General features: G+C 38.1%; 1 long non-coding RNA gene across 1 annotated transcript; it reads left to right on the forward strand.

The window, feature by feature from the left end:
• The first annotated feature begins 3,557 nt into the window (after positions 1 to 3,557).
• Positions 3,558 to 56,937, forward strand: LOC110678741. Its single transcript, XR_002501898.1, has 5 exons — positions 3,558 to 4,552; positions 24,647 to 24,700; positions 37,046 to 37,111; positions 42,992 to 43,069; positions 56,668 to 56,937. It is a non-coding gene; the product is annotated as an uncharacterized LOC110678741 (long non-coding RNA).
• The last annotated feature ends 15,152 nt before the right edge of the window (positions 56,938 to 72,089 follow it).

Raw genomic sequence — 72,089 nt, forward strand, 5'->3', positions numbered from 1 at the left:
AATCGTGTTTTTGTTGATAATTTGTAAAGTACAGACAGGCTTACACAGGTATTACAGTACTGACCCGATTTTGTCAGCCCCCGATTTTGTCTGCCCCCGATTTTGTCTACCCCCGATTTTGTCAGCTTTCGGACCCGATTTTGTCAGCCTGTTTTAAATTTGTCAAAAAATTGTTATCGTCATATTTTACTACGTTTACATTAAAATTGATGATGATGTTTGATGTCATGCACGCATGGGCGTAGCCAGAGGGGGCAATGGCAATGCCTTTTATTAAGTGTTAAAAATCTATATTACCAATATAAGGGAGAGGCGGGCCCCAGGTAAAAAAAACTGGCTACGCCCATGTCCATCGCCCTCTTAAAATTCCATGTAACCATGTAACACGTCAAAATTTGAAAAACAGGAACAAAATAAAATGACCCGATTTTGTCAGGTTCCCCATTTTGTCAGTCTAAAATTCATCGAGGGGCTGACAAAATCGGGTCCTTACTGTATTAGGTAGTATGATACAAAATACATCAGACTACAGGAACCCGATAATGTTTGCCGTTTAGACAACCACTGTATAAAATAATACAAGGAACAGTCGCTCCGTAGTATAACCTGCATCTACTTAGTGAATTTGGAACGTTTTTCGCAATTTACATTGCAATTTTGATGTTTGTTTAACAGGCCTCAACTCGGTTTCCGTCAGATATATAAATGAGGCCTTTTTGAGAAAAGGCCGCATTTGCGATGAATATCCTGGTTAGCAGAAAATGAGATGGGGCCTTTTAGAAAAATGTTGTTTTTTCAACTTTTATGCATATTTTTAAATGACTATTGTATGTTTTAGTAGGAATAGGCTCTTATACACTGAAATCAGCAAAAAACCGATTTGTTTACATTTTGGACCTAAGGCCTTTTCAATTGTTGGTCTTGAAATATTACATCGCCGTCTACGTGGATGGCACCCACCACCACTGTGAGAATTTTGGATCTACCTCCATAAATGGCCAATTCCATTATCTCAAGGCATATGGAACAATACGGCAAAGTGATCTCCATCCAAAACGAGATTTGGAAGAATTACTTCGCAGGGGTGCCAAATGGTGTTAGAGTGCTACGAATGCGGATGGAGAAACCATTGCCATCATACATTAACATCGCAAACCACATTACTCTAATTAACTTCCCGAGCGATCGCTCGGTTCGTGGCGACAAACAACAGCAAACATTATCCAGCTCATCTAACGAACAAACTAAAACCCCTGGCATCCAACACAAGCAATGCGATTCAGCTGATCCACCATCGAACCACACAGACGAATCCAACACAAGCGACTCCGAAACTGACGACAATCACGACGCTATCACCGACAACGACAACAACGACCAAACGAACGAAAGTGCAATAGAACTAGAATCTGGAAAAAGGCGGCTATCAGCTGAAACGGATGGAAGTTGCGAAGCTAGAGAAAACAAGTCCAAGCGAACATGCAGCGAAGAATACAAAAAAAGTGACACACAGTGGAAAGAACATCCGATCACGAAGAAAAAATGCAAAATAAAATTATCTCTGTAATGTTATATTTCTAATATCCAACGACACAAATGCACCGATGGTGTAAAGTGTCTTAAATAAATAAATAATATAAATGAGTTTTCAAAATTCGCAACATCACAACATCAAAATTAGTTTTCAATATGATCTCAAGCTTTGCTCGGATGACCACTCTATAGTAGGTTCCAGGTGTCCTGGAGGAAGTGGCCAATTAGGAACATATCTGGAACCATATTTAGATATCGGATGCATCCGTTTTCATCAATTTTTCATAAAGTTATAAGCATTTGAATTTAGGCAAAATTTTGCCTATATCAATCATTTTGCCTATCCCCTGTACTTCTCGTCCCGATCTGCTGCCAACAAAAGACATCTTTGTGATGCAGAGATACGTCACAACACGCTGCTTCTGTCACCCACAATGACTATATCGCTCGAATCCAATCATACGTAAAACATAACCTTTCGTCCTTCTGGAACTTTATCAAACACCAGCGCTCTAACAACTGCATTTCTGCAAACGTAGAGTATTCAGGACATTCAGCCAGCACAAATTCTGAAGCAGCTGACTTGTTTGCAGCGTATTTAGAAAGCGTCTATACTCGAGTCTATCCGCTGTCCCGCCATGACAGATTCCAGAACAAACCCTTGATCGACATTAGCATCACATTACCTCAATTTTCAATAGAAGAAGTTTCGCAGGCCTTTAACGACCTTGACGTCAAGAAGGGTTCCGTAGACGACAATCTTCCCCCGTTGACCGCGTGGAAAAAGGCTATTATCGATCCAATCCACAAATCTGGCAGCCGTAACCGTGTTATAAACTACCGAGGCATCACGCTGTTATGCTGCTTGAGTAAGCTGCTCGAGAAGCTCATGTACAACATCCTGTACAACGCCGCAATGTCCATCATATCGAATAATAATCATGTGTTATGCCACCGTATTATCTCGCGAGGTGGAAGCGAAATAGCAAGTAGATTCAAACTACATAGATTTTGCGAAGGCTTTCGACACTGTACTGCATCTTTTAACCGTCGAAAAAATGTCGCACCTAGGATTTCCAGGATGGACAACTCAATGGCTGTTTTCGTACCTCTCCAATCGTTACGGAAAAGCGTTTAAAATGAATTTCAGCTACTAAGGGGTCCATTACTAGCATTGAAACCCTATCTTGCGCTTCAGCTATTACACTTTATTCGTGCTGATCTACCATTCTGTGGTGGCTTCACATTTTTTCAACTCTCGCTGCTCTGTAACCTTCTGAACTTGTTCTGAATTCCGAAATCTCCAGTAGATCAAATTATGCTCGTGGATTTCAATACATTATTCCATATCGGATCTTCTAACTCAATTTTCGATTTTTTTTTTTCTACGTAAAATTACTTCGTAAAACTAGGTTGTAGCGTACATGACAAAATTTATTAAAAAAGTAATTATTTATATCTACTATAAAACGTCTAAACGAGATAGAACACAAGTCCAAGTTACAACATCGGTTGATGTGAAAACCGATGCAATCATATCAAGAGAGACAAATCTACTCTCCCCTACTTTCCCCTTGTTAAACACGCCGCTGCTCATAGAGGCAGGCAAAGAGAGAAGAAGTGTTTTACGCTAATGACACCGCCACAACCGCCCGTCATCGTCGTCTTACGAACGAGTCCAAGTTGCGATCATTGGTCGTTTAATACCAACCACACTCACGACGACTGCTCGCGGTCTCTATCTACTAGAGTAGATGCTAGTAGTTGAGCGCCTCACATCTGACGCGCTGCTCGACGAGCGTGACGAGCAAACTAAACCTCGAAATCGCGGCTCCTCCACACTACTTGCTGGCTATAGTGGCAAAGCGTGGCCTTCCCCGTTGCGTTTGTGAGAGTGTATAGTTTATTGTATGAGGGGGGACCGCCGAACGCCGCGCAGCTGATGATGGGTGTGAGTGTGACTACCGTTCTGGAATTTTTTGTTGCTTCATCTGCCCCAGCACAACACACAATTCATCCAGATCATCAACACTCGGAGCACTCGGCGGAGGTCGTCGCTGTTTTTCCTGTTCGAGATGCGAAACCTAGCGGATGTGTGCCGTTTGGACTCCTCTCTTTCTCTGCTTGCTGGGCGAACGACGACGGAGACTATCGTTGAGTTCGCTCGCACGGGTGATGAGCCACGATCAGTCGGTTCGGGCGGAAGATTCCCATAAGTTCCCAGTGTGATCAGTTCCAGTGTGTAGTGTGCGTTTGGACTCCGTTGTATGCGCGATTAATTGGAGTTAATTGGATTATAGTGATTGAGTTTTGTCCAATTGATTGACTTTCTATTTTGGGCTGCTTTTGTCACCTTTTTTGGTGTGTTTATTCGGAAACGTTACATTTCTCTAGTTTTCGTTCGCAACCAAGTGCCAAGTGGAAAGGACTGTAGAAAGCAGCTCTAGTGCACCGACCGTGAGTTTCGAATATGTGATGTTGTGTTCACCCATAATTGAAGTTAATTGAAAGTTTGACTTTTGTACTCGATGACGGTTCAATGCTACAGATAGTGCCGCTGTTCGTTCCAAATGAAATAGTACACCCAGTCGCTTGATTGGATCAATTTGGTAAACTCGTGAGCTCCCCACATAGAAAACTAGGACTGTTCGCTGGAATTCGAGTGGAGTTTAAAAGGCAAAAATGTGAAAAAGACACTTGTTGGTTAGTTAAACGGAGAATATGTGTGTTAAGGAGAGACGGCCCTCAGACGGAAAGACATTCCTACACAAAGTGGTGACATTGAAGAGCAAATAAGAACATTAATAGAAGCACGATAATAAATTCCTCACGATCTGGGATACAGCATTCGCTGAAGAGACGGGACGAGAGTAAAGGAGCGCCTGCTGAAAAACACTATAAGCACGTGTTTCCCGTTTCCTACGTGACACATTTTCACCGAACGGACGCAATCGTCGATTGGTTGGCAACACTGGCTCCCCTTCATCAGCTGTGAGCTCACAGACAGAATCCGCCTTATGTAAGCGCAAAAATCGTTTTATTTATTTTTAACACTGATGTATTCTGAGACTATGAACATTGTTTTTACACCAACCAACGGACGAACGGAACGGAAATGTTTGAAACACTGTTGAGCGAAAAAAAACGCCGCAGTCAGCTAATCGCCTAGTGGCTGGTTCGTGGCGCCTCAGTGATTGTGTAACGTGGACAGAGTTTATAACCCTACTTGAATGAAGGAATTTAAAGTTCTCTTTTTTTTTGCTCCTCGAGCAAGTCAAGGGGGCTGATAACATTGAGAGCTATTTTTATTTGACTCGGTTCCTCTCGTTGGCAACACATTCCCAAGATATAGGTGGGCTCAGCGAGATAAGATTCGTTTGCCCGCTATGTTTGTCCATGAGCGACCGACAGACGAAAATGTCAATAACTTACTTCTATGCGACAGACACCTCGTGAGAGGGTCTCTGCGGACAAAAACGAATACGATTATCAATGAATAGGGGGACGACTTTAACTGACTGCCGCTGGTTGCGATAAGCTCTTTAAATTGATTACGTGAGGGTCGGAGTATGTGGCCTCGATCATCGTCGATGGATGGAATTATGGTTTGCGATTGAAATATGATTCAAAGGTTATTTCCACTGGATTATTAGCATGACCAATTAAATGACAATGTGATAATGTGATCACATTATACATATTTTTGTAACATTTTTGGTTTTAAATGGTCTAGCAACTCTTTTAAAATCCAAATGTTATCTTTAAAACTGTAATAAAATCAAAATTGCCATTAATTGTCTGAAGCCTTTCTGTAAGTTCATCATTATTATTCTAAACAATTTTCACCTTATCGACACTAGGTATGCAAATTTGATAAATTTCTCAACCAAATATAGTTACAGTTGCTTACAGAAGAACAGTAATGGAAGCTAAAATGTTCAACATTGGTATACTGCAACTTTCATTCATTTTCTTTTCATTTCCAAACTATTTTGGAACTTCAACCGCCCAAGGAGAAACTATCTTTAAATTGTTCAAATTTTGATGAGTTTACATATGCAGTAATCGACATACACAAATACATTTATAATTCCATCTATTCAAAGAAGTGACTCGAAATCATTAGATTTATGACCCAGAGTAATTCAAAGTTGTAAAAAATTCTAGGTTCGTATTGATCATCAATGGTCTTTTTGTTTTTATTTCTTTATTAGTATCAATTCAAAGATTACATTCATTTCTTATATCTAGGTGTTCTGTGATGTTAGAAAACACTTTCATCCTAATTTGGTAAAACAAATTTATGATTTTATTAAAATTTTGTTAACAACATATTACACTTCATTTGCCGTAGCAGTTCAGATTTTTTACAGGTGAGTTGATTTTACCTGCTAATAAAAGAAGAAAAACGTTTTCAATTTACTTAACCTAACTTAAACTAACCATATAACGCATTTATCGTTGCAATAGAAGATTAGAACGATTTTTGTCTGAAATAATTAATAATTTTTTGGTCATTTGTTCCAATGTTTCAACATTGGATATTCTATGTAACTCATTGGTACTATACCAGGGAGGAAGCTCCCTAAAGAATCATTTTCAAAATTTTATTTTAAATTCTCTGCAGAGCTTTCTTCCTGGTATTACAACAGCTAGTCCATATTGGTACAGCATACAACATGGCTGGCCTGAAAATTTGTTTGAATATCAAAAGCTTGTTTTTATGACAAAGTTTTGATTTTCTATTCATAAGGGGAAACACACAGTTTACATATTTTCTTACATTTGGCTTGAATGCCCTCAATGTGATTTTTGAAATTAAATTAAATTCTTATCTAGCATGAGCCCTAGATACTTAACTTCATCTGACCAATTTATTGGAACCCCTCTCATCGTGACAACATGTCTGCTTGAAGCTCTTAATTAAAGAACTTTTGGTTTATGCGGGAATATTATAAGATGAGTTTTGGAAGCATTAGAAGAAATCTTTCATTTTTGCAAGTATGAAGAAAAAATATCCAAACTTTTTTGCAATCGACTACAGGTGACACGCAGGCTTCGTCCTTTGGCAGAGAGGCCTGTGTCATCCGCAAACAAAGATTTTTGACATCCCTGAGGTAACTTGGGTAAGTCAGATATGAAAATATTGTATAATATTGGTCCCAAAATGCTGCCTTAAGGAAGACCTTCTCTTACAGGAAGTCTTTCAGACCTGGAGTTCTGATAATTAACCTGAAGATAATTTTGACTTATTCTAACAATCTATGTTGGAAAATTAAAGTTTTTTTTAATATTACGAACAAACCTACATGCCAAACACTGTCGAATGCTTTTTCTATGTTTAGAAGAGCAAGACCAGTAGAATAGCATTCAGATTTGTTGGAACGGATCAAATTTGTTACACGTAATAGTTGATGAGTGGTCGAATGTCCATGGCGTAATCCAAATTGTTCATTGGCAAAAATTGAATTTTCGTTGATGTTGGTCATCATTCTGTTCGAAATGACCTTTTCAAGAAGTTTATTGATGGAGAAAAGCAAACTGATTGGACGATAGCTAGAAGCTTCTGCAGGAAAATATGCTAATTGGAAACATTTGTTAAATATATCAACTAAGAATGATAAGCTATTTTCTGGAAGTTTCTTGATGAGGATGTAGAAAATTCCATCATCGGCAGGAGCTTTCATATACTTTTTTAATAATAGTTCTTACTTGTTCCAAATCGGTATCCCAGACATTTTCGAAAACGTTCTCTTGATATAGCAAGTTTTTGAGCTTTTTCGCAATTAGTTAGTAATGATTTGTTTTCCTATTTCAATGCCGGTATTGGCTTCTAAGTTTTTTTTTTCAAAATTTTAGATAATTTCCAAAAGGGCTTAGAGCCAGGGTCCAATTGAGACATTTTATTTTCAAAATGTTTGTTTCTTAATTGTAAAAATCGTTTTTTAATTCATTTTTTTCTGCAGATTCTGCCATTTAATTTTCGTAGCAGGATTGCGAGTGGGTTAATATTGTCTTCTCTTCACGTTTTTAAAACGGATCAAGGATTTAAGATCATCGTCTATAATCACGGATTCAAATTTTACTTCATATTTAGAAATTGCAATACTCCTGGAAATGGAATTTGTTAAAGTTTCAAGAGCATTGTCAATATCATCAATGATCTTTAAAAACACAAATTGCTCATATCCATAGAATTGATACATTCGACATGCCTCTACGACTAACTGTTTTTAAATCCCCCAAAAATCGGCTCAACCCGCCCCAGTACCAATAAAACTTTCCACAACCATTCCCAATTAAGTCAACAAACCTGATTTTAGTCCATTCATATCATCTCACGGTGGTGGAGGCCTTCGCCTTCGGAGCCGTCTCTACTCGCCCACCCAGAAGATCCACAGCAAAGCAAAATCTGCGTTAAGAAATTCATAAAGTATAGTAGAAACTGCAAAAAAAACTACACCAACCCGCACAAAATCTCCATAAAAGCACCGGATCAACACTCCTTTGCAAGAAAAAAATAAAGTTCTCACGAGAAAAAATATTTACAATCATCATGCCGGGCTTTCCCCTCGCCGATCCCATACCCCAAAGACTTCGATCCCGGGTCCTGTTGGCCCCTGTGGCCAAATCAGGGGCGCTGTGGATCGTTTCACATCATCATCATCGTCGTCTTCGTCGTCCCGGTCACAGTTCCAAATCCAGCAGACCCAAGTCCCAACATCGTCAGCCTTATCTTATTCATTTTCCCGCCGTCATATTCCATTCTCTACGTCTCGATCTGCTAGGGGGAGGGGTGTGGGGGCTCTGGGATCTCCGCGGCGAAGTGGCATGTCTTGTTCATATGTTTTAAACTTTTAATTCAACCAAACACCGACACCGGACCGATGGCACAGGCGTATCCAGGGTTTGGGGACCTTTTAAACCTTGAGAAACAGAGAAAGTGATTTAAACCCGTATAGGCCTGAGTTAAACAAAAATACTAAAATCCTCACCGCTCAGCAAATACTTGACGGATCACCGCAATACAGATAGCAAGGGCAATGCAATGTAGGATTCTCTTGAACATTGCTTCAATTTTGAGCGAACAAACTGGAAATTTGAAAAATGACGATGGTTATTTTCCTCTTAATAACTGTGGAAGTGCTCATAGTTATGAAAAAACTACTGATCATCTTTATTATGAGCTAGCTTACGAAGAAGGAGTAAAGGTATAATCTTTATTCAAAGAGAGCAATTCATTGACAACTACCGAAAGCTAAACATTACATATATTTTGCAATTGGATTAAATGGATAAATTGATGTGAAGTTTTGCGAAAAAGTTACACGTCTTCTCAGTGAGAAGAGGTGCACTTTGCGAAAAAGGACCACGTGATTATTGTGCGCCCTAACTAGAGATCAGGGAGTCGTGAGTTCGATTCTCACTGAGAAGACGTGTAACTTTTTCGCAAAACTTCACATCAATTTGTCCATTTAATCCAATTGCAAAATATATGTAATGTTTAGCTTTCGGTAGTTGTTAAACTTCCACTCGGCTGGTTAGCCGTAAACCACGATTCATAATTAAAAACAAGACTTCATTGACGCTTATCGATTTGAAATGAGAGCTGAATGCCCGTAGGCTAGGAGGCCAAAAGAATCGTCGTTGAATTGAAGGCATCGTCAAGCTCAAAGAATCGGTAGGCTAAAAGATTGCACACATACAATGCTTTGAATCTGAATAATATAAGACAAAATATCATTGTTGGTCAAATTTCATTGGGACGAATCCTCGAAGCCTGAAAAAAATATAAGTTTGAAAGAATCGTGAGCGTAAAAGGTTAGGGCCATTGATATTGATTGGCCGGAAAAGTCATTAGGCCAAATGGATTGTAAGACTGACAAAATAAATCAGCTCATTTGATTTATTTCTGATTTACATGTGCAGAAACTATTTACATTCAACTTGCTTTTGCCATCCACGATATCTTGTACTTTCGAACATCAGTTTTTTTTTGTGCGGATGTGGTGAAATCGTTTTTCGCTATATAAAATCGATCTTAGCGCCTTTTGGAGTTTATGACTTTTGGTTGTGAATTGTTCTATTTCTTTTTTAACATCCCTATCTCTTTTTCTTGAAGCTTCTTCCATTATTTGCCAATGATAAAAATTTAAGTAATAAAATATTTCAAAATGGAAAATTTTCATTTTTCTTCTGGATCAAATGTCATTTTTCGTTTAATTAACGAAAATGCATTTTTGAAGTAAATTTAATACCATCAATCTATTCTTCTATGATAAATTGTTAGTGGAAAAATATAACAAATACACATTTTTGTATAACGCATTACGATGAAGATAAAACCATAAATGTCTCTGTGCTGAAAATTCGGTCGATTGATCACCACCAACGAATGACCAATCGTTCAAGTTTTCAACGCAAATGAATGTCTGGACATTCAGATTTATGCTCTTGTAAATTCATGGTGTGGAACTGGCAGGGAAACATCAATACTACACAAGAAATATTAAACAAACTTCTAAATAATTCCAGCTCGCCAACGACACTCAAGGCAGGCTTGGTGAAAATCTCTAGTTTCGTTGGGTACCTTCGATCATTCTTCACAAACTTTGAAAAAGGGCCATATTTCTCTATGCATACTTTCCATTTTTTATCGAAAAAGAGTAACAAGATACAGTTGTTTTTTATTTGAATCAATGTTACTATTGTGACATTGCTTTTGAATGTGTAGAAACTAAATCTCAATGCTTTTCGCCACCTTCAGTGAAATGTAAAAATATGCTTCACTAAATTACGCGCTTTTATCACATTGGTCCATTGTTTCAGAAGGTGGCTCACACTGGCGTGACAGCAGAATCTCAGTTCACCTTGACGTACTAAAATTTAGTAACGGTTTAACCCTCTCAGGTGTGGACCACTTCAGCCTAACGACCCATTCGGCCTTTTCGGTCGTTTTATCTTTTTTGTATTTCTACCTTTGCTTTTGGAATAAAGACCGATTCTGCCTAACAATGTCGGTCTAATCTGAAAGCACAATAAACCACTTTAGAAAAATTTCAGCAAAGTATGCGTTGAAATCGGACAAGCTGGAAAAAGACTTTGCAAAACTTATAGTTGTGGTTGTGTGTTTAGGAGTTTTGACAGTCACATAGCAGTGAAATGAATTCAAGTGGAATATTCTACGCGTGTACGAAACGCAAAGAGTGAAAATTTGAGAGAGAGGAGACAGCTCACTGACAACTGGCTTGTTTTCTTGGCTTCTTTGATTTCTTCTTCTCATGTTTGGGTTGTGCACAATGGTTCGGAGAGCACAAACTGGGTCAAAACTATTTTCACATCCCATTTGTTATCAAAAAGATCATAAAATTAAAAAATTTCAATAGCAATTGGAGTCCAATCAACAATATTTAAATATTCTACTATTTTAGATGCGATAGCACAGGAAAACAACCTAAATTTTTAATTAATCCTGTTTTAGTTTGACGGTTTTTCACGTTCTGTCCTTTGAATGTACGGTTTTCCAGTGACAGTTGATGACAGGTTCCCATGACTTTTAGGAGCTCGCAATCTAAGCCAGCTGTCTCCTCTCTCTCGGGTGAAAATTAAACAATTCGATACCACGCAGCCCAAAGCACTCAGCATTTCCAGGGTGCAGTCTACAAAAAATTCTTGTGCACGTCTCCTTCGAACTTAGGGTGTAGCACCGAAAGAGATTTGAGTCGCACCCCATCCCTGTCCAGATCATGCCGATGGGTTCGAGTCCCGCCGCACAGTATTTCGATCGGCCGAAATCGTGAACTTAATTCTGTAGCACCTTTGAACGTGATTTTTTCGGAATGGTGTCTTCGGACGAAAATTTTCTAAAAATATAGCGCATATATTGACGGTAAATGTTAGTTCGCAACTTTGCCACGGGCGGCGCTGAGAAAATATTTTTTTTGAAATGACGATCTTTAAATATGATGTCTTCGGCAAAGTTGTAGATAATTCAAATACAAACAACTTTTCCAAAGACACCTAGTGTGTATTCAGCCGCATTTCCAAAAAACGGGAGTATTTTATGAATGACCCGCTAAAACTAGTTTTTCTTCGATATTTTGAAAATACGAAGTTTCTGGTAGCAACAATGTTCTACAAAATTATGTAAACAGTCAAAATGAATCATTCTCTGGAAGACACTAGTCTTCTAAAGATCAAGGAAAAGCAGTTATAACCGTTTAAGTGCAAAAATCAGTCATTTTTGGGATCCGTGTATATATTCGGGTGGCAGCTGGTGACAGATGAAACCTAGTAGGATTCAAAATACATCATTCGTAGTTGTAAATGTCGATAGTGTCATTAGTATCCACGAGTATCCCTTTTACTTAGAGGAAGTTTCATCAATTACTCTTATTACCCTGTAGTACTTAGTTATATGATGGGTAGAGGGCTATGTGGCTCCATACTTCTTCTTTTTCTTCTTTTTGACACATTCTTCATCATTACGCACAACCAATAGGTTCCGAATACATTTTTGAAGAAAGTTCTCAATCTCCTGAAAAGACGCTTTACGAAATGACTCGCCCTACAACAATTTTGCACTTGAGATTTTTGCGTTTTTTCGTACATCCCAAGTAATCAAATAGCATTTAAATTCGCTCTGCGTCCTAGCATTATACAGCTGACACGCTTAATTGGTCGAATAATAGCACTAAAAGACCAAAAAGATAAACTAGCAGGCTAGTGTTTACTACATGACACGTGCAAGAACGATGCGGTGAGTAGCAAATTAAGTGATGTATCAAATTCAAATCCAAAATCAGGCAAGTGTCTCAATATCAGATCTTTTTGTAAATGAGTGTCGCAGCCATAAGAACTGCGTTAACATTTAAACACTGATTTGATTCACAGAATAGTGATTCAATGATTTATTCTTTTTTCAACAGAATATTTCACCAAATTTGCATAGCTTGCACTTACTATAGTGTCTATGTACGAAAAATAGCTAAAACTGCAAGCGAAAAATAGTTGTATGGCGAGTCATTTTGTAAAGACTAATTGAGAGTGTGTATAAAGATGAAAAATGTGTCAAGGAGAAAAAAAGAAGAAGTTTGGAGTCACATAGCCCTCTACCCATCACATAACTAAGTACTTCAGGGTAATAAGAGTCATTGATGAAACTTCCTCTAAGTAAAAGGGATACTCGTGGATACTAATGACACTATCGACATTTACAACTACTAATTGTGTATTTTTAACCCTACTAGGTTTCATCTGCCACCAGCTGCCACCCGAATATATACACGGACCCCAAAAATGACTGATTTTTGCACTTAAATGGTTATAACAGCTTTTCCTTGGTCTTTAGAAACCTAGTGTCTTCTAGAGAATGATTCATTTTGACTGTTTACATAATTTTGTAGAACATTGTTGCTACCGGAAACTTCACATTTTCAAAATATACGAGAAAAACTAGTTTTAGGGGGTTGTTCATTTAATACTCCCGTATTTTGGAAATGCGGCTGAATACACACTAGGTGTCTTTGGCAAAGTTGTTTATATTTGAATTATCTACAACTTTGCCGAAGACATCATATTTAAAGATCGTCATTTCAAAAAAAATATTTTTGCAGCGCCGCCCGTGGCAAAGTTGCGAACTAACATGTACCGTCAATATATGCGCTATATTTTTAGAAAATTTTCGTCCGAAGACACCATTCCGAAAAAATCACGTTTAAAGGTGCTACAGAATTAAGTTCACGATTTCGGCCGATCGAAATACTGTGCGCCGTTCAAAGTTGTGTTCAGGTTGAAAACTCATTACATCTCAGAACATTTAGTTTCTTGTGGCAACGATATATAATGGTCAATTGTCAAAAAAATGTCTCAGTAAATTCCTGTGGTCACCAGGAAAAGGAAGAAGAAGTTACAATCCAAGTATCAATTTCGGATGTATTGCTGCAGACCAGGCCTGCCCAACCTTTTTGAGGAGCGAGCCAAATTGCAAAAAAAACATTATGTGGCGGGCCACTTTTAAACTCTTCAAATATTCGAATAAATTCTGACAAAAGTCAGTAAATGAAACAAATTTCTTTGGGAGAAAACGAAAATCAAATAAATGTTTTTTAGCTTCCTAAATGACATTGAAAGAATCTTTTTTCGAGATCATGCAATAATTCTGCACAGGATATTTTTAAAAGTCTCCCCAATATAGTTTGGACGCTTGCAAAATAATGTCCAGGATTTTCTGGGAATCATATCCTGAATTCTACCAGAATTCCACTTAGTTTATTTATAACTTATAAGACTTATTACTGTTACCATTAATTCAGTTTCCGACGATTTCGGGAAAGTTAACACCTCCCTTCTAAACCACCCTACATACACCCTGACCGAAGCGCCAAAAACTTCAACACTCGTCTTTCAGCTCCTTCCAGTGATCCTCTTCCTTTCCTCCCATCCGAGACCGAGCGACGCAGGGATAAATGGAGCTTTGATCAGCCCCGGGAGCCTACACACATGACCCCCCTCACCACTTCATCGGGGTCCAAAAAGATGATCAACCCCGGCTCACCATCGTCTACCCTGTTTGCAGTCTGTTGGATCCTTCCATCTTCCCCTCTATCAACTCCACTCGTCCCCCTCCCAATATACTGTACAGAGAGACGAGACGAGAAACACCGCTGGTGTTTTTTCCTTTAAATTTCTCGGAATTGCTCAACCAATATCGCAGCATACACGATCCCCCATCACCGGCCTCTTCGCCGCTACCGCCCTGTAGAGGAAGGTGGGGTAAAAAGAAATTTGCCCAAAACTTAATCGGTAAATATTCCAAAATAGCAATTGTTTACAAAACGTTGGTAAAACTGGAATTTTGAAAACTTTTTTCGCGTGACCGGCCTTTTTCTGATAAATTTAAAGGTAATATGTTAATTCCCAATTTTTTTTTATACGATGATCTATGTCTCCAACTTTTGCCCCACTATGGGTCAAAAATGGTCTCCAAACATATATGCAAAAACTTAAACACTTCAAAGTATCTTACATAGAAAACCGTATCATATTATATGTGTATTTTATTCTATGTAAACTGACAAAACTTACAATTTTTTAAGCCTAGAAACAACGAATAACTTTTACAAATCTTAATTCATTTTTGTAATATTTGGAGTGATTTTTTTTGCATTAACAGTATTCGAACCACCATGTCATCTAAAATATTTGTTTTGAATTGAGCTAGAAATCTTAGCCAGAAACTTTTGCCCACTCGAACATTTGCCCCACCTTACTCTACGGCCGTATTCGTGCGCTTGATCTTTGGAACGAGATCCGACCACCGAGATTTTTTGACATTTAAAGTACCGCAAAAGCACAGCCTCCAGGCGAACGGACCCCAAGGAGGTGAAGGGGATGGTAAGGGGCAGCGGTCACAGGGGGGAACCCAGGGAGATGAAAACACGTAAATCGATGATGATGAAGGCACGGCCCTAAACGCAGTCAGACCCCCTCCCATCCCCCCTCTCAATCGAGTCCAGGGCGGTAAATGATGTGTGTCCGATTCGAGGGGGAGAAAGGTGAGCCAGACGATAAGAAATATTTCTCCGATTTTTAGTTTTCGGCTGTCCGCTTTGCTGCCCAGGAGGATTTCGAGCTTTATAATAATCGAAAAGCCATCAAAGGGAGTACCTCTCCGATCAGTAAGTGGGGGGTGGAGGGTGGTAAAAGGCACCGCGCTGCCTGATCAGTGGGACCTTTTTTTGTTTCTGGAATTTCAGAAAAACCTGAATTTATTCAACACTGGTAGAGCGGTGGCCTTCCAAACATCAAAACATGTCTACGGTTGTTGTTGGAAGATTCCATGATGATTCTTTTTCTGACGGGAGGGTTCCAGTTTTATATATTGCAATACTAATCCGCACGGTTTTAGAACATTTCGGAATACTCTTACTAATATTATTCACAAACTCCAAGAATAGACGTATGAGTTAACTCATTGCCTATTTTCATAAGTATTGTACAACTTGCCGAAAAACGATTCTAAACCTAGGCTTAGTACGATAAACTAGCAAATAAAAGATACTGATCACTGTTGATTCGAATCATCTTTAATAACTGAGTCACCAAAGGTTTGGATGATCTACATGAACAACGAAATTTTTTAAAGCTCTGTCAAGGTATTCTATATTTTTATACAAACATCCAACTTGATATAAAACATTAGTTGCCACTACAAATACTGTTACTGACCTTGTAGATATTGAAATCCTGATGTCCTGATTGTGATAATTTGGATAGTGTACAGGAGACCTTCTTTAGCCTAGTCCGCGTCTACCAAGCAAGGCCATGCTTAAGATGTCTGGGTTCGACTCTGGTGGATCCATGATCTTTCGTAATAAAAGTTTTCTCGACTTCCCTGAACTTAGAGTAAACACATGTATATGATTTTACGTTTGAAAGGGATTTTCAATTATTCCATTCCGTTTAACCAAATCTGAACTTCATTAGGGATGTATCAATTAACAGCATTTCAATACTTGTTTTTAATTATGAATCGTGGTTTACGGCCAACCAGCCGAGTGGAAGTTTAACAACTACCGAAAAGCTAAACATTACATATAATTTGCAATTGGATTAGATGGACAAATTGATGTGAAGATTTGCGAAAAAGTTACACGTCTTCTCAGTGAGAATCGAACTCACGACTCCCCGATCTCTAGTTGGGGCGCGTTAACCACTACGCCATGAGAGGACTCATGAACGCAGAAGTTAACCTGAATTCGATTTCAGCTCAATAATCACGTGGTCCTCTTTCGCAAAGTGCACCTCTTTCGGAAGAATTAGATGCCCATCCAAACACAACGCTTTCTATATATATCCAATGCCTAGCCCGAGAGCGCATTGTTTTTTAGGTATAGGAATAGCACACTACACTAGCCAGCAACTGCGCTGGCTGAGGTTTCTATTGTGTGGGCTTCCAATGGGTCGCGACGTTCTCAAACGACCGGTTACGGAACATGAGTCCGTTGCTCGATAAATACTTGTTTTTAATTATGAATCGTGGTTTACGGCGAAAGAGGTGCACTTTGCGAAAGAGGACCACGTGATTATTGAGCTGAAATCGAATTCAGGTTAACTTCTGCGTTCATGAGTCCTCTCATGGCGTAGTGGTTAACGCGCCCCAACTAGAGATCGGGGAGTCGTGAGTTCGATTCTCACTGAGAAGACGTGTAACTTTTTCGCAAATCTTCACATCAATTTGTCCATCTAATCCAATTGCAAATTATATGTAATGTTTAGCTTTTCGGTAGTTGTTAAACTTCCACTCGGCTGGTTGGCCGTAAACCACGATTCATAATTAAAAACAAGTATTTATCGAGCAACGGACTCATGTTCCGTAACCGGTCGTTTGAGAACGTCGCGACCCATTGGAAGCCCACACAATAGAAACCTCAGCCAGCGCAGTTGCTGGCTAGTGTAGTGTGCTATTCCTATACCTAAAAAACAATGCGCTCTCGGGCTAGGCATTGGATATATATAGAAAGCGTTGTGTTTGGATGGGCATCTAATTCTTCCGAAAGAGGTGCACTTTGCGAAAGAGGACCACGTGATTATTGAGCTGAAATCGAATTCAGGTTAACTTCTGCGTTCATGAGTCCTCTCATGGCGTAGTGGTTAACGCGCCCCAACTAGAGATCGGGGAGTCGTGAGTTCGATTCTCACTGAGAAGACGTGTAACTTTTTCGCAAATCTTCACATCAATTTGTCCATCTAATCCAATTGCAAATTATATGTAATGTTTAGCTTTTCGGTAGTTGTTAAACTTCCACTCGGCTGGTTGGCCGTAAACCACGATTCATAATTAAAAACAAGTATTTATCGAGCAACGGACTCATGTTCCGTAACCGGTCGTTTGAGAACGTCGCGACCCATTGGAAGCCCACACAATAGAAACCTCAGCCAGCGCAGTTGCTGGCTAGTGTAGTGTGCTATTCCTATACCTAAAAAACAATGCGCTCTCGGGCTAGGCATTGGATATATATAGAAAGCGTTGTGTTTGGATGGGCATCTAATTCTTCCGAAAGAGGTGCACTTTGCGAAAGAGGACCACGTGATTATTGAGCTGAAATCGAATTCAGGTTAACTTCTGCGTTCATGAGTCCTCTCATGGCGTAGTGGTTAACGCGCCCCAACTAGAGATCGGGGAGTCGTGAGTTCGATTCTCACTGAGAAGACGTGTAACTTTTTCGCAAATCTTCACATCAATTTGTCCATCTAATCCAATTGCAAATTATATGTAATGTTTAGCTTTTCGGTAGTTGTTAAACTTCCACTCGGCTGGTTGGCCGTAAACCACGATTCATAATTAAAAACAAGTATTTATCGAGCAACGGACTCATGTTCCGTAACCGGTCGTTTGAGAACGTCGCGACCCATTGGAAGCCCACACAATAGAAACCTCAGCCAGCGCAGTTGCTGGCTAGTGTAGTGTGCTATTCCTATACCTAAAAAACAATGCGCTCTCGGGCTAGGCATTGGATATATATAGAAAGCGTTGTGTTTGGATGGGCATCTAATTCTTCCGAAAGAGGTGCACTTTGCGAAAGAGGACCACGTGATTATTGAGCTGAAATCGAATTCAGGTTAACTTCTGCGTTCATGAGTCCTCTCATGGCGTAGTGGTTAACGCGCCCCAACTAGAGATCGGGGAGTCGTGAGTTCGATTCTCACTGAGAAGACGTGTAACTTTTTCGCAAATCTTCACATCAATTTGTCCATCTAATCCAATTGCAAATTATATGTAATGTTTAGCTTTTCGGTAGTTGTTAAACTTCCACTCGGCTGGTTGGCCGTAAACCACGATTCATAATTAAAAACAAGTATTTATCGAGCAACGGACTCATGTTCCGTAACCGGTCGTTTGAGAACGTCGCGACCCATTGGAAGCCCACACAATAGAAACCTCAGCCAGCGCAGTTGCTGGCTAGTGTAGTGTGCTATTCCTATACCTAAAAAACAATGCGCTCTCGGGCTAGGCATTGGATATATATAGAAAGCGTTGTGTTTGGATGGGCATCTAATTCTTCCGAAAGAGGTGCACTTTGCGAAAGAGGACCACGTGATTATTGAGCTGAAATCGAATTCAGGTTAACTTCTGCGTTCATGAGTCCTCTCATGGCGTAGTGGTTAACGCGCCCCAACTAGAGATCGGGGAGTCGTGAGTTCGATTCTCACTGAGAAGACGTGTAACTTTTTCGCAAATCTTCACATCAATTTGTCCATCTAATCCAATTGCAAATTATATGTAATGTTTAGCTTTTCGGTAGTTGTTAAACTTCCACTCGGCTGGTTGGCCGTAAACCACGATTCATAATTAAAAACAAGTATTTATCGAGCAACGGACTCATGTTCCGTAACCGGTCGTTTGAGAACGTCGCGACCCATTGGAAGCCCACACAATAGAAACCTCAGCCAGCGCAGTTGCTGGCTAGTGTAGTGTGCTATTCCTATACCTAAAAAACAATGCGCTCTCGGGCTAGGCATTGGATATATATAGAAAGCGTTGTGTTTGGATGGGCATCTAATTCTTCCGAAAGAGGTGCACTTTGCGAAAGAGGACCACGTGATTATTGAGCTGAAATCGAATTCAGGTTAACTTCTGCGTTCATGAGTCCTCTCATGGCGTAGTGGTTAACGCGCCCCAACTAGAGATCGGGGAGTCGTGAGTTCGATTCTCACTGAGAAGACGTGTAACTTTTTCGCAAATCTTCACATCAATTTGTCCATCTAATCCAATTGCAAATTATATGTAATGTTTAGCTTTTCGGTAGTTGTTAAACTTCCACTCGGCTGGTTGGCCGTAAACCACGATTCATAATTAAAAACAAGTATTTATCGAGCAACGGACTCATGTTCCGTAACCGGTCGTTTGAGAACGTCGCGACCCATTGGAAGCCCACACAATAGAAACCTCAGCCAGCGCAGTTGCTGGCTAGTGTAGTGTGCTATTCCTATACCTAAAAAACAATGCGCTCTCGGGCTAGGCATTGGATATATATAGAAAGCGTTGTGTTTGGATGGGCATCTAATTCTTCCGAAAGAGGTGCACTTTGCGAAAGAGGACCACGTGATTATTGAGCTGAAATCGAATTCAGGTTAACTTCTGCGTTCATGAGTCCTCTCATGGCGTAGTGGTTAACGCGCCCCAACTAGAGATCGGGGAGTCGTGAGTTCGATTCTCACTGAGAAGACGTGTAACTTTTTCGCAAATCTTCACATCAATTTGTCCATCTAATCCAATTGCAAATTATATGTAATGTTTAGCTTTTCGGTAGTTGTTAAACTTCCACTCGGCTGGTTGGCCGTAAACCACGATTCATAATTAAAAACAAGTATTTATCGAGCAACGGACTCATGTTCCGTAACCGGTCGTTTGAGAACGTCGCGACCCATTGGAAGCCCACACAATAGAAACCTCAGCCAGCGCAGTTGCTGGCTAGTGTAGTGTGCTATTCCTATACCTAAAAAACAATGCGCTCTCGGGCTAGGCATTGGATATATATAGAAAGCGTTGTGTTTGGATGGGCATCTAATTCTTCCGAAAGAGGTGCACTTTGCGAAAGAGGACCACGTGATTATTGAGCTGAAATCGAATTCAGGTTAACTTCTGCGTTCATGAGTCCTCTCATGGCGTAGTGGTTAACGCGCCCCAACTAGAGATCGGGGAGTCGTGAGTTCGATTCTCACTGAGAAGACGTGTAACTTTTTCGCAAATCTTCACATCAATTTGTCCATCTAATCCAATTGCAAATTATATGTAATGTTTAGCTTTTCGGTAGTTGTTAAACTTCCACTCGGCTGGTTGGCCGTAAACCACGATTCATAATTAAAAACAAGTATTTATCGAGCAACGGACTCATGTTCCGTAACCGGTCGTTTGAGAACGTCGCGACCCATTGGAAGCCCACACAATAGAAACCTCAGCCAGCGCAGTTGCTGGCTAGTGTAGTGTGCTATTCCTATACCTAAAAAACAATGCGCTCTCGGGCTAGGCATTGGATATATATAGAAAGCGTTGTGTTTGGATGGGCATCTAATTCTTCCGAAAGAGGTGCACTTTGCGAAAGAGGACCACGTGATTATTGAGCTGAAATCGAATTCAGGTTAACTTCTGCGTTCATGAGTCCTCTCATGGCGTAGTGGTTAACGCGCCCCAACTAGAGATCGGGGAGTCGTGAGTTCGATTCTCACTGAGAAGACGTGTAACTTTTTCGCAAATCTTCACATCAATTTGTCCATCTAATCCAATTGCAAATTATATGTAATGTTTAGCTTTTCGGTAGCATTTCAATGCCGTTAAACAGCCCTGTCGAAGTATTATACCAGCCAAACAATGTGCCCCGAAAAAGCAAACTCAATTTGGATGCAAAGGTGTGAATTACCCATTCGATCCCGTTATTCTTCTACGAACACAATCAATACGTGGAACAACCCTTCTTTGATTTCGCTGCGCAATCCAATAATCCAGTTCGGAGTTCAATCCCGTCTAACCTGTTAACAGTCAGTGTGTTCATATAATCATGACCAACCCAACGAGCTGTGAACACGTGGTGCACGAAGGAATTCCTCGTTTCTCTTCTGCCAACGATGAGTGTGTGTGTTTGTATGTGGCTGTTGCTTCATTATTTTCATGGTCATTGGTGAAAAGTGCTTTTTTTACCCCACAAGCATAACAGAACCGCTAATCCGTTCCGCCGCCAGCACACACATACAAACGTACACTTACACACCCAAAATCCTCTCTGTCTGACGAAACGTTTCAGGTAGGTTTAACAATATAATAACGATAATTATCCAATTTGTGAACGTAGTGTTCCGCTGCGCCAAACTTATCCGGAGGATCGACGGCGTGGCTAGTCCACGGTTTAGGTCGTTTTTCGGATGTACCGAATAAATAACACCGATAAAACGCTTAAACAATACCCACATGTTTAACCGCACACACCACTTTTTTCCTCTATTGCCTCTTTTGCCTCTAAAATTGAAGAAGATTATCGAATGGTTCGTGGCATGATGGTTTTGGTAGCGCAGGAACAGTTATTTTACAAACATATTATTCGAACGTGTAAAGTCGCATAAAATATCACGTAAATTTACATGAAAGTCTTCTTTGCATGCAATATTGTATGCATGCTCACAACAGGTTCAACTACTACTTAGGTTTATTAAGGTTGTTGAGACTAATAAGTTCTTAACGATATGGTGGTTACAACAGCTTCTAGTAAAAAAAATTAAAATGTTACTTGCGTAATGAATCATTACATAACAATTGGAAAATAATGAAAATTGTTAAAATTGGAATTTGCACAATTGCAAAAAAAAGGTTGTGAAACTCGCGCAATAGACATTTAAGAAGTCTATGAGTCGCAGACGAAAAAGGCTTGACAGGTAGGTCATGTCAAGATAAGCAACATATTAGAGTTTAAAGGTATTAGCTCGCCTTACTAGTGATTTTTGGGATTTTTTTTTACGCAAAAGTGAATTAAAGTGTTAAAGTTCAAAAAGTGAGGTGAAAAAAAGTTGTTCACAACTTTTTGCAGAACGCGTCGCAATCATACAACTTGGCAAGCTTCGTTAGATAAATGTACGACTTTGCTATAAAATGTTTAGATAAATGTACGACGTGCTAAAAAATGCATTATTCTGAAACTTGTGGCGTAAACTCGCATCGCTTGCTCTTCCGAGGGCGAGCGATGAACACTTGTTCAGCGTAGAATGCGTTTGTTGAATGATATCGCGAATCCTGTTAGGCGGGAATATATCATATCATCGCATTACCAACAATAGAAAACTTTGAACTCTCGATTTGAACACATTGAGAAAGGTTAGCTAATAACAAGCTCCATTCATTGAACCTTTGTGTAACTTCGATTGTTCTGGTCAATCACGGAGTTCAACTACGAAGCGGTCATTCATGTTCATGCTCATTAATCATATCGTTGCTTATTAAGTAGAATATCTTTTGACTCCTTAAATAGGTTCGTTTGATTCCAATCAACGGGAAATTTTTACCAACAGTTCGGATTTTGAATGTTTGGTAAAAACTTTTTAGTGTGCACACACAACCCCTCCCATGATACAGATTTCTCTCACCCAAAAATCCCACCAAGAAATACGACACTCTGTTTTTGGAACAACCTCCAAATTTACTATGCCACCCGAGCCCGACCCAAAAAAGTGAGATCTTTTCTTTTCCTTTAAATTTTATGAATGAACCTATCAAAGTTCAACGAACCTCGGCGCTAATAGTGTGGTGCGTTTTTTTTTCGTTGTTCTTCTCTTCCACTCTTCCGTGGCCTGGTTGTTGCCTCGCTTCTCTGCTGTGGTGCCTTCTTCTGGTGGGTTGCTGCTGCCTTTGGTCCTCCACACACGACGACGGACGGAGAGGAGACGACCGACGATTAGGCAGCCATAGTCTTTTTCGATCGGTGTGGTGGGCCTGCTGCGGCGTCCGCAAGCTCGTCTGGGTACCAAAGGAATGCGGCCCGAGAAAGGCATGGCGAAAAAGAAAATCTACAGCATATCTTCAAGACCCCCCTGGGACCGCCCCGTCACCGTTCCCCACGTATAGTTCGCCCCGGGAGATGCGCCCTGCCCGTCCAACAACGACGTGCCGTATTCCACACTGGGCCTCTGTATGTAGGCCAATCGCCGATTCCGTCCATCGTCGTGTGCGTTTGTTGAGTCTACCTTCCTTGCGTGGTTTGGTACACTGACTGACTGGTTGAGCTAGATAGTAGAGAACAGCAGCAGCAGTGAGATCATGTTGCGGCGAACGATACGATCGCGTTACCAATACACGCTTAGGGACGGAAACACAGGCGCATACCACCGCCGGATCCGATTGGGGGGCGTTGATGGTGGTAAAGGGATTTCCCCTCGCTTCCGAGCCGGTACAGTGGTGGATGGATTTTGCAATATCAATAAGAATTTTTAATTTTGAGTTCCATTATAAACTTAAACAAAATTGAGTACAATTCATGCAAAACAGAACTTTTATAGAATTACTCATAACACATAAGTGGTTTCAAGAAAATAACTTTGAAAAGTTTACTAATTGACTTTCTTTATGTTGAAAGTCTACTCGAATAGTACAGGTCGGACTCGATTATTCGGAGTATCGATTTTTCTATCGCTCCGGATAATCGAATCACTAAAAGTACAATCTGCGATAAAAGAACTTAAATATTATCTATTTTCATTGTTTTATTTATATGATTCAGTGGCGTAGAAAGAAATAATTTCTAGGAACATTAGCTAAGAAAACTGCTAAACCATTCATATTGTATATTGTAATACTAAATTATCTCAAAATTATGCATAAAAACTAAAAACAAAACAAGAATATCAAAAAATAAATTTTGGATAATCGAATCCCGGATATTCGAGTCCGACCTGTATTGAAAAACTTTTTTGAAATTTCGGGTATTTGAGTATACAACTTTCCGTCCAAAAAGTTATTTTTCTATCGATTTACATCCACATTTAATGTATTCTTATTTATCTAGTCCTGAAAATCTCGCATAAATTATGAAAACGCCTCAAAAGCCTTTGCATTGGTAATCAAGTCTATGGATGTTGTTTCTAAACAAATTAATGAAAAATAACACCAAACCCATCATTACTTAGATATAAAGGAAGATTTTCTATTATTTACCCTTTTAAATTCTCAGTAACAACGAGCTACACAATGGGTCTTAAGACGTTGTCATAAATTATGCGAGAAATGTGTCAAACCAACGCTTAAATTTTGCCGCGCCTCAACAAGACTGTAAGTGGAGAAAACGGTTAAGCATGAACACATACACCAATTTATCCGAAGAAACACCCAGTTTGCAAAGTGTTTATTCGGATAATTTAGCGTATAAACCAGGTTGCAGTGACCTGTTGTAGTTTTTGGTGAAACATATAACTTAGTAGATTCTATAGAGATTTACGTTGTTTTGCAAATTTTATAAATAATAGCTAACATGACTATACGACTATTATACATACTTATGATACCTCTCCTCAATTTCTAATAATTCAAATACCATAATGATCTAACGGTTGTTTTTCTCTTCTTAACTTTCAGCTTTACATCGGATAAATGTGGAATTGAAAACATCCTTGAATGAGAAATACTGAGGTAAGAATAATGTTCATACTCAAAACTGATCAACTTGTTACAAGTTAAAGTTGAATACCATCATCGTATAAAGGATGAGTCGATAATTACTCAACACTTCAGATTGATTGATAAATTTGCTATCTAATTGAAGCATTTTTTTACGGTAGTTAAATACATGTATTTATTTCATTTTACAAACGTTAATTGAGTTTAAGGATGAGCAGTGAGGGAGGTAGGACTGGTAGGACAAGTACTACGCACAAAAATACCTCGGTAGGATAGTCAACCCACGATGCAACAAAAAAAAACAAGATCATCACAAAGCTTAAAAAAACTATTTCCATTATCTGTTCAATATATATACAAAATCAATCAACTTCGTACTAATTATGGAGGATGGAAGATACGACAAGGTTTTTCATGGCATTCTCATGCTTAGTAAATTGAGACATATCGTGCATGAATCCCTCAAGTGTTCTGGCTTGTGGGAATTAAGAATATCTTTATTGAAAACCCTGGGAAACTATAAACTATAAACTATAATAACTAATACAAGAAACTTCTTTTACCATTAGAAAAACAAATGGAGCCATCATCTATGGAATTTCTGAATGAATCAATGAATAGTTTCTTATCTACGGCCAACCCTGTATATGTTCTGTGACAATTTACCGTGAGCATTCCTCGAAGTGATTTTTGAAATGTTTCTGGAACATCTTTAGAGAATTATCAAAAGTTTTTTGAAAAATCTTTGGATATAGTAAAGTATTAATCTAATACCAGTCCAGATACGAATGCCACTCAGATATGTGGTAAAGTGTCTTTAACTAAGCATAATAATAATAATAATAATAATACCACTCGTATCATATTATATCACAGCACGAGTGTGACAGTGATAACGATTTCTGAACGTTCGATTACTCTTGCTATAACAATGCGGAGCACGTTTTTTTCTCAAGCACCAAAATACCGCTATTCACTCAATTAAGGGTTGCTGAATCCATTGCCGTTTTCAGAAATATCGTAGCACGTCTAGTTTTTGAGATATTGTCTGTTGAAAATGCAAAAAATGACTTTTTGTTTTGTTTTGACTGTTGAAAAAATCGGTTTATTCTATATTGAATCGTGCAATTTCAACCAAATTATATCTAAACTGAAATTTTGCATGCTTGGTGGATCATATCACACAAAAGTTTTAAAAATTATACCTTAAATTTTATGTAAACACCACTAAAACCAGTGTTTTATACAACTTAGGGGACCTATCGCTAAAAATTGTGACGTACTGGAACATTTCACATAATTTGATCCTTGAGACACGCAAAAATGTTATTTTTGTTGCGCTGTATAATCTATCTAAGCATTGCTAAATTTCAGAGCAATTCATAGAGAACTCTCTAGAAGTTATTGGCTGATTCAGCTCAAAATTTTCAACGCGGATCCTCAAGCGATTCGAGCCAAAGCGCAAAAAAATGCGATGATTGTTTTTGTGGCACTCTCTCTCTCTCTTGTTGCAATGCTCACCTTTACTCACGATTCAAAAAAACTTTTGAGCGTCCCGCCCGAACAAGACGGTCCTCGGGGAGTTGTGATGGCAATCTTTTTTTATGGAATTTTACTCTGGTGTGTTTTCCCTCGCAAAGAGGCAAAGGCAGCACGCTGCTCTAGAGTATGTCACCGATCTCTGATGATGTAGAGGAGTATTATCAAGTCTGCCTATAAGTGCCTCTGCTTAAACTTATTTGACGGTCAAATTTGTTGATAATGAATAGTATTTTGAAGGAGCTGTGTAGTGTCCTTTAAAACCTTTACTCAAAGCCAGATTTACAAATATGGGGGCCCGGGGTTCATTGTCTTTTAGGAGCCATGTTTCCAGAAAAGTATTTCGATACTATAGAATAGACTAGATATTATTAATGCTTTTGTAATGTTTTCAGTATAAAAAATCAATCTGTTTTACACATTAAAATGCTTTAAATCCCTTATGAACATAAACCAATTTGAAATTTGAATGAATGTTACTAGTGTTTTCTTCAAAATTGTATATATTTTTGTAGATTTTATATGTTTACAGGTTAAATATATTTTTTTTATGGGGCTGATTCGTGCACAACTAAATTAATTTGATGATTCTCTTCTTGAGGGTACCTTAATTCAAATTATGCTTATTCCATTTTTGTTTTGAATTGCAAGTTATTGAACAATCTGCACTTAACAGTTTTGAATTGCAATAAAAATGGTGTAGGACTGGCAGCAGGTCTTTTTTCTCGATACTTGGTCTCTATTTTAAAAGGAGTCTCTAAAAAGCCTCTATTTCTATTGGAAGGTCTCTTAGGTCTCTTAAGTCTCTCTCTCTATTAATCAAAATGGTCTCTAGAGTTTTTTTCCTTATTCGGATTGCAATGAATCCTGATGCAAGATTCTACAGGTCCCACAAAAAAATCAAAGCCTTTAACACGGCTTCAAGAATTACGTTTCACATTTCTCAAAGAAAAATTTCAAGAAATCTTCTACTTTCAAAGACTCAAACATGGTTCTATCTATAAATTCTTCTAGAGATTCCTCTACCAATTCTGCCATAAATTCTGCTAGAGTTTTTCAATGGGTTCTTAGAGGATTTTCTCCTGGATTTTCTCCAGGAAACCCCTGAGCAGTCCAACGGTACTACTCCAGTAATTTCCTCAGGGATTACCCACGACTATACTAGGAGTACCTACAGATATTTTTTCACTAATCTTCCAACCGAATTCAACAGTTGTTACTCTAGGAGATCTTACAAAGATTTTTTGAAGATGTTCTAAACGTAAATCTTGGTGGATATACTAAGCAAATAGATGGAAGAATCATAGAGTAAAAGTGAAGTGAAGCTAACAAAATCCCATTCCGGTAGAGCGGAGTTTTATTGAAGGTTTATTAAAGTTAAGACTAATCTAAAATGTGTTTTAACTATATGGTAGAATCAAAAGCTTGTAGTAAATAAAGAAGAAAAAAACTTGGTACACGGTATGTCTAAACCAGCAGATTATGCAAATCGAATGTAACTCTGATTTTTTTTTGCTAGAGTTCAGTAATTGGATTATATTTTCATAATCGGAAAGTTTTAAAATATTCCATCGGTGAAATTTTGATTTTTTTCACTTTTGACCTATTTTTTATATACAGACTATGTAAATCAATGAAAATCACGTTTTCCTACACATTTCAGCCCATACAAAATGTATGGGAAAAATTTCTCCGATAGAATATTGTGTAACCTTCCGATTATGAAATAATAGACCAAATAATAAACTCTAGCGAAAAAAAAAATCCGAGGTACATTCGAGGTACTTTACACCATTTAGATGGTGCATTCGTATCAGATGCATATGTCCTGCCAAATCAGGTATTTCGAAGTAAATTTCGACCTTATCTTCCGTTTGAAAAGATCATCTGCAGCAAACTTGACTTTACCCTTGAATGATTTCTATCCTGATGATTGGTTATTTGAGGAATTTTGAGATTATTTCATTTTCGTCATCAAAAACTCCAAAACCAATAAACCACTTCAAGAATAAGTTACTTTTTTCTGTTCTATTCGATGAAAAAAGAACAGTAATAATAATTATTAGGTCAAAACCCAACAAATAGACATTATTTGTGCAAACTGTCTTCATGATTTGAATATGAAAGTCCCTTATTTAAAATAGCTTTAGACCAGTCATAATGATTCGAATACAATGATTAGAGCTCGACAAGAAACATTTGCCTAGGAATTCCAAAAGTTGTTCGCCAATTAGGGTTCTCAAAATCGAACACCAACTGTAAACGCAAGTTACTTGCGCATAGCGCCTCGCTATGCGGTTGCCACCTTCTCCATGACCAAAGACGGCATTCAATGTAGGTATATACTAGGCTGATGTCGCGCCATGGCCACTTAGATAGGATATTGAAACTAAATTAAAATTATTCTCACATGACATCACGCTCTCTACGAACGGAGGGGGCACAGAGTGCCTTTGCCGGATAAGAATTCGCTTGTCTTTTTTTGCCTCAAAAGCACTCTCAAACTAGGGCTGAGAGCATTGCTTTCTACTTTTTTTTTTCGAACAACCGCTGCACAATGGTTGTGCTCCAAGAAAGGGGCGGCCAAAAGTATCAAAAATGATTTTAGCATTTTTATATATTTTATGTTATGATTCTGGATTGAAATTATTCCAAAAAATTTATTTCTCTATTTTATTGCATCAAATTGCTTTAAGTCAAAAATGTTAATTCTACTGTATCAAAGAAAAGTTCTGAATCCATATTTGAAGAATGAAATATTTCACTAAATACAAACAAAATTTGAGTTTTACATTCAAATGTATTGCTATTCTAAGAAAGTTACGTTATATGTGAATGGCCCTTCTAAAACAATAAAAACATCAAAAAGCATATTATGATAAGATATTTTTTAAGGCGATAAAACTAGTTTTGACCGATTTTTTATCGACCATTGTGCACTACATAGCTGGCACTGCGCTTTGTCAAGTTGAAATGGAACAGCATTCCCTTCGCACTGCTCCTATTGGTGTGCGGCGGATGTGTACCTACTCAGTATAAGGGCAGCGATAGCGACTTGTTGTAGCTCGGATGTTGTAGAATGTGAAGCACGATAATCGTGCTCGTGCTTGCACCTATGAATGTGTGATTGTGCCCTGTAATGGGCGGCAGTCAGTGACACACTGCTGCTAATAGAGTAATTAATGAATGAAATGCGTTGGATCGGGGCCGTCGTCATTCGAGATCGCGGGACAAGCGTGGCTCAATGTTCCGATTTGATTGATCGAGATAAGAGAGATCGTTCAGAGTGCGGCAGACTATTGGTTCACATGAAAACCTGAGAAGGTTAGGTCCACGGGCAAAACAATCCGGAAAGGGTCACCGTGAAAGGTTGATGCAAGCGTACCGATCGGCTCTGTGTGCTAGACCTGTGCACCGGCGCACAGGTCTATTCTCAGCATCTCTTCGAATAATTATGAAACTCTGGAAAGGCAGCCTTGGCACCACCGCACAATAACGACTATTCGATCCGACGACAGGCAAACAGATTACGTGGACGGACCACAGTGAAAATAGTGGCCCCGTCGATTGCCGAAGCCGGAGCATGTCGGTTGGTCCCTCGTTAGGCCAGAGTTTTGCGGTGAGCATCGTTTGATCATAAAACAGGAAATTTATATTATCATAACGTATGGGTGCGCGAGCTGGTCTCGAACAGTGAGTGAGAAGTGATCACGAAACGGTCTCTGCTCTGAAGCTGCAAGAGGTACCTACACCTAAACGGGAAAGAAATCGGTGAAAGAATTCCTCCGAAGAGCCAAAGGGGAAAATCACGTTTCTTCGGCCTTCGGTTCGTTGTCTTGCTGGCAGAAGAAGGGTCGTCGACAGACCCGGTATTTGAGGTGAAAAGAAATTCCAAAGTGGACGTTGGTCCCTCCTTTCTGTATTCGCTGCCATTTGTTGCTGGTGCTGCTGCAACCAGCTCCTCTCGACCGATAGATACCTACCTAGATTAGCGGGGACGACGGATGCATCAATTCCAATTTGTGTTTGCGCATTCGGAAACAACATTCTCACGCTAGTCGCGCTCCGGTTTGTGCGAAGTAAGTCGATCCGTCCCTGCGATTTGTTTCCCATCAACGGCAAGGATTGGAAATGCTAACGAGGTATCTACAGTGTTGGACAATACATTTGCAACTTTTTCGGTTTTTCATGCAAAATGGTCAACTGATTTTTATTAGCCAATTAAATGAAATTCAATCCAACCTTGCATCATCGAACAAGAGGATGGATGAATCTCTGAATTCACAACTTCCTTCCAAAAAAGTGAGTTTGAAAACTATCACAAAACGTGTCGAAAATAGAAGAAAGGAGGTTTCTTCGGAATGTGCGCTTTCTTCCAAGGGTGAAATAGATAATGTTGATAATTGCATCAAAATGAGCAATCAGTTCGATGATCTGACAAATTTTACGACCATCAAATCAAAGCAGCTTCTAGCCCAGGCTCTTTGACTCAAGTGAGTATACAAAGAGTGTCGCCAATCGTGGTCAGCTGCTCCGAATTTGGATGATTTGAGCAGAAGATCTTGAACTCCATTAGGGGAATCAAGGTTTCCTTCCAAATCGCAAAGAAAGGAGACAGTCGCGCTTTGCCGGAAACTCTTAAAGATCGCGAACTTCGTCTCGAACGTATTGAAGAACAAAAGCACATTTTTTTACTTATGACGACAAAACTGAACGTTTGTTCAAAGTTGACTTGAAAAGTCTCTCAAGTGACTATAAGTCACCTGAAGAGATCAAAAATGGAATAAATGATTTACTTGGATTTTCTCCAGTCCAAGTAATCATTATGAAGAAGAGAACCCAATCTGGCATTGTTCGGAAAGGGCTTCTTTAAGAATATTATTAAGTTCACTTTAACAAAAAAGAACTAAATAATATTAAAGCAGAACCCTACTCAGTGCCATCGGTGCCAAAAGTGGGGTCATGGTACAAAACATTGCCGCATGGATGCTAAATGCATGATTTGCCGAGGTTCTTTTCACGCTAAGGACGTCTGTCCAGTCAAGAAAGATACCACCAAGTTTATATGCTCGAATTGCGGGGGCAATTATAAGTCCAATTTTTTGGGCTTGCCCTTCACGAAGGAGAGTCGTCGAGGCTCGTTCCAAGCAGATGAAAGATAATATCCTTTACGATAACGATCGTTTCCGGCATTTGACTGGTAGAGTATCGAACAATGCTCATTTTTCAGTTAACGATCGCTTGATTAGGAATCATACCCATCAGGAAGATCATGCTCATTCACAAATTATATTTTACCCGTCAGGTAGCCGTTCGGATCTTCTAATTTCGAATGAATCTACCCACGAATTCCTCCTCCCCTATTTGAACTATGAGTACCCATTCCACTTGTTTCAAATCAAATGGAAAAAAAAACCCTGCCGCCACAGGAAACGTCTACTCCGCCTAATTCAAGTGATATGTCTACCTCTGATTTTAATTTTCTAACTGAACAGTTGAATCAAATGATTGATGCAATATTTAAAACCATCACTATGACTGAAGCAGTCCAAGTTGGTGTAAAATTTACTGATCAAATTGTTATTGGATTACGTTTTCTAATGGATCCAAATAAAAATTTAAATTTTTCAAATTTGAATGCTCGTTCCTTGAATGGTTAAGAGGACGAGCTGTTTAATTTTCTTACAGATAATAACGTAAATATAGCAGTTATTGCTGAAACCTATTTGAAACCTAGATCCAAACTCAAAAGAGTTCCAATCTTTTTTGTTTATCGTAATGTTCGACTTGATGGGGCATGTGGGTTGCAATCATCATTCATAGGCGTATAAAATATAAACTTTTTCGTCTTTTGAAACTGAAGTTTTTGACACTTTGGGGTTTCTGTTGAAACACAGCTGGGTAAATATACCTTCATAGCTGACTACTTTCTATTTCAATGTTCTGGGCAGCAAGTTAATTAAGTTAAAGTAATTCCAACGGCAGAATTTTATTTAATGAGTGCTCTTCAGGATATTTCTCAATTGAATACCCTGTTAGCCCTACATGTTTTCCTCTTCTAGACACCCTTCTATGATTGATTTGGTCTTAACCGACTCTGGTCATGTTTGTAGCCAACTGGTTACTCATGCTGATTTTGATTATGATCATGTCCCTGTTACTTTTCAAATATCCCATGAAGCGATCCTCAGTTTACTACTAATGCTACACTATGGCTTATCAGGTGGCCAATAATCAAAAAAGTGATGTGCCCCAAATTTCAATTCTTGTTCGCCATTTCATTGTAAACATGTGTGCTAAGAAATCCCTAAAATATTAGGGCATGATTTGCATTGTACACTCAGATATGAGGTGCCAAAGTTGAGCCTATGGAGAAAAACTTGTTTTTATTAACTAAAACTATGATTTACTCAAATGAATATAACTTTTTTTCTATTATACTTACGTAAAATGTTTTACAACATTTGAAAGCTTACAAAAAAAGCTTCCTAGAAACAATAAAAAAAAATTAAAAAAGCTCCAAAATATTGGCTTTTATGATGTTTTTTTATAAAGAGATTAAAAAAATCGAATAAGCTTATAGTTAACACGTCGAGTACTTTTTTGTCCCAAGTTGTCCCAGGCTTAAATTCAGTTTCAAGGGTACTTTGGGATGTAAACTAAAGGATCGTGAAGAATATAGCTGCACAAATTTGCACTTTTTTAATTTAAGGCTTTTTGAATTTTTCCAATATTTTTAACCATTAAGAATCCTACACAAAATACAAAAGTATACCAAAGTATATTGAAATCCAGAGTATGATTCATACATTACATTAACATTTCATAAACATTCTAAACATCAAATCCTAAAAAAAAACTTCAAAAAAGTTGGTTTCAGAAATGTTTTGCATGTTATGGTTGAGTAATTCTCGCTGATGCCAGGCCACCATCGGCATACCATTAGAATTCCAATTTTTGCGTAGTTCGCAAGAATTCACCAAAACTAGAGGATATGTGTTTTGGTTAACTCATATTGGTGGACCCCTCGTACCTAAACAGTTTGAAGAAAAGCTCAATTTTTGATCAATGGATCATTAAAATAACCAAAACGGCCGCTGTGGAAAGCATAGATAGAGCCACCGTAGCCATTGTGTGTTTGACAGACCAGCAATGCTGTCACAACGTCAAATCCCATATACAGTGGCGCCTTTGTTTTGATGCGGTGAGCACTGGCAAAAACTACTTTGAATGATCCATTTCTGGTATTTCTTCTCAGATATCCCCAGAAACACAAAGAAGACTTAGTGGCATAGTATCGAGGAAGGATGTAACTTTCATATGAAACAATGTTGGCGGCCATTTTAAATTTGAGCTAGTTAAGAACAAAACACTGAGTTAGAACACTGCAAAAACTAGGTGAGTAATGGTATGAACTCTATGAAATGAGCGATTTTCTAAATCAAGGCAAACATCATATTTCGTACAAATTTTTTTCAATCGCTGGTTCTTTCGTCGAGTCAACTGCAATAAGGAATTAAATTTGGGGTAAAAGAAAATCTGGTGGCCATCTTGCATTTTGACGCCATCTTGCCTTTAAGCAATAGTATGATTTAGTTAGTATGGGGCTCTGCACCAAAAATAATCCCTCTCTTTCACTCTTCCATGGAATTAGTAAATAATTCAATATTCCATACAAAATCAAAAAATGCAGAGGCCTATAATGGCACTCATTATGTTGAATTGGAATAGAAATTGAAATGGTACAAAACAAATCTATTTTGAGAATCTGTGTGGATTTTGTTTTAGTTCATTTATAAAAAAAAATGAAAAATATAGGCTATTCATTGTCAGGCAATAAAAAATATCATTCAAATCGTCTACAAAAAATATTGGAAAATTTCATTTTATTTTTATTGACTTTAATTTCAATTTAAAAGTCTCTTCGTTCCACATTTTGATTGGAATGGAAATCAAACTAAACATGTGGAAATACATATTGGTTTTCGTGTGTTGACAATATGTTGAAGTATTTGAGACAGTTTGCTTATGAAACGCCCTCAGTACAAGCGCCTGGGAGTACAAGCGCCCACTGGGCTATAGCAACGCCCCTTCAAAAAGGCGTGACTAAGAAGCTTAAGGCTGATTGGACCCTGGCTCTAAGCCCTTTTGGAAATTATCTAAAATTTTGAAAAAACAAATCTCAGAAGCTAATACCGGCAGTGAAAGAGGAAAACAAATTATTACTGACTATTTGCGAAAAAGCTCAAAAACTTGCTATGCAGTTTGAGAGCGCGCACAATTTTAATTTAGGACTTACTAGTCCAATAGAAAATCAAGTTACTCAGGACTACGAAAGCATTCTCAATCAAGAGAAGTGCGAACTACTATTTAAAAAAATCAGACATATAAAGCCCCTGGCGATGATGGAATTTTCTACATCCTCATCAAGTAACTTCCAGAAAGTAGCTTATCATTCTTTGTTGATATATCTAATAGTTGTACCAGACCTGCAGAAGCTTCCATCTTTCGTCCAATCAGCTTGATTTCCTCCATCAGTAAACTTTTTGAAAATGTAATTTTGAACAGAATGATGATCCACATCATCAGTGAAAATTTATTGTTTGCCATTTAATAGTTCGGATTCCGCCATGGACATTCGACCACTCATCAACTTTTACGTGTAACAAATTTGACTTGTTCCAAAAAATCTGAAGGCTATTCTACTGGTCTTGAATTTTTAGATATAGAAAAAGCATTGGCATACTTTCAATGATGGAATATTTTCGCTCATGCTTCTAAAACTCTACTTATAATATTCCCACATAAACCAGAAGCTCTTTATATGAAACCTTCAAATAGACATGTTGGTACGTTGAGAGGGGTTCTAATAATTTGGTCAGATTGGACAAAAATTGTTGTTTTCTTCCATTGCTACGATTAACACGTTATATAATTAGGTTAAGTTAATTGGGAGCGTTTTTTGTTCTTTGTTTTTTGCTTATAAAGTGGAATCAACTTACCTGTAAAAATTTTGTACTGCTATCGCAATTGAAATTTAATAGCTGTTCTGTTGTCAAAGTTTTATTCAAATCAGCCCTCCAATTGAAGTGAGATTTGTATGATCAATCCAAAATGTTGCAAACGTATTGTCCAATACTGTAGCCACGATCCCAAAAAAAGCAGCTGCCGCACAAATGCGCTAATCTGCCGAAAGGAGAGAAATTTTAGCAAATGAGAAAAACCACCGCATGAATTCGTAATTAGAACGCATCTTTGCATGTGGCCGAGCGGCGAAAAAAAAAAGTTCGCAACTGAAACTAGACTTGCGTCAGCGAGAAGGGGTTCCCACCGAGGCGAACAAGTTAAAATCAAGTTTCGCATTAAGTGCAATACTGTCGGAACCGAGCACTCATTTCCGGATGTTGGGATGATTTCTTTGGGCTCTTGTCTAAGCTGCCGAACGAGTTTTGGGTTCTTTTTTTTGTTGCTTCTACAAACAACAATTGAATTAATTTAACAGATGAACGACCGGGTTTTCTTTTTATTGCTTCGATTACATGAGAAAGTAGCAATTGCCTTTTTCGTCAATCAATCTCCCCTTGTTCGCGGTGGAAGTGAAAAACTTTAATTTCATTTTATGCATTTTGGGAGTTATACCTAGCAAGTTTATTTGACGGTTTTACCAACGAATTACATATTTCTGCTGCATTTCTTACAAGGCTGGTCATGGCCGTAGTCAGATGCGTGGTTTACGTTTCACAGTCTAGTCGATGAAAAAATCATAAACAATCTGCTTTGGCTCAAAGAGAAATATTTCATATAATTTTTGAGAAATTGAGAAAATCATCTAAAATTGCCTTAAAGAATTTACAACGAATCTTGCCCAAAATTTGTCAAAAATCTATGACTGTCATCAAGATTTTAGCCAACAATCATTGAATTAGGTTATAGTTATATTGAAACAAAATTATCAATAAATTAATTTAGTTTTTAAACAAAGAATCTGTTTGAAAATACCTCCACAAATTTAGGAAATTTAAATTGTTTAAATTTGGAGATATCTGTGGACCCGTTTGTAGAAACTTCAAAAAAGGCTTCTATGAACACTTTTTCGAAGACGTCTGTGATGATTTTGAATGAGAGTTATGTGGACACTTCTGTGAAGAATCTTTTGCAGACTTCTAATAAGTATTCTGTTGAGACTTCTTTGGGGACGTTTTTGAGATTTTAGTAGAGATCTTCATAAAGACTAGTTGACTCCTCTGTGGATACTGCAGACAAAATTTGTAGGTATACCTTCGAAAAATCTTCTGTAATAACCGCTAAGGACTCGAAGACTCAAATATTTTTGTTTAGAGAGAGAAGAGAGATGGAACTGTGGAAACCTCTAAGGAGACTCCTAGCCTTCTTAGCGCACGTTTGTGAAGACATATGTTAAGACCTTTAATAAATCTTCTGTAAAATCTCTGTACAGACTACTATAGATAGTTACGTGAGACCTCTGACAATTCTGTTAGTTACGTGAGACTTCTGACAATTCTGCGAAGCTCTCCTCTTGGAAGAAACTTCTATAGAACTTCCTGTAGATATTATTTTGATGAAATACTGGAGAATTCCCTGAAGTTCTGCACGAAAGAAATCCACGAGAAAAACTTGAACAATACTGTTAGAATTTAAAAAGAGTTTCTGAAGAGTAATGAAGATGTTCATGAATCCCTCGGAAAATTTGTTGAGAAATTGTTAAAGTGGGAGTTTCTTCGCTAGAATTCTTAAACCAAATATTGCATTAATTCTTGTGTTTCTAAACCAATACGTTTTTTTTTATTCTCGTTACAGGAATCCCGAAATAAATTCAAAACAATTTCTATCGGACTTATGGAAATCCTAGCTGCACCTCTGTCGGTAGGTACCCAAGTTAACAATCTTATGTCTTATTTTTCCAGGCGTTACTTTCCAAATGGAACAGAACCTGCATTCAATTAATTTACTCATGCCACCTACCATATATTCCAATCGACCGTTAAAATGTAGTCGATGAATAGTAATGAGAGTGTGACATCTGTTTGTCTGTGCTGGCTCCTTTCCATCCAACTCGTACTGTTCAGTTCCGCTTACATTTAGCAAACATCACGGAAGGAACATGTGTCTTGCTCTTCTGATTCCTATCGGCGTCATTCCCTGGAACAGCATCAACAATCAAGTGATTACAAACTCGGAAAATTATGTAATCCCGCCCTGCATCATCAGGATAGGATGTATGACTGTGAGGTTGACCCGAGCTCTAGACAGGCGCCTTAGCGCAGTAAGTCGTTAATCATGCATACGGCTGATGATTGCAAAGTGCAACTTGACGAGAACATTCTCACCGCATCCTACACTGATAAAGCAGTGCCCAGAAAGCATCAGCAAGGCGCCGCCGCTCTCGTGATTCACAATGATGAAGCACTAAGAAAATCTGCTCATTCGTGCGCACAAACCAATGACTCATTTCCATTCAAGAGTCAGAGTATATAAAAATGCCACATTCTGCGCTAATTGATTTCCAATCATACAATTAATTAGAATTGCGATTTTCCCATTTATTAATTGGAATAATCATGGAATCGTGATTCACTATCACAATGGAACCCCTTCGCCAGCATCGGTGAGAAAATCTTTCATAAACTGCTTCCCTCGGCAGAGCAGCATTCAACCGGAAGTGCTTCGCAATGACTCCATCGTGTCTCACATATTTCATTTCGGGTTGGTTGGTCGCGTTGGCGCTCTCCGATCTGTTCTTCTTGGATAATGAGCGTTCCGGCGCGTTTCGTTTGGTTCCGAAATGTCGCGCATATTTTCTGTGGGATGGCTTCGCACAGTGAGTAGTTGTTGAGTGCAAATTAAGATGGGGAATATTTTAATTAAACAAAATTCACTTGTAACAAAACATTTGTTGTACAGAAACTACAATTATCAATTCACTTAGATTTTTTTTAGAAAACGTGATTTGTTGTCACACAATTTTGGTCTAACTCTTCCAGTGTGCATACAAGAAAAGACAAAACAGATGGTTTATAAAATCCACTCTCACAGTCACGTGCAATGCCTATTACAATGAGAAATCGCAATAGTAGTTTACGCAAAAAATTGCAGAATGATGATTTTTACATCACGAGTCGTACAGTTATCCAACGAGGTTCACCGAGTTGGATAGTTACGACGAGTGCTGTAAACATCGAATTGTGCTAGTGACGTACACAATTTTTAGCTATTTAGTAGAAGACCTATTGAGGGTATCGGAAACCTTATCGGGATATATTCATCATTATTTTGCGTTTTTTGAAAATTCTGGTGCAGTGATTCATTGCGCAACTCAAAATAGTTGAAAAAGGAAGGAACGTTGCGTAAAATTCATTACAATACTGCCCAAGTAACATTTTTAGCTGAATGACAGTTTATTCAGCAAAAATGTAGTTATTTCAGCTGAATCAGCTGTTATTCAGTTACCAATGTTACTTGGATGATTCTATATGCACTATGGCTATTACCACACGGCATAATTCAGTGCAGGGAAATAGGCCGTTTCTTGACAGATTGGCATGATGCAAAACAGCCTATTACAATGAGAAATTGCAAAAATATATATTGTGTACTGCTATTCGTTCGTAGGAACCTGAGAGAGAGGAGACAGTTAGTTAGCTTAGATTGCGAGCTCCCAAAAGTGAAGGGAATTTTCATAATTCAAGTAAATGATATTCAAATTTCTAGGTGATTTTCGATAATTTCACGTTTTAAAAAGTTGAATACCTAAATATAGTTGTTTTGGCCAAAATAAGTTCATCTGGCCGTTGTGCACAACCCAAAAATTAAAGAAAGATGTCAAAAAACATGCAAACTGTCAGTGAGATGTCTCCTCTCTCTCAGATAGGAACTAACCGTTCTCGCATCCTTAAATATCTGTTATAAACTTCAAAACTTAGATTAATGTGTTGTCTGGTTCCAAGAAAGTTCATATTATAGATGGGCAAAACGGCTCATTTTAGTGAACGGATCCGATCCAAGTCACTCATTTCAGTGAACCGGGTCTTTGGAACCACGAAGCGGCTTGAACTGAACCGAGCGAACAAAAAAAAAAGGAGCAGATGCCCTCTCTGCTGCGCGACATGCGTCGTATCTTTCACTCACTCATTTTTCGTACATTCTTCGCCAGAAACTCACGAAATACTCGACCCATTGTGCTTTGCCGTACATTTGGGTGCTTTTTTCCTCTATCTTTCCTCTGCCTGTATGCAAGGTAGATGAGTAGTTTGGCTGTGTATACTGAGAGTGCGGTGCTGTAGCTAATTGTGTATACGTGTGTGCGGTAGCGCGCAAAGCAAGGTACGTGTCAAGCGTTATAACAAAGCTGAGAAACGAACGAACGAGAATAGGAGGAAAAGAATCGGTTCATTTTTTCCCCGGGTCACTTTTGTCTGATCCATGCTTATCAAATGAACCAACTCTCTCCAAAAAAGAGCCACGGATCACTCGTTCCTTTGAGTGATCCGGATCTTTTGAACGGCTCTGAATCTTTTTGTCCATCTCTAGTTCATATAAACGTGCCGGTAGTTCACGGTGTATTTTTGACAGTTCACGTTTCCTGGAACACTTTTTAAAGCGTGTAGAGTGATGATAAATCATCATTTTTTTAATAAAAATCAAGTTTAAATCATGTCATAATGCAATAAAAACCCTTTTTGCATATTTGTTATATGAATACATGACACCATGTAACATTCTCAGAAGTCCGATCTTGCACAGCACACGTCCAACGTGCATTCCGCACATCGGCTTAGTCATAGGCAGCTATAATCTTGCACCCCAACTGCCAATGCCAATCCTGCTCACCTTGCGCATACAACTGCACTTTGGCTAACTATGTGCACAGAGTGTGCCAACATCAGCATTAACTACGACGACGACGATGACGGTTCTGTCCTGACTGAGAGTCAATCCAATTCAATCCAATCCGAACCAACACAACAATTTCATTCATAATAGTGCACTCGGTGGCGGTCGTCATCGTGGCAACAGCCATTCAGCCAACCGTTTCCATTCATTCATGGTTTAGCTTCATTCATGCTGTTAGGTTTTTTTTTCTGTGCCCGTCTATGGTTGGTACCATTCACCACAGCTACAGCAAGGCAGCCAGCGGGCAGAGCAACAGGCATTCTTCCACCACGATGCTCTTGCCATGCTTTCCATCCAGCTCGGTTTGGCTCCACGTGATGTTGGGTGTAGCGTTAAATTAATCGTTAATTATTATTTTTATTAATATTAATCCCACACAAAGTGGGTTTTCTCGTTGGTTGTCGGAGATGTTGCAGTGCGCACACCCAGAAAGGGGGCTAACTATTCTTCTGTCATGAGAAATGAACGGCGGAATGGTTTCCACCACAACTACCGATAGTTCCCTAGTGTAGACCCAGAGCACGGTGATGACGGTGATAGCTTCCTTTTCCGCAGTGGCGCACAGTGCAACTAACGATTAGGGGAAAGTGGTGCAAAATGCACCCCTGGTATATATTTTAGTAAACGGTGTCATGATTTGGACAGCTCAAATGATAAGCTTGGAACGGAGAGGAGCCGTCTATGGCGCCTGCCAAGTCAGAATGCAAACCAATTAGGGAAAGGGAGAGGAATTGATGATACATTATACTGGCTCCCACAATAGACCGGATATACCCCTGCATCTACGCCACACTCTTAAAAGAAAATTACATGTGATTGAAATCGACCAGCACTTAAATATTTTGTGACGCGATCGCATTTATAACGCAATTTTATTGTTCGTCGCGGTTTTACTTGTTTGTGATTCTGTTGGAAAACAATTGAAAATTGGAGAAAATTAAATTGTTCTTTTTTCAATGACCAATAAAAAAGGTCGCTTATAAAAGGTGTCGTTTTGATTCATTTGTAAGTGTATAATTTGACACGCAACTCCACTTGGTTTGTGATTTTTGCAAAATTTTGGAAAAGTCTTGTTCATCAGCATTGTGAAAGTGCGTAGGTTCCATGAATCAAAGTTAAATTTTTCGTGTTTCCAACAATGTTCAGTGAAGTGCTAGTTTGTTTGAGCCAATGGAACATCATTCGTTCCCTTTCGTGTAATCATTGACTCTCTATATGTAGAGCATTTGTTTAAGAAAACAATTGATTTAATTTTTATTCCCGTCAAGAATATAGTTCGTGGAAACGTGCATGTAGTGCTGCAGACAGCGAGCGGCACAGTATAATGGTGCTCACCTGATTTGATTTTTTTCATCAAATGCATCATAAAGGTAAGTGGGTTGGAGAACCCGAGTAGGCACACGACATCCCAGTTCTTTTTTTTAAAAAAATGATAGGATTATTACAAGAAAATACGCCATGATGTAAAACTCGGTGATCACGACTTTTACGTCCTGGCGTTTAATATTTTGTTTGGTTTTTTATTGTCATGTTATTTTAAGATCAGATGTAGTTTCATGTCAAACGGGTCGCTTCTTTTATGTGCATCTGAGAAGACATAAATTCAAGTGATTTTTTGAAAGAGTGCAGTATATGCGGGAAGGTGTCGGGCAGGTATAATTTTATGGCAAAGAGGGTGCTGTTTGGTTAGCAGTTTGCCTATACATCAAGCGTAAGGAAAGGCGTGCTATAATGGTGGAAGAATGGAAGCATAGGGATACGGATGTTTTGTCGGTCTCTGGTTCTACCAAATGCTATGAACTGTGATGAATTAGAAGTGGAAGATAGAAACAAGTGAAAGATACAAGTACAAAGTACGAGGAAAGAGACAGACCTGGGATTGAACCCATGACCTTCTGCTTACGAAGCAGAAGCGGTAGCCAGGCTTGGGAACTGTGACCACTATTCACCACAGTTCATCGATTCTGCCAGTCAACCAAAACACAAAGCAGCAGCAGCATCAATACCATCAGGCGTTGCGCTGCCAAAAGTTCATACACTGCTTGACTGTTTTTGTCTCTCCACTATGATCGTTTTCGGGCAGCCATCCCGAGGCGAATGATTGAAATAAATGTTGAATAATTCAATCGCTAATATTTCGCTTGTGTTTTCAATTAATTGAAATCTATTAATACTAACAGCAAGAGCACAATCATTCTGTTGCGATACATATAAATAAGTTCAATTTTATGCCGTTTTCACCGAGCAAAAATGCAAAACTTCGAAAACCGGAAAAATCGTGTCACCACTGCTCGAGTCATTTCGCATTCAGGTTTGAAAAAACGTTGGGAAGAAGAAGATTACAGTTTTGAGGAGCCGTGACATTTTTTTGTATTGAACGGTCATGGTTTGCTTTGGATTTTAATGGTCGTATAGAAAAATGTGAATGTCGTGGTGGTAAATGTTTACTACAGTACATTTCCCCTCCCTGGCGGTAGCCATTAGACCACCAATCCCGTCTTCTCATGAATTAACATTCCTACGCATTAATTACTTGTCCGGCTATTTCAGGGAGTCAATATGGATCAGTTTTAGTGAATGTATTGTTCTCTCTTAAAAAAAGCAGCTTATTAAAATATTCAAAGTTTTAATGTAAATTTTCGGCAGAGTTTTGCATGAATTTTGAGACTAATCTGTTGTCAGCTGCGCTCAGATCCCAGTAGAAAATGACAACAGTGATTATGATAGATACTTCCGAATTTCTGCCCACCTAAGTACTTCACTATTCACGGCTTTCTTCATTATGAATAATTTCAACTTTTCATTATAAAAATATATTCAAGTGCCTTACAATTTTTCTGTTTTTTTTTTCAGTGCGAGAACAACTAGATACACCAGCACTTTGCAGTTCTTACTGAGAATCAGAGTGTTTTGTACTTCAGCTTATGACAAGTAAGTTTTTCAAAATGCATGAATATTTTGTTTTATTTTTATCAATATAAGTTCTCCGTGAAAACTTTTCTATTATGTATCATAAATTGGATATAGTGTTGTGGAATACTCATATTAACAGTACTGGTATCATAGTGTTAATTCGTATATTACATAGTATCTCGTGTTGAATATTTAAATATTTGGCAACAATGTGTCCAAAACAAAAATCATATTTGTTTTTCTTAAAAAAAAAAACGCTGGACGACCGTTTTTCTAACAGTTATGAAATATAAATTTAAGAAAATTTGAAGATTATTCAATGTTTCACATATGTTTTACAATGTTTTACACGATAGTTAAGATCGCCTTTTGTCATTTTTAGTAAATGAGTTATAGATTGGGCGTATCCAGAGGGGGGCAGGCTCGTTTTTCAGACAGTTTGGATATATTCCATGTTGATTCTTTAAGAACTTCTTTCTGGATTGTTCCAAATTAAAAATTATTCTAGGTATTGCATACAAATATCCGATAATTCATGTAGAAATTCCTCCAGTAAATTCTTTGGGATTCCTTCTGAGATTTTTTTTAAAGAATTTAATCTACGAATTTCGCTTTGCGGAATTCTCGCCCAAGAAATTCTCAAAACAAACCCTGAAAAATGTTATGGAAATCTCGGAAACGTCCAAGAGTTCATCCGTTTTTTTTTTTTTCTAGAATTCAATCAGAAGTAGATCAAGTGATATAATTTTATTTCAAATAGGAAATTAAAATTAATTAATGTAATTTATTCATTGGTCTGTGAATAAACCTTGTGGTTTCCATTTTTCCAGAACTTCATCTAATTGATTTGATTTCTTTTTGGATTTTTGATTTAGTTTCTTTTTGGATTCCATAAGCCTCTGCAAGGTATATTAGAAAAAAAAACATGGAGAAATCCTTGGAGTAGTAAGGAGAAGGGATTCCTTAAGAAGTACTTGATTGTATTTTCGATGCATTACTGGGAAAATGTATGCAGAAATCTCTGGATGAAAATTTGTAGGTATTGTTTGAAACTATATCTAAAAGGACAGTATTCTAGAATCAATTCATGGAGGAATTACGAGTTTAACTCTTGAAGGAATTCAAGAGGAAATATTTCATAACATCTATTGATGCAAAGCAAATTGTTCAGAGAGCAAAATACAAAACAAATCCTGAAAAAAATCTCTTGAGGAATCTGTGAGATTTTCTGTCGAGTTCTTTAGAGGAATAATTGCTAAATACCAGAAGAAATTCTTGAGTTTTTCTTGGATGAATTGTATGATTTTTTTTTAATCTTTCATATCAATAACTGGGAAGACCTAAATTTCCTGTCAATAGGAATTCTACCAATCGAATTTTCAAATTCTTTCAATCTGAAATTTTTCAAAGTCATAAAATTGAACCAAGACGTGTTTTGGACTCCACTTAGCTCACTGTTAAAGCAAGAGGGAGGAAGATGTCCTTCATAGTTTAACGTTTGGTGCAAAAAAGTGAAGAGATTGTGCAAATTCGTGAATAAATTTTTGAAGTCGCTTGCCCTCCCCTGATGGAAGTCCTAGCTACGCCCATGGTTATAGTAGAGAGTATCTGGAAAAGAGTGCTTTGTAGATCCTAAGCAAGACGGTTAATTTTCAGGACGCCGAGAGTTAGTTATTTTTTCGTTAGGCGCGTTTTGCTGGGCAGTGCTTCGTAAAGCTCTAGCAAGACGATTAGTGTTCACGATGTCGAGAAGTTTCGCGGGGGAGTCACCAACTGGTGAGCTCGTTTCATGTTTATGATTACACATTTTGTCATGACTGCGTTACTTTTACGTAATTTTCCATCAAAATATGTATGGTTCGTCACTACAAGTGTCGACATTAATCCTGTTTCATATAATTTAAAATAAACACGTATGTTTTTGTATTTTCGTCAAAATATTTGTAATCTTGTAAAAGAGTTACGATTTTTTTTAACAGAATGTACACAAAGTCGTATGAAAAAATTCGTTTAAAATGATTATTGTTCATAACTTTTTACTAAGATTTTTACAATTTCATGTCTTCTACAAAGTTGTTAGATATTTTAAAACGCGTGTTTTTGCTGAACATCGCACCTCTCTATCTCTTAAAGTAAAGGCATTATCAGTAGAAATCGTTTTAATATGGCCTATTTGTTTAATGGTTAGAAACCATGGAAAGACACTTCTAGACATATGTTTTTATTATCTGCCGAGAGGAAAGATATGGTACTTTCATGATTAGTAAGAGTTGTGTGCGTCATGATTAGTAAGAGTTCGTCTGCACCGAAGGAAGTTAAGGGGCCTAAACCACCCCTTGAAAAAAGAGTAATTCACAAATAACTTTGTTACTTCAAAAGATAGCGTGATGATTGTTGTTCAGCAAAAACACGGTTTTTTCATGACAAGAAACTCTGGAGAAAACACAAAAAAAAATCATAATTTCACCCATAATTTATCCATCTTTACCACGCGTAACGAGTAAATTAATTTGTCAAAAATCTTGGAAAACAGTTGGGATAAAAAATATGATTTTTAGGAGCCATTCACATACAACGGCATATATCTCAAAAAGAATAAGAGATAGAAAAATCATGTCTTAGACAAAGTTGTTTCAAATTGCCGATTCTACAACTTTTCAAAAGACATCATATGTCTATCTAAATGTTTTGAAAATAGATTTTTTTTCCTATCTCACTGCTAGGTGAATTGATCAAAACTTTTTGCATCAAAAGATGCGTTTTAATATTCCAAGAAAATTCTCTGAACAAACTATATCGCTAAAATCAACGGTTTGGGCGCTATTCAAAAAGCGCATGAAATCGACAAAATAAAACACAGTTCATCAATACAGCTCTCGATTGCGCCTATTGTTTCTGTCACCGACATCTCTACTTCTTATAGTATCTTGTCCATCACCATCGCCCGCAGAACTAACAATCGTTATCTTCCGAGGGAACAACAACGTCAAGACAACCGTCAAACATCCCGTTCTAAAGAGCCTTAGCTTAGCTTGAGGCACACCCACTATCAGTCGTATTCACTTATCCTTAACCCTCTAATACCCAAATTTTTATTTTCGATCTAAATATCATTTTTAGTTATCTAAAATCGTTCTAAACACGTTTTGGGCAATGATTTATTTTTATTCGCAAATCTATGGATTTCGGTTTTTGATTTTTATACTTTTTATTTTTGAACATCCCTACCCTTTTTAATTTTTTTCTTGAAGCCTCTTCTAGTTACTGATTTTTGGCAATAATAAAAATTCAAATTTTTACAGTAATTTTAAAAATATTAAATTTTTAATATTTTTCTGGAAATATTTTTAATTTCCGTGTATTTAACGGAAAAACAGGTTTGAAGTTATTTGAATACCTCCAAGCTCTTCTTTTGTGATAGGTTGATCGTAGAAAAATATAAAAAATACGATTTTTTATATCACACGTTAAATGAACCCCGGGGATTTGTAGGTTATATAAAAGTCATAAAAAACTTTTCTTACATGCGTGTTATGAGTCAAGGTTTTAGCCAAAAATAAAATCATTTTTATTTCCGAGCTACGAAAAAATACACAAAATTCCAAAGTGTACCCCGTCTAAAGGCGGGGTTGGGTATTAGAGGGTTAATTTGACTCGAAAAACCAAGACGCAGAACTGTTGGTCTTGAAAGTTTGATCTTCAGAGTCTGCAGCAAACAGTCGAAGATCTACAACTGCAACTTTTTGGTGGAAGGCTCCTAACCGGCGAACTATTCCTATAGAACAACTAACCCAGCCTAAACAAATGGGTGGACTCAATCTTCATCTTCCAATGCATAAATGCAAAGCTCTGTTCGTTGCAAGATTTCTGAAAGAAATTGACCAAATGCCGTTTGCTAGTTCTTATACACAGTACCTGAAGAATCCACCAAATTTCGCTGCCATTCCTGCTCTGTACCCGTGTTTGAAAACAATAGCAAAGCTAGTGCCTTATATTCCTGGAAGACTTCAGGAAATTCCATCAGCAGCATCACTTCATAGCTTCAACCGGGAACAATTGACGAAACCGAAGGTTATGCAAGAACATCCCAACAAAATTTGGCCCAGAGTTTGGAGTAACATCAGTTTACCAGAACTCACTTCGAGAGAACAATCAGTTTATTATCTGCTTGTGAATGAGAAAATCCCGCATGCTGCATTGCTTCATCGACAAAATAGGATTGCCAGCCCTGTTTGTGAACATTGTCCCAATGTCATCGAAGACTTAGAGCACAAATTCAGTACATGTCAAAAAACAAGGAGTTTGTGGGATCATCTTCAAGCTAGATTGCTAGCAATCCAGGGACGAAGAATGACCTTTCATGAATTACGGATACCGGAATTGAAGAATATCAATAGGAGTAGAAGATACCAGGCTCTCGAGACATTTATAATGTATATAAATTTTGTTTTAGATGCCAATGACCAATTAACGATAGGAGCTTTAGATTTCGTTTTAAACTGTTCGTTTATGTAATATCTGTATGTACCTAAGTGTGTGATTCCAAATAAATGTGTTAAAAAAAAAAAACTGAATGCGATCTTTGCGTCTTTCGTGGCCACGGTGCAGCATCGAAGTCCTTTTCGCTTTTGCTTCTGCGTTTAACCAGAACTCTCGAGCACTGTCTGAGCTGTGTTCACTGTCGATATGCAGAATCGCTCACTCGCCGAACATTTCACAAGCCTGTTAACCTTTACGTTTCCGACCCCCGACAAGGCATTTCAAATAGCTGCTATTTCATCAATTTCCATTCGATTAGTCTTTTTTTTTCTTTGAAACCACCCTCAGTGTACTTTAAAAAGGTACAAGTTATTTGCCATGAATGGACAATGAAGAATCAACCATATCGGATGGCATGCATATTTTGCTCAAAAAATGGAAATGTCCACAAAGAGACCCTGGCGGAACCTGCGTCAGATGCTCTGGAATAGCCACATTTATTCCATCGGCTTTATTCTTCATGTATTGACAAGTTCTGTCGAATTCATGAAGATTGAGACGTCGCACGATATGTTTTGGTCATATAATGGAAAAGCCCCCAAAGGGGAACTGGCGGAACCGGCCACGGTGTTACAGAACGGAAAACTATTGCAAATTATGTTCAAATGATCACAATCATCTATTTTTATACATTTAACATTAAAACTACGGTGTTGTAATTGAAACAATTAAACAATAATCAGATTACTCAAATTTCTCTTCCATGACTCCACTACAACCCGGAATATCTTCATTGTCCATTTATGCCAAATAACTTGGACCTTTTTAAAGTACACTCCCCCAAGCTGAATGCTCGTACATTTCTCTTAACACTGCTCATGAGATCTCGGCGAGGCTTTGCCCATCTTTCTTACACAATTTCTCCCAGTTTTTCTTCAAAGAATTATTGGTATTGAATGTTTTTCCGATTTTCTTCAACTTCTTCTTCATTATCGTCCAAAAATTTTCGACCGGACGAAATTCTGGTGTATTTGGCGGGACCAAATGACCGCCATTTGCTTCGCACCAATTCACTAATAACACGATGCGAGATAGCCGTAGCGGTAAACGCGCAGCTATTCAGCATGACCATGCTGAGGGTCGTGGGTTTGAATCCCGTTGGTCGAGGATCTTTTCGTAAAAGAAATTTTCTCGATTCCCAGAGCATAGAGTATCTTCGTACCTACCTCACGATATACACTACCCACCATAAGTATGGAATCGTTGCAATACACAGTATTGCAGCACTTTAAAGTTTAGCATCACTCAAAATCCAGTGATAAAACTTTCTTCAACTAAAATAAAAAATCGCAGAGCCTGAAAGACCTACTTATAAAGATGACCTCAAAAATATATTAATCTAGTAGCTCAGAATCATGAGATAATATTCATTTAGGTGATGCTAAACTTTTCAAGGTGCTGCAATATTCAGTATGAGTGTTGTAATACGCGATTCCATACTTATGGTGGGTAGTGTACACATGCAAAAATGGTCAATCGGCAAAGAAAGCTCTCAGTTAATAACTATGGAAGTGCTCATAAGAACACTTATCCGAGAAGCAGGCTTTGTCCCAGTTGGGACATCATGCCAGAAAGAAGAAGACGAAGCGAGATCCGGCCAGAACAGCGTGGGTTCACGGTGAGAGCGGCGGAAGAGCAGCAAGCGCTTCTGCAAGCATTCCTCTCGAGAAGTCTGCCCGTTTATGGTGCCGGTTGTAACGATCGGCTTGCTGTACCGTCCGCACTCGCAGATCACCTACTACAACAGGTACTTTTTCGCGAAGGTGTCCATTTTTCTCTTCTGGAACTTTTCCGGAATCTCCATGCGAGACGTACCGACAAAAAACTCGAGGCCGGGGATTTGTTTGGTGTCCGCCTTGATGTATGTCTCGTCGTCCATAACGAGACAGCCTGGCTTGACCAGCTCACAGTACAGCTTCCGCGCATGCAATTTGACCACCGTGTTTTGCTTGTCAGCCCGGTTTGGCGCCTTCCTGACCTTAGAACACGTAGCCCAGCCCGTTTCATGGTCTGCTGGACGGTTTTCGGCCGCTTCCAGCACGCCGCTCGATGGTCTTCGTCTCCTGGAACATCTTTACAACGCGGAACACGGTGGAATGGTGGATTCCAAGCCTTTTGACGATCCATCTGTGTGACTGGCCAGGATTATCGATCACCGAGCCCAAGATTTGCTGGCGTAGCTCTTCTTGTTTTTAGTAATGAGTAAACTAGTATTACTCAACATTTCATTAATTTCACCCACGCGACAAAAAGTTACACCAAAACAACCGCATTTTTTCCGAGTCCAATCTTTATTTGAAAATGCTTTGTCGGAGGTCGAGTATGTAAAGGTAAAAGATGTTTTTAAGGGTTTTTTTAAGCGTATCAAGCAGGTATGCTTAAACGAAGCTGAATAAGCCGGTAGCTTGCCTTCATTTGGCAATAACATCAGATTCTGTGTTTTTACATGTCTGGGATGCCTTCGTCCGGACATTTCTGTAGCATCTTCCTGAACGTGTCCGGATATTAGCTTTTGACGCTTTCTCATGCCGTACGGTATTGGTGGGCATATCGTTGAACTAAACCTTCGATGACCTTCCGTTTATCTGGGAACTTCTTACATCTGGGCATCGACGGGCCCTTAATCATAGCCATAAGGCGTCTTGAAGTTTTGTGAACTCTCTATGTCCTCTGTGAAACGCATTACTTGGATAAATTACTATTCTTTGATGCTGGACCTCTGAATCTTAGATTCCATTATATTTACCTCTCCATCTTTCTAATCTTTGTATAAAACGTTTTGTGCAAATCTCAGCTCTTTGCTTCATTCATCCTCTATCGAAATGCCACCCACTTGGTAGGAAAATTTCAATTCAACATCTCGCTGGTCAGTAAATGGAACGGGGATTTTTTTTGCATCGACGTCGATGTAGGTAAAACCGGCGCCATCGAGATTGAATTGCTCAAAGGGGAAAAATAGCACCACCCCGGGCCGACATCAACCAGTAGAGAATTAATCATTTTCCTGGGTTATTACGGATAAACACACGGCTCGACTGTGCTTTTTGCACTACAGAGTACGAGAAGAAGCCCAGATCGTTTAGTAGATGATGATGATGGTCAAACGGGGAACACGGATTACTTTTACTGCAACTGATCGCGTTCAATTTCCGTCAGGTATTGTATATCTGAGAAGATATGCAGAAGTATGATGAACAAAAACTGAATCTATGGCAGTAGATAGACAAAATGTTGAAAACACAATTGGTCTAAGAAGAACTATAACGTCGAAACGGTTATAGTTCAATTTGAAAAAGTGTATTGTACTCCACAGGCCATTACACAATTATCGGATAATTCACCTCCTAAGAGCTCTCCAATCGACCAAACTGTTACTTTCAGTCAGCGACAGAGATGAACCAGCCTCTGGCTGAAAATCTCTCTAATAAAGATAAAAATAAATAAAAATACTTTCAGTTGAGATGTCTAATTTCCCCTCCCGGAACGGGTGATTCTCTCATGGATCCCACTCTACAAAGGTCACCGCTAAGCGCCAGTTTGCTACTTTTCCCAAAGATTCCCAGAGAGAGCCGGTTCCTCGTCAAACAAGCAAATGGATCTCCGTTCTTTTTTGAGGCTGAGGTTGCCACTCGTTAAGCTAACGATAATAAGTGCACCCCAAGTACGTTCCCATATTTAAGCTCAACGACTTCCACTACTGCTGGCAAGTTCGTGTTGTTAAGTTCATCGATGCCACCGTGACACCCCGACTTCAACGTAAATATAGAAATACACCACTTGGGGCACCGTGGAGTCAACCCGAGGAGGTGTCGAGGTGCATGAGAAGCGCGCTCAAAAGTTTATTTCCGAAACGCGATGGATTTGAGTGGTAGAGGGGGGAGGGTCATAAGATGATTTCCCACCGTTAGTGCAAAGCGTCCACCAAGTCGCCTTCATGGGCGCAAAGTGTTGTTTGAAGTGTAGAAAAGAAATTATGGGATGTTCGGGCGGCCCTTTGCTAAAGCGTTGGGGCATCACACCCGAGATGCGCCAATGTGACACAGTGGGATGGATGTGGGTATTTTTTCACAAGTTCTCCAAAAAAGTCTTCTATTTTCTTCTTTTCCTCTATTAGCCATTTTGATATTTATCACTCGGTTTTGGAGTATTCCGATGTTCCTTGTGGAACCTGAACTCATATAAAATTTCCTCGAATGACAATTTTCTTTTAGTAAATTTATCAAATAACTGTCAGGTATAAAAAGCTTCTTCATAAATATCATGCAAATAAGTTGAGTTATTCAATAAAAAAAAATAAAGTTACAAATGGATCTCAAAATTTTTCACATTTTTTACGGCCACAGTAGCACAAGAAACATAAATGCTTATGAGTCAGCAACGATCGCACCGATTTGCTTGCATTTTAGTCACAACAAACTCTTGTCAAAGTACAATTTAGAAAATCAATTATGCAAAAAAGAAAAACGGTATACTTTCTTTGAAGACATACAATTAACATTAAAAAACTGTAACTTTTTTTTTAGTTAAATATGATCGCTGAAAATTTAATTTTTCAAAAAACATTCAATTTTTGCCGTTTTTCAGTCACGTTCACCCCACTGTGTCTGGTGGAGCCGTCGTCGAAAAACGTGTGGCGCCAACTAACGCCTTTTGGCCGCCTGATGTTGGTGCGTGTTTGGCGCGAAGAGGCTCATCATAAAAGCCAAGCGTGGAAAACGAGCAATCTGTCATGGATGCAATTACTCCATCAAAATAACAAAAAATAAATCTGTATGTACCTACCTATTCATTTTTGCCGCAGAAAAGTGACGAACGAGATGGATGATGGGCAATGATTTCTAAATGCTGTTTGTAAATTGTTGTGCTTTATGGGTGTTGTAGATGTTTAGCTTTTTATACACATTTGATGGGCGTAGTTTTGTTTGATTTGAATCATTGGGTGTTGATGGAAGAACTGATGGAAAATGGTGTAACAATTGCTTAAGCTCTATTAACGTTTGGTAATGAATAAGCGTTACTTTATTTATTATTTTGAATGAATCAGCTTGCAAATGATTTACTTGAAAATGTTACATATCATTAAACATGCCTGCTTACACAACCAGAATGTACGTATAACAAAATCATTTTTTGCGTTATGCGATGAAATATGTGTACACTTTACGTATAAGAAGTCGTGAAAATGTCTTATACGAACAAAAGTGGAGACGATATATTTGCAAATTTTATATGGCGAAAAACGGCATGCAATGGAAGTATATAGATGATATTCCGAACTAATCCATACTCGTATGTGACTTAGTATATGATAACTAATTTGGCTTGACAGCTGCTACGGATTAATCCGACTTATTTTGTACGAGTATACGGAATGTATGAACATAGGAACTCATATAATAACGTTTTATGCGAGGAAACTCATCGATTAATCGTTCAATACCGATTGCAACGATGTATAAATTTTATTTTATACCAATTTTCTGTTTTTTTTTTTTTTGGATCAGGTTAACTGCCTGGTCCATTATTGGCCGGATTTGAACCAAGATTTGAGCTGTTCCAAATTTGGTTTGACAGGGATTGCTTCGGAGATTTTGTCCACAAACTTCTGCGGGAATATCTTGCAGCTCCGGAGATTTTCTCATTGAATTCCTCTGGGGATATGCTCCAGACATTTATCCAAGGATTTCCTCCAGGAATTGCACTGGAGATTTTCTCTAGAAATTCCTCCGGGAATTTTCTACAGGAATTAATCCGGAGGATTTCCTCCGGGGCCTAGGATTTCATTCAGAAGTTTTCTCCAGAAATGCCTCCGGAGTAATTCCTCCAAGAATTCCTCCGAGAATTCTTTTGTTGTTCCACTAGGATTTTTTTAAATATTTCCTCCTGTTTTTCCGGAATTTCTCCAAGAATTCTCCAGAGTTCCTCAAGTATTTTCTTTGAAATGCTCCGGAGTTCCAATAGGAATTCTTCTGAAGCTACTTCAAAAAATCGCCTACATTCCTCCAGACTTCCTCAGGAAAAGCCTCTAGAGATTCACCGGGAATTCCTCTACACTTCCTCCTGGAATTCCATCAGAGTTCCTGGTGAAACTCTTCCGGAGTTCCTCCAGGATTTCTTAAGTCCTCCCAGAAATTATTCCGGATTTCCTCCAGCAATTCTTCTGGATTACAATCAGCAATTCCTCGGAACTTCCTCCGGATTTTCACCGAAAATTCTTCCAGAGTTCTTTTAGAAAACATTTGAAGTTCCTCTAGCGGTTCTTCTGGATTTCATACAGTAATTCCTTGCAAGTTCCTCTAGAGCTCCATAGGGAATTCCTTTGAATTTCTTCCTTAGTTTCTTCAGGAATTTCTCCGGTTCATCAATAAATCATCCGGTTTTCCTCTAGAAATACATCCGGAGTTTTATAGGAACGCCTCTGAAGTTCTTCCAAGGAATTAATCCGTAGTTCCTCCAGGATTTTCTTTGAAGATTCTCTAGGAATTTATCTAGGGTTCCTCCAGGAATTCCTTCAGAGCTCCTCCGAGAATCCCTTGGTAGCTTCACCGCTAATTGCTCCTGAGTTGCTCCAGGAATTCCACCGGAGTTTGGGTATCCTTCATAGCTCCTTTTGGCATTATTCCATAGTTCTTTCAGAAATTCTTCAAGGATTATTTTCCAGATTTTCCTCGTGAATTCCTCAGCAGATCAGCCAACTATTCCTCCGGAGTTCCCTCAGCAATTTCTCCGGAATTCCTCCAGGAATGATTTAAGACTTCCTCCATGAATTCCTTCAGAGTTGTTTCAGGCATTCCTCCTGGAAATCCTCCTAAGCTCCGCCGGAAATTCCTTCAAAGAAACTTCGTTACTCCGAACATTCATAAAAAATTTCTTCAGAGTTCCAGGAATTTCTCTGAGAATTCCTTCAGACTGCCTCCGGGAAATACTCCAGAGTTACTTCAGGAATTCTATATACTATCTCCACGGGGGATTTCTCAGAAGTTCTGCCGGAAAAATCTCTCGAGCTCTACTGAAAATTCCTTCGGACTCTGCCGGAAATTCCTTCGGAGCTCCGCCGCGAATTCTATTGAAATCCCTCTGGGAAGTGATTGGAAGTTCATACAGGTGTTTCTACGCAGTACCTTCAAAATTCTGCTGGTTCAATCAATTCTGATGGTTCAATTAACTATTTATATGTTTTTGTTGATCACTTTCGACATGGTTAGAAAAAATACAACCACCGGTGCATGCGCGTGCGTCTATTTTTACTGGTCTATTTTATTTTGATATTTTGTAAAAATGGACCACCGGTGAAGTTACCCTTGTGGCTATCACGCCTACCAATTTTTTTTTTGGATTCAAGCTTTCATTTACATTTACTTCATTTTGAAGTAAGATGCATTTCCCCATACAGAATTCGCGACTACGAAGGTAATTACCACAGTTGACTTTCGATAAGCTATGGATTCAGCAGCATATTGAGAAAAAAAATATAAAACTCAAAATAAAATGCCTAACATGTAGCCCATCAAAATTCCATCAACATATACTGAAAACAATTTAAATAACTATTGTAGATAATTTCATAGAAGCATTTGAAATTTCACTTCCTATACCTTACCGGGTGTAATTTTCGACGCTTCACGCATCGAGCAAACTTTTCCCAGATAACAGCACCGTACCTTCGTACACTCGAATTAAATGAGAAAACTTCTGTTGATCAACTTTGGACATGAGCGAAGCAGGTAATCCATTGTCATTGTGGTTTGAGGTCAAATATCAACCATTAGTTTAACAGGATTGTCGAACTATTTATTTCGTCAAGCATAGCTAGGTCGCGCTTTGATGTTCACGATCAAAGCTGCAACATTTCGATACCACTTTGTGTAGGTGATTTTATTTTTCTCATTTTCCGCGTTCTTTCTGATTCTGTCTTGTGCCTTTTATTCGTAAGAGCAGGAAAGAGGTGAACAACAGCACTCGCTCACTTTCAGCGGGCTGTTGCTGTTATTTGAAAGTTCTAAATTTCCTCTCAGTTTTCTGTAAATGAGAGAGATTAGCACTGTTCAATATAGGATGCTTATTTTCATGATCCACTGCTTGACACAAGTGGATTGTCAGCACGAGCAGTGTGTTGATGATTTGGAATGTTGCTTGTTGTGATCTCTCACGAAAACGGCACTCTTTCAGTTATCACACCGTGGAACTGAATGCGAATGCAGTTTTGCTTGAAATTTCACACGTCTTCATGTCAAGTCTGATTGTTTTTTTTGTTTATTATCCGAATCATTACCGGGATTCATCTCTGATGTGTCCCATGTGCTGGATTTGCTCATTGTCATAATTGATCACTTCTTTCGGGACACCCGGATCGCTATCAATTGTCACTCACGCGGTCATTTGCGTGCACGGAGAGTTAATTTCACTCGATTCCGAAGGCTCGTGTGTTAATCTAATTTTGGGGTACTGCAGCCATGCAAAAAATATCTACTGGCTAAGTTCTTTTCATTCAACCGGCAAATCAAATAACTCAACCTTTAGTACTATGCCATTTACTCAAATTTGAGGTATCGCACTAAGATGTGGTTTTCGGTTGTTTTGCTCTTCGCACTTTGACAACAATAGAAGGAGCGAATGAAATAGGGAGAGAAAAAAACTTAGAAATGAGTTAAAAAAATACTCAAGTTTGAGTTTTCCGTTTTCTCCGTGTGAGTTGACATGCCGCATGAGAAGCACTGGTTAACTCTCGATATGATCACTCCATCCGATATTGAACCGTATATTTAGATTGATTCTAGTGAAATTAAATATGAAAAAGATCCTCATCGAATGCTGGTAAAATCATTTGCTATTCACTGCCCAAAACTGATGTAACCTTCACAATGCTAATCTTGATGATTGAATAAGCAATAACTCTGGAACGTCTAAACCAATTCTAACAAAATTGAAGTACTAATGTTAAATTTACAAACAGATATCACTCAAATTTATTGAGCCAAGTCAATTGACTCCAGATCCCGTCCCAAAAATCATACTATGAGTGTAAACTCCTAAAATGAAACATCTAATGTTTATTTTTCTTTTCCAATTTTTTACAGATAGCCGAACAACCATTTGAACAATGAGACGAAACTCAATAGAATGAAGAATGGAATCATCAATGATGCTCTTCCACGGGACACAATTGTCTCACAGGTAGTATTGCGAATCATGTGCGGTGTTCCTATACCAACTATCATGTGAAAGTAGCGGAACCATTTTTTTGCAAATTGTATTCGGAACGCCGAGAGTTTGTTTATTTTCCGTTTTGCACGTTTTGCTGGGCAGTGCTTCGCAAAGCCGAGAAGTTTCGCTTTCACGTTGTGCGAGTGCGGAACGATATTCATGTTCAGTCGAGGATGGATTACCAAAAAGTGAGCTCGTTTGGTGCTTGTGATAACACATTTTTTCATGACAGCGTTACTTCTAAGTAACTTTCAAACAAGCTATGATCGTCACTACACGGGGCCCATTATTCCTAATATATGTTTTTCTTTTCGCGATTACGAAAAACATCTTTTGAATGGTTCGACATTATGTATGTTGACGTATTTTTCAAATCTTCTACCAAAAAGTTTTCATCTCGAGACAAAAATGCAAAACGAGTTTTGAGTAAGCCTTCTTAGTTCTTATCCATGAATCGCATCACCGACCAAGGTTGACTCCCAGATATTTTACTCCCTCGAATAGAAATAACAAAAATATCGAAAATCAGCTTTTTGGCGTAAAATTTTGGGTCCGATAGGCAAGCCTCGATGTAAATGAAATCCATCCTTTAATATTGTGCTTATTACAAAAACTTTTACGGGTCGTCCATAAATCACGTGGTCTCTCTCGGAAAGAGGAAGAGGGTGCTGCAAAAGACCAAGGTACATATCGAAAAGAGTACTCAAGAGTACTAGAACCATGAAATTTTAAGATCTAAGATTTTTTTAAATTCAAAAGCAGTGAATGCCTGAAAACTTAGTTCTGAGCAAAAACATGCATGCTACTCCAAAATTTGTTGTGCGTTGGAATGAAGGATGGATTCTGTGCGAGTAACTTACAGCAAGGCCTTGCATCTTACAAGGTACAAGAAACAACCTGCTTTTGTCCGAGAAAAGGCGAAGCACATCTTACTACTCTTTCAATCTCTTCATGCTAGCTGAAAAATGCACGCTAGGAAAATTTCAGCAACATATTCTTTTAAATCAGACAGGCTTAATAAGTGATCTGCAAAAACTGTTCGGCTTAGTAAGTGATCGAAACTGTTGATTTTAATGTATTTCGTAAAGTTAGAAACATAAGGTGATAATTAATAATGTTCATCGTGTTTAGGATTTTTGTCAGTCACAGGTTAATGATATGAATTCAAGTGAAATGTTTGACACGTGTACGAAACGCAAAGAACGAGAATGAGACAATTCAATACCACACAGTTTATCGCGGTATTTTTTTCCTTGCGACCATTATTTTGATCTATTGTGGTGTTATCCTCTTCGTTTTTGCCGTACTGTAGAAATATATTACTATCTGAAGTAACTATCTCCACAGCTATTGGCGTGCATCCCAATCAGGTACTACATTTCAGATAAAATCCGAATCCGAATTTCATTAGGCTCTAGCAGGCCTTTATCTAAATGTTTGCAACGCATGTGGTAAATGTTCAGCGCTCTCGCTTTCTAATTTACAGAAACGATACATATCTTCTTGCAATCGCGGTATAGTGTGTCAGCACTGCTCGAGTGAAGTGCACAAAATTACTCCAAAGAAAAGTCTCTTTCGAATTCAATGCTCAGCATAGAAAGAGATTTGAGTCGCACTCAAAAGCACACAACATCTGAACAAAATTTGTAAGCTTATAACCATATCCCCTATCGTAGTTGCTTCCCTTGCTTCCTTATTTTAACTGTAGATCTAAACATAAGGCAAGAAATCCTGAAAAATTTTGGATATATGTTCCGTTTTGGAAATGTATGGACAAACAAAAACCGTTGTTGCTCAATGGAGTAAAAAAACTATTTTACCGAAAAATCATTGAATTAATTATACATCTTGACATTCTGTCATTTCTGGAGGGACACGGAAAACAAAATATACCCAAAATTTGAGCTTAAATCAAAGGGTGTGACGAAATCTCAAAAACTGAAAAAAAAAGTTTTTCGACCTAAACCAACCAACAATTGAGTAAAAATGTGTTTCTGGCATAAACTCAAGCGTTTAGTACTAAAATTGGAACAGGGTTTTAAAAATGTATTAGCTTAACTTGACATATTATTCCAGGATTGCTCCTAATTCGCACTAACAGTAGCTCAATTCTAATTCTCGATATCAAGATAAGGAAAAAACTGGATTTTTTCATAAATTCCCGAGATACGGAATTTTTACCTATACAAGACTTTCTAAGTAAAACCCCATTCTGGATCATCCATGAGTAACTCTGAATGTAGGTCTTAACATCTACCTCGGTCAGACATTTGAGGCATGTAGGAACATATTTATAACCAGGGTCATGGGTGCGAGTTCCCCCGGTTATGATTTTTTTGTGAAGGAAATTTTCTCGACTTCTCTCTGACTCTCGAGTATTTGCAAAACACGATATACTCATTCAAAAATGCTAATTTGGCAAAGTAAGCTCTCAGTTAATAACTGTGAAAGTGCTCATAAGAACACTAAGGTGAGAAGCAAGCTCTCAGGCCAGAAAGAATAAGAAGGAGAAAAAAATAATTAATAATGATTTAATATTCATTTTTATGGATAGACTCAGCTCAATTCAGTCTATTGTTTCATAAAAACCGAAAAAACACTCGCCAAAGAAATACTATCTATACGTATTCTGCTGTCAAATCAGATCTATACAATCAACTTGGTTTGGGTCCCTTCATAAGGCTTTATCCCGGGTAGTGAGAAAGCGGACACTCAAGTCAAAATTGGTGATATGAGTATCAATATGTAATTATAATCGACAAATCGCCTTTAACGTCAGTTAACAACAAAATAGGAAGGTACTTACATTCTGTTTTCCAACAGTTAACGAACAAACCAAGGTTCCAAAAATAGGCTTGTTTCAAACACTACTCATTAGGTGCACATTTCTATAGAATAGGTCATACAATCTACTCGATTTTTTGGCTTCGTTTTTGAGTTTTAAATTGAAATTCAAATAACTGTTCAACCCGCTGCTCCCCAGTATCGTATTCCGGCTGCCTCATTTCCCTTGGTTATAAAAATCCAATAATTTTGATGGCAGCCTTCATAGATATACTCCCAGATATGAGTACAAGAGCTCCCTGAAATATAGATATTGAAGTCCATGTTGGTAATCATCCAAGACTCCTTGAGCTGTTTGCAATTAATTTCTGCCAAAATTGCCGATATATCGCTGGCAGATAGAAAGGCTTATATTGCATCTAATCCCTAAATCGATTGAAACATTCAATCAGATTTACAGGAAAACATAAGGTTTGTACATGTAAGTATGGTCAAGTAACTAAACAGCACTCTAATTCGACTGCGTGCTAATATAATGATATTGTACAACTGGCATGCCCCATATCAGCTGTATAATAGCCCTCTAAATTCTGGTTATTAACAAATCACGAAGGCGTCTAGCAGATAGGGAAGGGTGGTACCAAAGTCCCAACTTTTTGGAATTTTGTGTGGAGAAAAATCTATGAATGAGCACAGGGCATGAGATAAATACAAATTAGATCTGCAACAATTAAGAAAGCCAATCTAGTGCCAATACAGATGAGACTCGAACGTTAAACCTTTTGATAGATCTTCAAGTAGATCCAGAGCTTAAAATGTGTTACAGCCATATAATCTCGTTTACTTTAAGCTGTAACAGGCGATTGATACATCCACTGAGGTTCAACACTTCCTGATCTTTCTTGAAGCTTGCATTGTGCCTCCCCCTTCCAAGATACCCTACCCCAACCGCATTCCCATCCGAAACCCCCACGAGGATCCGCCCAGCTACGGGATTAGTCACTTTGATGAACCATGTTTGACCTCACCGATCACGTAATCGTACGCTTTCGGCTGTATTCGTGGGAGAGTTCCCTTGTAGCTTACGTAATGCGTTCGCCGCTTACAAACTACCTGCCTGCCTTTCGTGTGGGTCCTTAAATGGTAAAGGTAATCCACATTCCACGCACTGCCAAGCCATTCCGTGCCTCCGGTTGACCGCCATAAAAAGTGGTCTTCCGTTTAGGACTGTTGGCGTGTTAGCTGACGTGTGAATTAATCTCTATCGGGTAGCACCCTCCCGCCTCCTTATTTGGCATCAAACTGTGAAACGGAGTCGACAGGCCACCGTTTTGAAGTTGAGCCCGAGTTGCTACTCGCTGTTCAAGAGAGACCATAAAACTTCACCTCGAGCACCCGTGAATGGACCTCGCTACCGGTCAGTAAGTACCTGCGCTACTGTGAATCAATAATTGACACCAATTGAGAGCTGTTCTAGATTTTCTATGAATGAGTCCCGGTAACACGCACTGATTACCCGATGGCATTTGAATATTCAAAGCAACAGCAACCCTGAAGGGTACGGTCGATTGAAGAATTCCTCCTCCGTGAGTCATTTTTAGCGGACACACGGATTGACATTTGTTAGGCAAACCGCTCCGAAAAGCACAAACGGCTTATGGGCTTGTGAATTACTGTAAACCGTGGTGTAACCATGGGCGTAGCTAGAGAGGGGCAGGCTTCACCCTAACCAACAGAAACTCAAAAACTTTGACAGAATTTTCAATTTTTTGAAGTCCAAAATGAAAACAGGCTGCTGCCTTTGTAGTCACGATTTCCCCACAAATTTTTCACCAGGTGAATTTTTTATGAAATTCACCAGATTCTTGCAGAGATCTTGACTTATTTTGAAAAAGAATTTGCTCTTTTGTAATAGAACAAGGAATGTTTGCGTTCCTTATGGTATTGCACTTCGAGCAAAAGTTCAGAATAATCATACAAAAATCGGCCGCCATCTCCCTTAAGAAAATCCTGACTAAGCCCATGGTGTACTTACGACCATTAGGTATTCCACGAGCGATCTCCTGAGTGAAGTGCGCGCTCGTAACCTACCGGACAGGTTGGGAATGAATTCACACAAAAAAAATCATATTTCCACTCACATGTGTGTTTACCTGTCCGTGTCCGTGTGATACATGCGGGCGATATGGCGACCGCTCAAAGACCCATGGGAACGAAGTGCCGAACTCTACCGCGGATTGTTTGTGATATTTATAACTGGTTGATTTTTTTACGAGTACTTAGTCACAAATTTACATAACGTCCATTAAACTGAAAAACCGCGCACGCAACTCCTCGTATAAGTAAGTGCCATCGTGCGAATGAGATAGTGGCCCAAAGGTGATATTTGCCATCTCTTGACCAATACAGCAGCAGCAACAACTTCGGCGATGACCCTTAAGTGGTTTCCTAGTGCGACGACGGTCGAAAAACCGTTCTGCCTTCGCAGGTATTTGGCCCGAAGCAGTTCACCGAGTAGTGCCTGTTGAATGCCAATGAGGATCGCTTTTTTTCTGTATTGTTTCGGAAAGTCTCGCCGATCCATCGATTGCCCATTCATGCGATCGGTTCGATTCGAACTCGTCCGGGTCGTGACGGAATGTGGCCCCCGATGGCATTCGTTCGTGGCTTCTCGCGCTAATGGTTCGGCGAACGGGCGGCAGTTCCAAATTAGAGGTGTCCGTTTGTCGTGAATGGCCCGAATGGGCGATTTGTATGTGATTTGGAAAAAAATGAGCATAGTCTGGAAGTTTTTTGTGATGTTCTCCGAAACCTACTGCATTCCATCGAGATTGGACCGGATCTTTCGGTGAAAAAGCTAGGGAATGTAGAGTTATGCAAACATTTTTTCTAGATGTAGAAATTACGAATGCATTTTTTATTGACTGTTTTCTTCAGAAACTACCAACAAATCAACGAGTTTTTAATCCGTATCAAGTAACATATGTACCAATCAACCTGCTAACACGCAATTTCGGTTTCAGAAAGATTCATTGAGAAAGATCATTATAATGCCTTAATAAGTCAGATGGAAGCTATTTTTTTATTTTATACTGTAGTTTCCACAAATATGAAATTATTAAAAATAACTGATCTGCAAAAAAAATCAGACGTCAAACATTTTTAATTTAAATTTTAAATTCCAGCAAAAATCACTGCCAAGTTTCATAACATATCTTTTGAAGGGACCTTTGTAGGAAAATATTGAGCATTCCTATAGAAATTCTCTCGAGTGATACCTTCCGAATAAAAATAGAAGGAATTTCTATGAAATTAGTACCGTAAAACGGGGTAACTTTGATAATGCGGCTAACTTTGATAGTGCGAGACCGACAGCATATTAAACGAAATAACGAAGTTTCTGTCAATCAGTTAAGAAAAACGAATGCAAAAGTAAAGAGTATTAGTATGATACTTCATGTCATAGCTATTTTCCTTGGAATCAAGTGCATTTGAGGATGTATATGCAAATATAAAAAAATACATGATTTTAGGATTTTTGCAACGCTTACAAACAATCTGTTCTACGATCACTATTTGATAAAGTCATAATGAGTTCGTCATTTATCCATGATAGCCTAGTTATAGTAGAACATGCATTCGGTCTCAAATCTTTTAGCGAAAACCGTTTATACAAACTGGGACCATTTTTGTAATCTAAGTCAGAAATTTCCATATAACGTTAATCAAGTGCAATCGCTAGGATGTCAGTACTTGTTTCAAAAATATAAGTTGTAATTCTTTGGAACAGCACGCATATATGTTGAAGTTTTCTTCGAAAAAACTATCAAAGTTACCCAGTTTTACGGTTGCAGTTATTAAAGAAATTGTTGTAAGAATCCCTACAAAAAATCATGGAAAGATCGATAAGGAGTTCTTCAAAGAAATTTCTAAAGGAATCACTGGGAAATTTAATTTCAATTGAAGAAATTCAAGTGAAGTCTGAAAAAAGGTCTAGGGAGAATATACTACGAAATCCCTGCACATGTTGAAGAAAATTTTGGATGAATCCATTTAGAATATCAAAAAGAAATTATTAAAGAGATTCCTGAAGAAATCTAACGGGTGTTCAATAAAAAATAAGAATTTAGTATTTTTTTATTAAAATTATAATGTGTGTTCTCCAAAAAAAAACGCCAATGAATATTGGAGAAGGGATAATGATGCTCTCACAAGAGCGCTGGACGGCACTGACGTTCATCTTCCGGATACAATTCCGGATCCTCGTGGTCAACTGTTTCGTATCATTGTCCCGCCAAATATGTTCGTACACTAGGGCACCGTAAAATCGTACAACATGCTAATGGAATGAATTTGACGCTATCTTCAATTGAACTGACTGCACCCAAGCGAAAAGAAACATGCCACTCATTTTTAGGGAGTCCAGAGAGCAATTCTCTTGGAGAGAGAAAAAATACGCTCTTTACTTTAATTACAGAAAGGTATTGAAATCATTCTCATTCTTCACTGAACAACCGCCATGGCTAAATTCTTGAAGGTTTTCTAAGAAAATGTAAGAAAAACTCTTAGACTTACATATGCTCTATGGATGATCTGTTGGAGTGATTCCGGAATAAATTCTTGAAGAAACCTCACAATCTTATAGGTAAGTTCAATAAAAAGTTGTAGAATGGTATTCCTCACATTCCTAGTGTCCCTTTGCTGGTGCATGCAATGTCCTCACGTACCTGACCAGCTTCTCTCGATTGCGTTTGGTTGTCAACGCTGCAGGCCTAGCCAGGACGCCGTATTTCAGTATGGAGTAGTTCTACCTGCTGATCATAACCATAGAAGTTATATCACGAAGCAAAAAAAACTACAATACCAAAAAATCTAATTCGCATTTTCTTCGACTTATCTTCAGTTCGATATTCGAGTTCACAGTTCTTTGAAATTGTAGCCCTTCCATTGCAGTATCATGAAAGCCCAATTCAAGGATTCTTTTCTTTGAACATGCAAGTATCCAGTCATATCTACAATTAGCCAACGCGAGGGAATCCCGGTTTGCCTAAATATCTTTACTTTGTTGTACAAAAGCGTCATTGTGGCACAAGTCAAATACCACAACCAAATGTATTTTAATTTAAGTTTATATTTTCCGCTAACAATCCTAAAAATAAACTACACCGGACAACCCGACAGGCCAAAAATACGCAAACTCGCATCGGAATCCTCGTGCCATCGATTGTTTAGTTTGTAATATTGTTTACTTGCAACTTTCCTCGTCGCCCCTAACCTCACATTCTCACTCGACATAGTCAACTCCGACAAATCCAGCAGAGGACGCCGCCGCGCTGAAGTTTCAGAACGTTTTCGAAATTCGGTGTGAAATGATTTCATCAGTCGGTTCGGTATGAATGGGCAACGATAGACGTGAACCCCGTCGAGCTGTGATGATCCGCGTTTGGCTTTTGATGATTTCCGAGAAGCTGGCGGCAGAACAGGTTTCCTCCGACATGACACAGTGTGGAATTCAAGATAATAACGGTGTGCTGGTGTGGTTTGTGTGAGTGGCTTGGTACGGGATTGAGGTAACCAAGTCCCCTGGCGGCAATAGATCACCACCGGGGAGCGCAGTTAATTTATTGCATTTAAACATTTCTTTGCGTTAATTTCCATGTCTATTCAAGTGGCATACCGGATCGTAGAGGATGGGCTTCAACAGTGAGACCGATGAGTTTTGAGAAGGGATTGATTAGGGTTTTTGGGACCTACTAAGTTATGCGGAATGGATTGGGCGTGGTCGTCGTTAACCTTTTCGGGATGGATCAAACTGCCGAAATAAAGAAAATCAAAAAGTTATGATACAATTTGGTCCACGAAGGAGATCCAAAGATTGTCTCTACAGTGACTACTTCACCCTACCGTATTTCCCGGTTCCAATCGAGATTGGTCTCTAGAACACAGTTGATAATACCCCAGCCGGACACATCCGTCCACCCTACAAGTACATCTACAAGCTTTCAAGTGTTTCGCCTCGGTTACAAGTGAGTGCAAGTTCGAGCCCCGAATGGAATGCCGTTTTTCGAATCATGCCCAATGCAAAACCTGCTTTTCAAGAATCGCTGCGCCGCTGACACTGAGATGTATAGCGTGAATCATGCCTCCGCTAACTGCCACGACGACATCAACGGTGCTGTAGCAGTAGCAATAAAAAAAGAGCTAAATCCTCGCTCGGTACTAAGTCTTGCTGCTGCCTGCAAGGGCTGAAGTCACGCTACGCTAAAAAAGCCCGCTCGCGGAGACCACCCCACGTGCGAGCTAAAATTAGCGCGGAATTGATGAGTGGAATTCCCATCTCGCCAGCGTCCGCCCCATCAGTCAGCCGGCCCAACCACTCATGGAGATTTTTAATTAAAGTGAAAAGTTTCGAACTGGCAATTACATTGTATGCTAAAACGGATCGCGATCTCTCCCTACCGCATGCCTGCGGATTGATTTCTCGGCTGATTTGTTTTCGGGAGTTAGATAGCTGAATCGGATGCAGATTAATTACTTATTGCTGTTGATTGTCGGCATTAAGACATTGGCACTATGTACGATTTTTTGTTAAACATTCCAATCGACCGTTTGATACCTTCTTATATAAAATTGTCTAGAGTTAGTGGAGATCAACTGATTCTGATAAATTTTGTACATAGTTCAAAAAATACAAGTGCAGTTGAAACGATTTTCTAAAATTTTTGACGAAAATGTAAATATTATGTTGTTGATTTTTTAAATAGAGGTTCTCACTTCTTACATATCATTCCCTTAAGAATAATTTTGCTCATGATTGAGAATACTTACGAAATCCCCGGCAACTTGATTTTAAATTAGACTAGTGAAACCTAATTAAAATTATGCGTGCTTTCAAGCTGCAATGATGTTTCACCTTCAAAGCCCTATGAATTCCCGACCCGGAAATGCACAACACAACATCCCATGTCCATAAGAGTCAAATTTGTTAATCAGCTTTGAACGAACATTACCGCATACAGTTCCTATTATCACCCCGAAGCCCATATAACAAGTTCGTCACCTCTCGTCGTCAGTCGGTCAAGTTGCCGCCCTGGTCAAGCCCGAACGAATCACATCTTTGCCCGTTTGTTCATAGCTCTATCAGGGTTCGGTTCGTTCGACAATCGCTTCAAAGTAAACAGCATTCTCCCCGATGATGATGATGATGAAGCATCCGCCTATCCGCCTAGTTTATGATTCGGTGACCCTTCGTTCGCCATCTCTCATCAATGAATTATACACTTTCTATCTGCCTTCATACTTATCACCTTATACGTTATACGTGCCATCATCGTCATCTTCATCTCCTGTTTTTTTTTTGTTGCCCAATAGCCCAATAGTGTCTCACACGCGCAGCGCCACAAACACTTCGTCGTCGCACACAGATGATCTTTAGACCCGCGCCTCTCCCGAACTGTGTGTCCCTCCGAGCAGAAGCAATTTGCCTGGTGCGAACTCTTTAGGGTGGGTCACATTGGAGCGAAAGCTACAACGAATTGTTCGATTTGTTTGTGAACTTTTGGTTTTCAAAGTTTGTGTCGTAGAAGAATTCATCTAAATTCCTTAACGTAATGTATTAGAAAAAGTTACAATTTAAACATTAAGGGTCAAAAATGGCCAAACAGTTTTGCAACACTCTCAAGACCCATTTTTGAACCGATTTTCTTTCTTTTTATTTTTAAAATTGGATAAATAGAATGGAGGCACCTTTTTTGGGACTTATTTAAGAAGGAGATGGGAATATACGCTCTGGGGGCCTCCAGAACCTTTTCCAGGAACAGCTTCTGAGATTCCTTCAGGAATTCCTCTGAAAATTACACATATGTGCATTTAAACATTTCTTTAGGAATTCCAGCATAGATCCATATAAAAATACTTCCGAAAACAGGAAATTCCAGGGAATCAAAATCAAAGATTCAAAGATTCAAAGATTCAAAGATTCAAATTCAAGATTCAAAGATTCAAAGATTCAAAGATTCAAAGATTCAGATTCAAAGATTCAAAGATTCAAAGATTCAAAGATTCAAAGATTCAAAGATTCAAAGATTCAAAGATTCAAAAGATTCAAAGAATTCAAAAGATTCAAAGATTCAAAGATTCAAAGATTCAAAGATTCAAAGATTCAAAGATTCAAAGATTCAAAGATTCAAAGATTCAAAGATTCAAAGATTCAAAGATTCAAAGATTCAAAGATTCAAAGATTCAAAAGATTCAAAGATTCAAAGATTCAAAGATTCAAAGATTCAAAGATTCAAAGATTCAAAGATTCAAAGATTCAAAGATTCAAAGATTCAAAGATTCAAAGATTCAAACAGATTCAAAGATTCAAAGATTCAAAGATTCAAAGATTCAAAGATTCCAAAGATTCAAAAGAATTCAAAGATTCCAAAGATTCAAAGATTCAAAGATTCAAAGATTCAAAGATTCAAAGATTCAAAGATTCAAAGATTCAAAGATTCAAAGATTCAAAGATTCAAAGATTCAAAGATTCAAAGATTCAAAGATTCAAAGATTCAAAGATTCAAAGATTCAAAAAGATTCAAAGATTCCAAAGATTCAAAGATTCAAAGATTCAAAGATTCAAAGATTCAAAAGATTTCAAAAGATTCAAAGATTCAAAAGATTCAAAGATTCAAGATTCAAAGATTCAAGATTCAAAGATTCAAAGATTCAAAAGATTCAAAGATTCAAAGATTCAAAGGATTCAAAGATTCAAAGATTCAAAGATTCAAAGATTCAAAGATTCAAAGATTCAAAGATTCAAAGATTCAAAGATTCAAAGATTCAAAGATTCAAAGATTCAAAGATTCAAAGATTCAAAGATTCAAAGATTCAAAGATTCAAAGATTCAAAGATTCAAAGATTCAAAGATTCAAAGATTCAAAGATTCAAAGATTCAAAGATTCAAAGATTCAAAGATTCAAAGATTCAAAGATCAAGATTCAAAGATTCAAAGATTCAAAGATTCAAAGATTCAAAGATTCAAAGATTCAAAGATTCAAAGATTCAAAGATTCAAAGATTCAAAGATTCAAAGATTCAAAGATTCAAAGATTCAAAGATTCAAAGATTCAAAGATTCAAAGATTCAAAGATTCAAAGATTCAAGATTCAAAGATTCAAAGATTCAATCAAAGATTCAAAGATTCAAAGATTCAAAGATTCAAAGATTCAAAGATTCAAAGATTCAAAGATTCAAAGATTCAAAGATTCAAAGATTCAAAGATTCAAAGATTCAAAGATTCAAAGATTCAAAGATTCAAAGATTCAAAGATTCAAAGATTCAAAGATTCAAAGATTCAAAGATTCAAAGATTCAAAGATTCAAAGATTCAAAGATTCAAAGATTCAAAGATTCAAAGATTCAAAAGATTCAAAGATTCAAAGATTCAAAGATTCAAAGATTCAAAGATTCAAAGATTCAAAGATTCAAAGATTCAAAGATTCAAAGATTCAAAGATTCAAAGATTCAAAGATTCAAAGATTCAAAGATTCAAAGATTCAAAGATTCAAAGATTCAAAGATTCAAAGATTCAAAGATTCAAAGATTCAAAGATTCAAAGATTCAAAGATTCAAAGATTCAAAGATTCAAAGATTCAAAGATTCAAAGATTCAAGATTCAAAGATTCAAAAGATTCAAAGATTCAAAGATTCAAAGATTCAAAGATTCAAGATTCAAGATTCAAAGATTCAAAGATTCAAAGATTCAAAGATTCAAAGATTCAAAGATTCAAAGATTCAAAGATTCAAAGATTCAAGAGATTCAAAGATTCAAAATTAAGATCAAAGATTCAAAGATTCAAAGATTCAAATCAAGATTCAAAGATTCAATTCAAAGATTCAAAGATTAATCAAAGATTCAAAGATTCAAAGATTCAAAGATTCAAAGATTCAAGATTCAAAGATTCAAAGATTCAAAGATTCAAAGATTCAAAGATTCAAAGATTCAAAGATTCAAAGATTCAAAGATTCAAGATTCAAGATTCAAAGATTCAAAGATTCAAAGATTCAAAGATTCAAAGATTCAAAGATTCAAAGATTCAAAGATTCAAAGATTCAAAGATTCAAAGATTCAAAGATTCAAAGATTCAAGATTCAAAGATTCAAAGAATTCAAAGATTCAAAGATTCAAAGATTCAAAGATTCAAGATTCAAAGATTCAAAGATTCAAAGATTCAAAGATTCAAAGATTCAAAGATTCAAAGATTCAAAGATTCAAAGATTCAAAGATTCAAAGATTCAAAGATTCAAAGATTCAAAGATTCAAAGATTCAAAGATTCAAAGATTCAAAGATTTCAAAGATTCAAAGATTCAAAGATTCAAAGATTCAAAGATTCAAAGATTCAAAGATTCAAAGATTCAAAGATTCAAAGATTCAAAGATTCAAAGATTCAAAAGATTTCAAAGATTCAAAGATTCAAAGATTCAAAGATTCAAAGATTCAAAGATTCAAAGATTCAAAGATTCAAAGATTCAAAGATTCAAAGATTCAAAGATTCAAAGATTCAAAGATTCAAAGATTCAAAGATTCAAAGATTCAAAGATTCAAAGATTCAAAGATTCAAAGATTCAAAGATTCAAAGATTCAAAGATTCAAAGATTCAAAGATTCAAGATTCAAAGATTCAAAGATTCAAAGATTCAAAGATTCAAAGATTCAAAGATTCAAAGATTCAAAGATTCAAAGATTCAAAGATTCAAAGATTCAAAGATTCAAAGATTCAAAGATTCAAAGATTCAAAGATTCAAAGATTCAAAAGATTCAAAGATTCAAGATTCAAAGATTCAAGATTCAAAGATTCAAAGAGTCAAAGATTCAAAGATTCAAAGATTCCAAGATTCAAAGATTCAAAGATTCAAAGATTCAAAAGATTTCAAAGATTCAAAGATTCAAAGATTCAAAGATTCAAGATTCAAAGATTTCAAAGATCAAAGATTCAAAGATTCAAAGATTCAAAGATTCAAAGATCAAAGATTCAAAAAGATTCAAGATTCAAAGATTCAAAGATTCTTCTGAAAATGCCTGTATGAATTTCTTGAAATGATTGATGCAGGTAATTTTTTCTGGGATTACTGTAATGATTGCTCTTGGTATTCCTCCAGGATCAACTCAAGGGATTCTTTCAGTTTTCCCTTCTAAGTTTCTCTAGGAATAATCCATAAACTCCTTCACGGTTTTTCAAGATCTCTTACTGGGATGTTTGCAGAAAAGTTTTTAACTATTTTTAGATATCCTTCAAAATTTATTCTGCCAATTTCTCAAGGATTTTTTCTCTGGATTTTTTCCAAAAAATACTAAAGGGGCTTCATTCAAAAACTCCTCCAAATTCCTTCCTACACAAACCTATTGCTCTATCTATCAGTTCCTCACGGGATTCCCGAATTCCCCAAATATTGTGCCAAAGATTGCTCCATACTAACACGAACTTATCCAAGAACTTCTCCAGATATTCTTCTAGGGTTTTCTCAACGAACCCTGCAAGGATTTTCTTCTGACTTCCGCTTATTTTTCCTTTAATAATTACTCCAATTATTTTTATTCCAGGCATTTTAACAGGAATTAAATCAATTACTCCTCTACACACTCTTCAAAAGACTCCTTTATTTATTTCTATGGGAAGTTGTCCAGAAATTGCACCGAGTTTCTGGTTTCGTTCAGTTATTCTTCCTGAGATACCTCATGGAAGTTCGGTTGAAATCGTTCTAACTACTTCAGTGTTCCCTTCAGAAATTCCTTCACAGATTCCTCCAGACATTCGTCTAGGATTTCTTTCAGAGATTCTTCAATGGGTTCTTCCAAAAAATGTTTCAGTAACTCCCACTTGAATTCTTCGGATTTTTTCCCGTGATCTACTGAAACTATCTCGGATTTTTTTAAGAATCTCAAAATGTCTTTTCCAGGAAAAATACTTCGAGAGATTTCTCCACTATATTTCATCCAAAATGCTTGTGTTGATCCCTAAAAAAAATGCCCGGATAAATATTTAGGAGATATCTGCAAATTAAGCTCCAGATACGGGAACCTTTTAGTTTTCCCTTCTAAAATTTCTTCAAGAATTCGTCCATAACTTCCCCCAGGCGTTTGGTTTCATCCAGTAGTTCCTCCTGAGATCCCTTCAGTAATTCCCCTTATAATTGTGGGGCCTTGCTTAGCCTAATGGTTAGAGTCCGCGGCTACAAAGCAAAGCCATGCTGAAGGTGTCTGGGTTCGATTCCCGGTCAGTTAATAACTGTGGAAGCTGAACACTAAGCTGAGAAGCAGGCTCTGTCCCAGTGAGGACGTTAATGCCAAGAAGAAGAAGGCATGCTCCAAAAACTAATACATGGGTCCCTCTTGAAATTACAGTACATATCCTTCCAGACATTCTATATTTTTGAAGATATTTTTCAAGGAACTCTACCATTATTCCAGTAATTCGCATTTAATTCTCCAGAATTTTCTCCCGTGTTCTATTAAAACTATATCGGGGATCC

The sequence above is a fragment of the Aedes aegypti genome, chromosome 3, assembly GCF_002204515.2.
Source record: "Aedes aegypti strain LVP_AGWG chromosome 3, AaegL5.0 Primary Assembly, whole genome shotgun sequence".
Lineage (NCBI taxonomy): Eukaryota > Metazoa > Arthropoda > Insecta > Diptera > Culicidae > Aedes > Aedes aegypti.